A 60,000-nucleotide genomic window follows, 5' to 3' on the forward strand; every position below is an offset into this window, starting at 1 on the left:
AAAGAAAAGAAAAAAAGAAAAGAAAAGAAAAGAAAAGAAAAGAAAAGAAAAAAAGAAAAGAAAAAGAAAAGAAAAGAAAAGAAAAGAAAAGAAAAGGGAGGCAGGGCGGGAAGGGAAGGGAAGGGAAGGGAAGGGAAGGGAAGGGAAGGGAAGGGAAGGGAAGGGAAAGGAAGGGAAGGGAAGGGAAGGGAAGGAAGGGAAGGAAGGGAAGGGAAGAAGGGAAGGGAAGGGAAGGGAAGGGAAGGGAAGGGAAGGGAAGGGAAGGGAAGGGAAGGGAAGGGAAGGGAAGGGAAGGGAAGGGAAGGGAAGGGAAGGGAAGGGAAGGGAAGGGAAGGGAAGGGAAAGGAAGGGAAGGGAAGGGAAGGAAGGGAAGGGAGGGAGGAAAATACAGTTTATGGGTACCTTGAAGTTGCAAATTGTTGAGGTTCTCTCTCAGAGCTCTCCAGAGACAGTCTTCCCACTCCCCTCAGAGAAAAAAGTTGGGCTGTAAACTGGCCATTCTGATAATTTGGTGAAAATGGGCACATTCATTAAGGTTGTTTTTGGTTTTGTTTTGTTTAATTTTTTTACTTTTTTACAATTTTGTCCTCTTGGAGGAGCTAATGCAAAGCAATTTTTATTTATTTTTTATTTTTTATTTTTTTAGGCAATGGCTTTAAAATCACAATAAACTTATTTTGATTGTAAATATATTTTCAGCTATGTTTTATCAAATAATCATACCAAAAATCCGGTTTATGAAGTTATGATGATTTAAATTGTTCTTTCTCTCCCTCTCTGTCTCTCTCTCTCTTCCGTTTTTCATACATATTCTCTGGAGGATCTAAAAATAAGCCTCTAGCTATACAAGTCAGTGCTCCGGGTTTATCCCAGAGACTAAGCAGTATTTCACAAAATACCTTTATTATTTTCTGGGGTTCCTCTGCATTGTGTGAAACCTCCAAGGTTATTTGAGATCAGAAGTTTAAGGAAAATGGACACGTTTGAGGCAAGGGTTGGGAAGAGGAATTTTGCAGAGGCAGTGCTATGTAGACTATAGACTGGAGTTGTAGGAAATACTGTATCCTGTCTCTAAAGAAACACCCCAAGCCTCAACAATATTAGCTGATCCACTGTGATTCCCAGTCCACAAATTTTTGGGCTATGTATCATCCAACAAAAAGAGGGTCTTTGTTTGTTTGTTTTGGGGGGTTGTTTTTTATTTCATTATGGAAGCAAACTGCAGAAAGTTAGATACTGGAGCAGTGTTAGGCTTGTGGAAAACCCCTATGCATCCTCCATCACACTTAGTTGTTGGCTTTTGTTTTCCTTTTTTGTTGTTATTTTTGTTTTTCCTGGAAAGGTTTTTATAGTTCAGATGTCAGGGTTTGATTCTATACTGTTGAGCTTAATGAGAGGAAAACCACCAAGTTCAGCTGGAGAAGAATAAAACCATAAAGAAGACTGTTGATGTAACCAGGTTTTTATGAGATAACATAACATTGTTGTATTTTTTTTTTCCCCTGAAGAAATCTGAATATGCACTCCACAAGTAAGCATTTAGGTAACTGAATATAAATGGTTTGCAGTGGTGAGGTAGAGAAAGGAAGACTGAAGGTGGGCAGGAGTGGCTGAGAACTGCCCAAGCATCCTGGCAGAGCCTGCACCCTTACAGTGATATTTCACCACTGCCCATGGGCAGCTTTCTATGGAGGTCAGCTGCCAAAGGGTACAACAAACAAACAAACAAAATATCAGGAACAATATATTCAGTGCTGTGAAATTACTTATGGCCTTGGGCTGTTCTGGTGTCAGAAGGAGCGGTGGGGCCGAGCTGCACGTGTGCTGCCCTGCCCCACGTGGAAGCGACGCTGCCGCAGAGCCGCGTCCTTGATGAACTAACACGCTTTTATTGCAGGAAGAATAAACCAGGATTTCACAGTCACTTGTCTGTGCAGTAACCAGCTTCTCACTTCCCCCAGCACTCCCAGGGGACCAGGGCTACTTCAGGTGCTCTGATTATGGCCCTACAGCAGCATCTGTTTTCCCCAAATCCCCTAATTCTAGCTTCTGGGGCAGCTTTAAGAAGTGGATGATGAAGGAGAACGGTCCTGTGATGATGCTGATGAGCTAGTCTGTGTTTTGTCTCCTCCCCATATAGCCTGCAAGTGGGGCATGAGTCAGTGAGGGAAGCCCCAGGGACGGGTCAGATGTGTGGGTGCAGGGCTGTCCATCCCTGCTGAGAGGGGCTCATTGAACAAGTGATGAAACGGGTGAGCTTTACTGCCTTTTCCTAAAATTCTCTTCTCTGTAAAGGTATAAGGTGGAGGCATCAATACACAAAATCATTTCTCCTCTCTGTAGCACAGCAGTAAAAGAAGGTCAGAAGGTGCAACAGAGGAAACGCACCAGAACCCAAAGGGCAGGGTGATGTTTGACTCCATCTTCTACACTGTTTCAGGCAAGATCCCACTTGGATAGGAGTTGGTCATCAAAGCCAGTAAAAGCAATTCTTGTCCCTCAGATAATACGTAAAATGAAATGGGAACTAATTTAGCCTAGGCACCTCAGTCCAGGTTTGCAGCATCCTTGCACAAACGGAAATTAAAGTTTGTTATTTTATTTAGCCCAAATGCAACAAGGAGATGGCTGCTTGCACCACAGAGTTTGCAGCATTCATAGGAGTAACCATCTATAGCCTCAACATCCCCGGTGGAGGCAGGACCGTTGTTCAGGTGGGAACTGTGTGCTAGCAGGGCTCTGGCAGAGAATTCCTACGGTGGAGCCTTGCACAGGTCTGTGGCCAGCCCCGAGGCTGGGGCACTGCATGCCCCATGCCTGTCCCAGCAGTGTGAAGTACAACAGCAGAACACCAGCAAGAATTAATTTCAGAACTCCCTGTACTATGTCACTATGGAAAAACTGCCCAAACTTTGATTTTTCCTATGCTTTCCTATATTTGTGCCATTGTGAGATATTTTTATTGTCTGAAGTTGTCCAATTGCAAACAAATAACGTTAAAAATGGGGTGTTCTTAAGGTACACCCCTTAGTTGTTGCTCATACAATGGAAGGAGTCTGTGTTTTATAAATGAGCATGCATACCCTTTATGTGATTTACTATACACCTACAGTAAATTTTCTTGTGGGAGATTTTATGGTGCCTTGTTGAATAGTGAACGTTAAGTCAAACCTTCCTATAGCCGCGGAAAATAGAAGCCAGATCTGCAGAGAGAAAGCAACAAGGAGTTTTTGTTAATGTGTGTTCCTGCTCATAGTAAGAGAACAGTAATTTTACCCTAATGAAAATTAAATTTACTACCTTTTGTTTGTAGTTGTATCTTTAAAAAAACCCACACACCCCTCTTAATCACCATGAACAGCTCTCCTCGACCATCAGAATGATAAAAGTACTAAAATGCTCTGGCCAGATTCCAGGTGGAGGGCTTTTTTTTTCAAGGATTTTCTGAAGAAAATTCACTAACATGCTTTTTTCCATGTGAAGCATGTTTTTCCATGATTCATAAACCCACTTTTATCCAGTCCATGAAAGGACCTCTCTCCATTATGTAGATCAGAGCTGACACATTTATGTGCAAAATTGCTGGAGCATTTACACCACTATTCATCAAGGCAGTGTCTGTGCTCCAGGAACGTTGCAATCACCTGGCACAATCAGTTTAACACACATGCGCGCATTCTTGGAAGACTGTGTTATTATAACACATAACAAAACATAACAGCCATTGTACTACTGGGCCATGTATACAGAAAAAAGTTGCTTTCCTTTCTTAGTCATATGCCTGAATACAAAGTAACAAATGTCATTGCTTTATTGATTTAATATTGAATAATAAGAGATCTGTTTGAAACCGAGAATACCAATTGGTTCAGGAAATTGCTACTAAGGAATGCTCTTTTCCTCCCCAAAGTGACCAGCTGAAGTTCACCCTGTGCTGTGGGAGCTGGAGGTTAGGCCTGCACGGCTGCTTCTATGCAGCCTCTGCAAGACGGCTCCTCGTTTTTCTCTTTATGCCATAAAATATTTCGTCAGCAAAGCCCTCTTCTTGCCCTCCTCTGGAAAGCAAGCAATAACTGAGGTGGGGAGGAGGAACATTTTCCCTGGGCCTGCTCTCTCTTACCCAGCTCATCTCTTTCTGGGTGCGGTTGCGGGCGGGTTGGCTGCAGGGCAGAGGTGCAGGAGTGGTAAGGGGTAGGTGAGGTTACAGCAGATGCTTGGTGGTCATCTGGGCTGGACATGGGTGATGCTTTCTAGGTTTTCTGGCTGGTCCTCTCTCCTGTGCTCAGGCTCCCTGGTGCAGCGTGTCCTCTCTTGGTCCTTCACAGGTGGCTTCAAGGCATCACCCCACCTGCGCGTGGGGAAGGTGACGGCACAATCTGCAATCCTTTGCTGCTGTCACACCTTGTCATGACCTCTGAAATTTGCACATGCTGTCTTCTGCTGAGATCAGAAGGGTTATTTCCTATGCCTATTTCCTATCAGAGATGAAAGAATCTCCCATTGGGCTGCTGGTCATCTTCCTAAGCCCGAGATAACGCCTAAATGCCTAAAACTTGAGCTGTAACATGTACAGGTGCTTCGTTAGGGGACTGGGTCTTGCTGCACCTCCCACTCCCCTGCCCCCAGCTTTGTTTCAGACCCAGATAACTCCAGATGGTCACCACCTCACTGGGACGTGATGTTGTACCATGCAGAAAAAAGCTCTGCCACCCCCAGAGAGGATGGAGTTGGGTTTTGCAAACATGGGAGGAGGAGGTATAGAGGTTTTGAAATGGCTGTGGCTGTCAGGTGAGCAAAACATTTATTTTCATGAGGATTTTCACTGACTGTAGTAGTAAAAATTCTTAAAAATTGCCTAAATAAGTATTTACACGATACCGTAACCCAGAATGGTTTCAAAGGAGCCTTTATGATCTGTCAGGTCAATAATCTGCATTTTTGAAAGTCCCTGAACACATATTTGCATGATCTGTATTTCAAAAGGTCTAGTAAATATGTATTTGCACAACAGACCATAACAATCTCTTTTAAGCCATCGTGGTCTATATATAATGTTAATCCTCATATATTCCAAAGGAGTTTTATTTTCCAAAATAGCTTTTATTAATAAGATATTCAGATGCTGTGGTTCTGAGGGCAATAGAAGGATGTAATCAAAAGGGATGAGGATGGCTTTTCATGCAATTAAAAACTGATTTAAAAGTTAGACCAACAGTGTAAGCAAGCACTTATTTTCACCCCCCTTTTCAGGCCATGGAGGTTTCCCAGAAACCTCCCTCTTTGCAGATCATCCTCCACTTTCTCCCCTGTTGCTGGCAGACTGTATCCTCTGGAGAAATTCTTCCTGGCAGGCAGCTGGCAATCTTTTCAGTGAAAATATTTCTGTTGTGCTCTGGGTGGGAGAAATAGGGCAGAGTGAGAGATGTTGAATTAGGAATCTGAAAGATGTACCAGGCAATACATTTATGGACCCTTAGTGAATGCTTTTATACAAGGTCTGCTTTGACCAAGGTCGTGCTGCTCTTTCCATGCCAGCCTGAAAAGGAACACTAGGCGTACTCTTTTCCAGAGGCACATTTAGGTATGAGTCATTGAGATTTGGCATTCTGCTTTTGCTAAGAGATGTCAGCTATGAAGTGCTGGTTCTGACCCTGAATGGTGTGCTACCCATGTCCCAGGATCCAGGGTCAAATGTAACGATGAAATTCTGCATCCACTGATTCCCATGGGCAGTTTCAATCACATTTCTTCATCTCTACCATTACAGCCTTGCGAGATGCTGTATGGCACGACCTGGTGCAGGGCTCCTCCATGTCTTCTGGCTGGACATGAAGTAGTGAGTCCATGATTAACAGTCATGGCTGGAAAGAGGCATCAGAGTTTGGGATGGAACTTGGGGTTTTCTAGGAGAAAACCACATAAACTGAAGTTTGGCATTCTTCACTCCAGTTAACTTTGCTGTAGATGTGTACACGCCTCTTAAATATGGAGGCTGTTTAGTTTGGGAATGTTTTTTAAATTTGGGATGTTCCCCTGGTTGTATATACTCACACAGCAAGTTTTCTATGACTGTATCAAGGCATCAGTCTTCACATTCAAGATGCTGTACATGCTAATTTGAGTACAATTGCATCATCAGATGCAGAGCAGAGACAAATGTAGTTTTATCATTACTGAGAGTATTATTGTGAAATTATCAATATCCCAATTGTAGCAACGTATTTCTTTTAATAGCAGATCCTGAACTTACACTCTTTTGATATGATCAGAACTTGATGTTTAAAATTACAATGCGTTTGATTACTTATTTGTCTTTTCTGTGAACAGATGCTCTATTTCTCCAGCTACTTGTATAATTTGTTCAGTTTATATGTCTCACATTGCATTAACTTACCTTACTAAAATAACTTCACTCAGAGGGATCCTGTCCCATTTTTCCAACTGAGACTTTTGGTTTGGAGGGTGAAACCTGAACATCCTCACTGCCACCAGCTAGCGGTGCAGGCTCATACCACGAGCTGCCTGTGTGCCGTCCGCTCCTCCAGCTTGCTTGGGCATATGGTACAGGTAAGGAAGGAGCCTGCACATCTTGTTTCTGTTTGGGAAGGAAGCACACCCTGCACTTTCCCCGAACATAAATTCAGCCAAAGTGGTATGTCATTAATCAGGTGCAGGATCTGGAAAAATCATACAGAGACTTTGTGTCTTATATTAAAAACAGCAACTTATGGCTGGTTAGTTTGTTTATTGAAAATGTTTTATTAACACTGTACCTTGCAGAATGTGCAGAATTGGACAAAATAAGATTATTTCTTCATCCACCTGCACCTCAGTTTTTCTGCATAAACAATTTGGATCATGAACTCTAAAAATACACTTGTTGGTGCCATAGCCTACACGGCATGTAAGTCTGTCAGTTCATGGGGAATGGCAAAGCACAGTACAAGGTATTTCCAGACTTAGAAGGCTTCCCCACATGAATCTGAGTCAAAGATTAAACTCAAGCTTCATAAAGCTCACTAGCTTTTTCGACAAGGCTATGAAACAGCACCTTGGTTTCTACGTGTTTTGCTTTAGATCAGGTGCTCTTGTTGTGCATGGAGATGCAGAGGAAAGGCTCACCTGAGCTGGCATCCTCGCTGGTCCGAGTGCTTTGGAGAGGAGCCAAGGGAGCAGCCTCCAAAACACGCACACATGCAAGATCTTCCGTTTCTCATGCACTGGTAATTGCCTATTAACATAATGCAAATCAAAGCCCCTTTCGTAATGCTGGAGCCGCAGCGCACAAAGATTTTCTTGGTCCATTAAAAAGACAATTTTACTCATGCAGTAATGGAAAACATCAAACTCAAATAAGAAAGTGGGTGCCTCTAAGTATTTCATATTTTACAGGAATATGTTTTAAATGAAATACTGCTTGACAGATAAATTACATTGGCTTTACGTATGTACCCGTCTGATTTAGTGCTACCAGCAGTGCAGATGGTTGGCGACAACTTTGTAGGTGCTTAAACATCTTAGTACATGAATGCAATTTTTGCACTAATGCAAAACACTTGCGGAATGACCCCTCAGATGTAATGTTTTCCATTGAGAGAGTTGATTTGGACTTACAGAGAAAAAAGTTATATACAAATTACTTCAGGTAACCTGTAGCCTTTAAAAAGAAAAGAAATGCAATTATATCTGCTCTCTGCAGCCACAGTTTAATGAAAACTGAAGACTGAAATGGTCTTTCTAAGTTTCAGAACTTACAACAGGTCTCTGCTTATTAACGGAGCAGTTGTACCAGCAATTTGTTTTTGTAATTATGTTCTTTGTGGTCTACAGTTTTCAAATAGTGATGCAAAAAGGACAGCTGGAAATACTGCTAGTTGCTTACCTAATCCCTAGTGAGAATAAAAATAGATAACAGTAAATGAGACTGTATGTGGGAAGCTAAATTAACAGTCAAAGCTGAGATTTTTTTTAAAGATACAGTATACTTCAATGTATGCATTAAAAGATGGAGATGAAATGTATTAAATATCAGTAGGAATACTCGGCCCTTTGATTACATGAATGAGGAGCAGAGCTCGTTCCTTGGCTTAAAGCATCCCAGTCCTGTACAAAGCAAATAATGAGCTTGACCACAAAATTGCTGATATTTCCCATGCAGAATACAAACACTGAGGCAAAATCATTGCTTAGAGAGCAATGTGAGTTCTCCTTTCTAGGCTTATATTTATTCTCAAAAGCGACTACAGAGATTCATGTTTAAGCTGATTTGAATAGGCTTCAAAGACGGTCACTTTTCCAGCAGCAGCATTTTACCTGGCAGCAGGGAGCTGTGCATGCATCGCGGCGTGAGGTTGTGGGACCAAGTCTCACGGGACATATTTGGGTTTAGAAGAAAGTCAGCCAACTCTAGAAAGTCTGGAAATGTATGAATTCCAGCTCAAGGTTCATGCAACCACACAATCAGTCTTTTCTCACACATCCTTCCTTTGGTTTCCTGAGCGCCACGTTCCTCGTTTTAGTTTAATTGCTAGGAGCTGTGACGGTACTTCCTACTAGTGTCTAAGTGCCTTCAAGCTTCAGAGCTGAGGGACCATCCATAACCGCCCTGTGGATGCACCTTTCCTCCATGAGTAGAGGGACACAGAAGCTTTGAAATTTCATCTTACCAGGAGTTTTACCTGCATTTGGGTAACCAGCTGCTGAGCCAGTCTACCAGCGGGTATCAATCAGCATGTCACTAAGCCATTTTGCATTAGCTGAGGATGTAACCTGCACTATTCCCTCCTGCAAAACAACATCTCGTATCTGTCAGTGCATTGATGCCATGAAGGTAAAAGCGTGATGGGGTAGAGAGCTGATATTTGCTGTTGGGGGCGTGCAGGGGCAGTCGGGACTTCCCATAACCGTGCACAGCTGCAGCCTCACTGCTCACCGCAGCAAAACCCTCAGCGCCTGGGAACTTCATTTCCTGACCTTCACTTTCCTCTTGAATATTCCTCACAGGTCTGGGGTGAAGAGCTTGGCTAAAAAAAAAATAATAATAATAATAATAAAAAAACTTAAATATCAAAATGCACAAAACAGAGCCAACAGGAAATTCACACTTTGCAGAAAGCAAGAGCCAAGAGAAGCGCTGCGATCACCGCGCCTCCAGCTCGTGGTGCGAGGTTGCACGAGGCGAAACATGGGTCAAGCAGCAGTGAGCTCCTCGGGCCTCGTCCAGAACGGGCTGAAAGCAGAAGGGAGGCTCCCCTTCGTTTAAGAAGTAAAGCGGGAAGCAGAAATACGGCCCAAGTTCTGACACCGTGCCTTCAAGTACATTATTTTCTCAAGGTGTCCAAAAGATCGGTGAGAGCTGCTGCCTTACAGAGTGATTCTCACAATTCTCCAGTGGGCCGGGTACGTGAGGAGTGTGCACAGCGCTGACTTGTTAGCTGCAGCTTTATACCCCAGCTTTCTCTGTCTGAGTGCATCCATCCCTCTCTCTTGATAGCTAATGAACGGTCTGCTAAAATAAATAAGATCCCTCTACTTCCCTAGAGGCAGGGAGGAGAGTGCTTGCTGCTAGCCCATAAAGTTTGGCTGTGTGGGGATGGGGTCTTTTTTTGTCTTTTTGTATTTTTTTTTTCTCTTTTGCTATTGAGGGAGCCAATATGAAGCGCATTAAATTTTCCTTGAGGATTTGGTTTTGCTGTATCTGAGGCCAGGTAAGAGAAGAACAAGAGGAAAGCCACTTGATTTTGTGCCTGGAGCAAAGCTAAGCGGTTCAAGGCCAGAGTAAACACAAAGCAAATGAAAAAAAAAAAAAGAGAGAGAGAGAGAAGGGGAAGCGTGCGAGAAGAGAGGTCCTGCGATTTAGCACTGAGCAGGGCTTGGAAGAGCCAGAGGCTGGACTGCTCCCCCAGGACTGCCTCCCCTGCTGGCGTGCCCCCCTCCCGGCCGTGTCCCCAGCCCAGCTCCACGCCTCCCAGAAATGCTCCGTCCTGCACCGCATCCTTGGTGCCGTCAGTAGCTGGGTGTCTGTGAGCACCTCTGCAAACCTGGCGCCGTTCCACCGCTCGGTCGGACTCCAGATGGCAGGATGAGGTTTCCTCGGTTTGATCTGTACTACAACAGACTTTTAAACAGGGTTTTGTCGAGACCATTTCCAGCCCTGAGCTGAGCTCCTCTCCTAGGTAGATCACTGCTCAGAAACACTGAAAAAAAGCCCCCCAAACTGTCGAGAATTCAATGTAAATGGCTCAGGGGAGGCTACAAGATGTCTGCATATTTTGGAAGTATATCTGCTGCTCAGATATCTGAATTGGATATGCTGGACATACTCAAAATATTCTTTGACAAGACATTCTGATCTAGTTGGACCTGCTCAGAGAAGGAGGTAGGACCGCATGACCCCTGGACAACCCTTCCAACAAAATTAGTAAAACCTAAAAACCCATTATTGATAGTCTTAAAAACTGGCTCATGAGACGTGAACTTCAATCATACACCTACATACATACACCAGCAGGTATATTCACAGCCATAGATTATGCACAACAATATAAAATCCCCAAAAGGCAGGCTTATTCTGGATATTCGGTCCACCAAGCTGAACTATTAAGAACACTTTTGGGAAAAGAGAAAAAGTGCAAAAACTGAAATCACAATCCCATAACAGAGACGTACCTCGCGCTAAGGAGACGGGGAGATGCAGTGGCACAGTATGTCTTGCTCCAAACTGGGGGGCAGACCAAGGCTTCTCAGTCCTTTTAAGAACATTGTAGGAATAAGAGCAATGTCGCATTTGTTCTAATAGCAGGACTCTGATGTAAGGAGCTCTGTGCATATTTAATGTCATATACACTTTCAGATTATTTTGTTTAACAGATATTTACAGCCAACCCAACCTGACCTTCCTTGGTTTTGAGCAGGAGGTGGGGCTCCATTTGTCTTCCAGCCCCCAAATCCCCCCCTGGCTTGCTGTCTGCCAGCAGCATTTCATCGTTTTTTGTGGCTTTCAGCTTTTGCATGAGGTCCCCAAGGCTGCATGGCAGGAGAGACATGGGGTTGTGGTGTAGGGTCTCTGTGGACATTTCTAGAGAGTGCCCAGCTACCAGCTCCCCTGAGATCGAAGGGAACTTGTAACGGTGCTTGGGAGGTGCCTTCTCCTCCTGAGCTGTCCTGCTGATTCTCCTGTCCATCTTCTCCACCGAAGAACATAGTGTCTTAACTCTGAATGTCACCTCCTGCATGCAAGGAAAAGGCAGAAGTCAGGATGGGAAACGCCTCCCCACATAACTCATAGTCCAGGCCTGACTCTTCATAGGGAAAGTGAGACTTAAACTCACTTGTGGTCCTCACCCACACAAACAAGGTCACAGAAATTATAAAAATCTTTAAAAAGTTGAACAGTCATGGTCTGTGTGGCTAAACTGCAGAGCGAGCCCCACTGAGGGTGCTCAGCATCCTCTGCCCCTAGCTGGATCAGGCCCCAGCATGCTGTTCAGCATTTCCCACAGCAAATCCCCTGGTGTTGGTGAGTCCTGAGCCTGGTCCCAGTGGTGGGGGCTATAACTGCGCCCAAATTAAAGCAATCAGATTCACAGGGAGGAGAGAACTGAGGTGTCCCTCGAGGCAGCGCACCCGCTGCCCCCAAGGAACGGGCTTGCGGATGGGGACGGGTGCCGCAGCCGAGCAAGGCGGGGGGGTTTGCCAGCCCCAGTGGAGGTCCCCCCCTCCTTTTCCCATGCAGTAGCAGCGTGCCATCTCCCCAAAACGCTGCCTGGCTGGCGAGCGCGACGCCAACATCTGTGTGCCAGCTCTGCAGGGCCGCGCGTGCCGTGCGCGATCCATCTGCAGCAGGCTGCACGTGCCAGGGGCTGTGCTCAGGGGGGCTGGGGAAGGGGGGGGGGCTGCCACAGGAGGAATCCACTACAGAATTAAAAAAATAATAATAAAATAAAAATGTTTTTTCTTGCTACCCTGATTTTTTTCCTCTTTGGTTTAAAATTCCCTATTGACTTTAATCAAACTCAAGCGAGATTCACAAGCTTGGTCAATTTAGGGATTTGGAAAGAAAAAAAAAAAAAAGGGAGGGGATTTCAACCAAAGAGAAAAAAAAAAAAAAAAAAAGAGGTTTTGCCAAGCAGGTTTTCCCAAGTTCTCATAGCTCCGCGTTACATGGCTCGGTGTCTGGAGCAGGCTCCAAGCCCGACTTCCAAACGACCTGGAAGGGGTCCCAAAGCGGTGCACTGCGGGCACTTTGGGGCCCCTGCTCAGCAGAGAGCTGCGGGCAGGGCGCTGGAGGAGGCGGGCAGGGATCCCACATGGAGAAATCCATCTCACCTCCAAAAGGCAGAGCAACCACGGGCTCCAGCCTTGCGGTTTTAATCCTTGCGTTTAGCACTGTTGTTTTCCTGGAGATGTCTAAGTAAGGCTCACCTTAAAGCCCCTTCTGAGAAAGAAAAGCGAAGTTACTCTCTCATCTTTTTAACTCTGTGAAGTAGAGACTAATAAATATGCAAATGTGATGCCTTTTTACCTCCCCATTGATCCAAAAATTGAATCTAGCCATAGTTGTGTCCTGGACGGTGAGCACTGAGCTTCATTTTCTAACCTCTTGTGAGTCTCAGTTTAATTTACTAACAGGTTATTCTCAGGACAGATCACGCACCATGTAAGTGTAAACAGAACCAGGTATATCTGCGTGTGACTAACCGGGTGCCTTGGAAACCCCAAACCAGGGTCTGCTGATATGGTCAGAAGCCACATGTGCATGTCGGATGCCTGCAGAGGGGGCAGGGATGAGTCCAAAATCTTAAGGCTTTCCTTTCCTGCGGTGGTAGAGCTTCTTATGGCTTCTGGCTACCTCCCACCTGGGCTGTGCAAGCAGCCAGCTGGAATTTCATCTCCATTCACAGCCTTCACCTTGGTCTGGAAGTGGATTTGTTGAGTGGCCACTGTGAGAAAACCATTGGGTCCCCCGAGTCCAGAACAAGCCTTATTTCCACTTTTTTTTTCCTCCTGTTGAAAGAATTCTGCATGCCACCTGGCCTTGCTGAGCAGTGCCTGCAGCAGAACTGAAAAGCCATCCCTATTTCCCCCTCTTTTTCTGCTTCTTGAGGTGTCAGCTTCTTCCCCCTCCACACACCTCGGCGCCGGTCGGGGCCCTGTGCTGCGCCCCACGGGCTGCCCGCTGCCCGGAGACCCCTCCAACTCCTTTGTGTGCCACAGGCCCATGGGCTGCCAGGCTCCTCAGTGTCCTGGTACCTCCAGCAGCACTTGTGGTCACCCTCCTAGCTCCAAAACCCAGAAAAATTCACCACACTGGTCGGTGGGCCACCACTCAAACAGACGCCTACAAGGAGATGATGAGTAAGCTCAGGGCTGGTGTGCAGCCACCCTCTCCTTCGTCGTGCAGGGCTCATGCCTGGCAGCGCACAGAAATAAGTCACTCGGAAGGAGGCTGGGACACGCCTGGCAAAGCACAGAAATTGGAAAGGAGGCTGGGAACCTCCCGGTTGGAAGCTGGTGACCGGTGGCCCCACGGCCGGGCGGGGAGGCACGGTGCCAGGAGCACGGTGTGCACGGCAGGGCTGATCGGCCGCTGGTTCACCGCAGCTTTTGGAGCACACGGGGGTTGTGGTTATGGATTTATTCTTATGTGAATTACAGCTGTTGGTCGCGAGCTTTGCCCAAGAACAGAAACACAGCCCCTTGCTGCGTCTGGGAGGGATGGTCTCGGAGTTTAGAGCCTGTTGTGGGAGATGGTCACATCCATGCACCCGAGCTGGTGCTGGAGGCAGTGGGATGATGCCCAGGGATTTGGGAGCAGTGAGCTGCCGTTTGGCAGGGGCTGCCACAGCTGGGGGGAGCTGAAGAGCTGCTGAAAAGTCCTTTGGCTTCAATCACCACGCTTCTCTGTGGCAGGGGCAGGGGGTTGCACTGCAGAGCGGGGGGAGCAAAGGACCAGCCGCATGTTTGAGGCCAGTCGTTATAAATTACCTTTGCTTTTCCTCGGTGCAGCGTCAAAGGTGGAGCAAGCGTATTTTATTGGTAACAGAGAGAAACCCGGGCTGTCAGCTCCACGGGATGGGACTGTGGTGGCTGGTATTGAGCTCTTCCCAGCGTTTCCTACTGCTGAACCCAATCCTGCCACTCTTGGTGACGGTGAGCAGCACCTTGGTCTGTTTTGCAAGAAGGCAGACCCTGCCGCTTAGGTTTTCCCTGCCCAGCATTCATACCTGACATTTAAATCAATTACCTAGACATTTAAGTCTCTTTCACGTGCCAGCACATGGCCCTTGTAAGCCTTTAGGGTTGGGGGTGAGGAGGGGGGTGTTGGCTTTTGCGAGCAGTATGTACGCTAATTCCAACGTAAAGAGCTGCAGTAAATCACTTAATGCCTGAATCAAGTTAGTTGTTGTTGTTTTGGTGAATTGGGACCATATTCGGGACCATAATAACCTAATAATGGACAGTGCAGGCATAGACCACACTGTAATGTATATTGTAGGGGAATATGGTAATAGTCTGAAATGGCAATTCTCCTAAATAAATAGCACATCAACTTACTTAAACCTAATCATAAATGGGACAAATTGGACCCATGTGCAAACAGAAACCTGAGCAGAAGGCAGGAGTTAAAGAAGCCATTGTTTCCCAGCCTGACCCTGGGCAGAGAAAGCCTGTGTCAGGTTACATCTGTTAAAATGATTCTAATGCCAGCCCAGTATTTTAATTATAAATATATAAAACATTTAATAAGAAGACATTCTGGGCTTACTAAGCCTTTAAAAACTGGATGTGGGCGGGGTGGGTAGAATGGTATTCCATGTGCCCCAGACAGAGTGCCAGCGTATAATGATTGAATGTTTTCCTGTAATAAATTGAAAAAATCTGGTTTGTAAGAATGGATCCAAATCACTTGGCATTAGAAAGGTAATTTGTTACCTAGCTTCCTCTTGGAAACAGGCTGTGTCCAAGTTTGCTGGAACTTAGTTTCTAGGGACTGCGATGCCCAAAAAGAGAAAGAAAGAACAACCAGGATGCTGGTGGCTCTGGTGCTAAAGCGTGCATGTGCGCATACACACACACACACACACACACACACACACATTCTCTGTTATTTCTACTTCTCTTTTTTTTTTTTTTTTTTCCCTCGGAGTTTTGCAGTCCTCCCTCTCATGGCTCTGAACACAAGATTCAGCAGCCAAAAAAAGAAAAAAAAAAGAAAAAAAAAAAAAGAGGTTACTCAGGACAAAAGCCAGATCTATAGCCACCTTCTTTGTACCTTTCCAAATCTCAAGCCTGCTTAATTATGATTAATTGCCACATGGATAATCAGATACAGTTTCAAAAGGTTGGAGATGACAGTCCAAGGACACCAGGGAAGAAGGAAGGTTCGCCTTTGTTACAAGAAAAAAAATACCGGGTCCCTTCCTCAGCCCATAACCTTTTCTTATTTTAACAATTCCAAACGGAATTAATACCATCAGTATATTGTTCCCGCTCCTGGGAATTGAACTTCAACTGTACAATTTCTGCAGCTGTCAGTTTTTTCAGACCTCCTGTCAATAACGCAATGTTGGGGTGCCCTTCTTCTTGAATGAAAGCAGTTTCAAGTTTCTGCTTTATGTCTGTGCTTTCTGGGTGGTGTGACATGATGAGAAAGTATAAAAAATAATAACAGCAGTTAAAAAGCTTCCACTCTTGACTTAACTGGATCAAATGTAATAGACTACAGTCTTTTCTCTTGATTTCCTTTGCTTGTTTTAGAAAACACTGTGAAAAGTGCAGGAGATTTTGTCTTGCCAGCTCTTTCCTCCATTTAAAATCCCTTTGGCTAAGTCAAGGATCACAGTATGTCATTTCCAGCCTAACAGAAGTGCTGGGCCTTGTTCAGCTCCTATTACTAGGAGGCAAATCCCTAGGTTGCAGGCGCCAGTGTTTCTGCGTTTGGCTCCCTTCCCAGTATTGTTTCCTTCATTACATTCCAGAGTGCCTCTCAGCCAGTTAATGTTTGCACTGGGAGGTCCAAATATCCAGCAATCAGCACTGAACTTTTCTCTTTTTGTTGAGAATTGCAGGTTTCAAATGCAATCACTGGCTTTAAAGGAAAACTTACAGGTGAACACAACAGCACTAATTTCCATTTTATTCACAAACAGTTATATTTTCTGCAGTTTCTCCATGTGCACTCGTAAAACGGTTTCAGGAGATGTCTGGCTTTTTCAGGGCTTGCAGGGGCTGGAATTGTGTTACGGTTTTTGGGGGCGGATGCTGCCCTCCACCCACCTCTCCTGAGCACACAGCCCTCCGTTACCACGAGCGCTCCCACATTCAGCCGTTATCTCTTGGTGTTACTGCTGGTAATGTGCTTGTGTTCCCCTTTTTTACTGAAAATGTAGTGAGCCAAGCACGATGAAATAATTTGGATCACATGAATGGTCAAAATGTTTGCTCAGACTTAGCACCTCGCTCTGAGTGGGCACGGGGTGGGAGCCGTGGGTCCCAAATTCCTGGGGAACCCATTTCATTCATGAGGGCAAAGGCAAGTTGCAGCCTTTTGTGCTGTTTGCACCTGAGGCACTGGGAGGCGTGGAGGGGGTTCATGCCACGGGTTTTCTGAGAATATTGATTTTCCCATATGACTGGCAGGGGGTGGCTTTGGGTGGATGGGGACCCACCCTGGACATGGGGTGTCCCCCTGGGGAAGCACTCCTGTTGTCCTGCCACCAGAACCCCCTGTAAACATCAAGAAAACTCCTGTACATTGACCAAGGGTAAGGCCCTTCATTTTCAGAAGCTGATCAGGCTGAACCTCAGGCAACTTGAACTGTTTTATAGGAAGGCTTTTGATAAGACAGCCCCGTGTAATTTGCTTGCTACGGGTTTACTATTAAGTTTTGAGACCTAGCCATGGGTCATAGGCTTGATTAAGCAATTAAAAAAGTCCACGACATTTCCTTGTGGGGAAGTGGGGAAAAAAAAAAAAAAGTGCAGGTTGGGAAATCCTCAGTGTTTTCCATAAAGCCTCCAGCTATGCTTCCACGCATGATCATATGTCATATGGATGGTGTCATAGCGTCCTAAGGGTGCTAGCTCGCAGCGATGATATCGAATTCATGGAAGTGTATATGCTCAGAGAGAATACTAATGTTAACTCAGTCTAAATAACAACACTGCCAAAGGAGGAAAGCAAAAGATGAAATACAGTGGATTTCAGGAGGCAACAAGCTCTCATTTATTAAGATCAGAGGCATTTTACAGGTTACAAATCATAAAGCAGAAATAACTTCATAATATACAGGTCAGGAATGTGCCTGGGATATTGAGGAACTATTTCCTTGGCAATAATCTGCCACAGATAGTCAGAAGCGTGCATTTTCTGGCACAACAAATCATTGCTGATTAATTTTGTCTGCCTTTGTCTCAGAGAAGCAACAAGACACTTTGCCGTGTATGTTGTACTTACTCTGCTTCCACAGTATTCTTTTTCAATGCATAATTTTTTGCAAGATAGGCCAAACACAATACTCTTTGTTTTGGCTCTTTGGCATCATTTTTGCCTGAACGCAGCATGCGGTGGCTGAGTGCGCGGCTCAGGGGCTGCGGGGCGCGTGGGCTGACACCCCCCAGAGGGGCTGTCACACCCTCTCCTGTGCACCTGCCAAACCATCTATCAGGAACACACTTTGAATATTGTATTTCTTCTTGAAGAAGATGAGGCCGTAAGCTTAAAGCTAAGTTCTTGTAGTGGGTGCTGAACAGGAGCCCGAGAAAGCACAGGGCAGCAACAGCAGCAGTGACCGACTGAACTTTTCCTCTCCGCTGGCACTTAGGGACAAGCAGTCTGTGGAGATCTCTGCAAGGAGAAGAACTGGAGTTTCTCCTTTCAGGAGCAGCAAAAGCAGGGCTGGACGCAACTGCAAGGTGGAGGGAAGGACCGTATGGCAGAGCGGCATCTTCCCCCACGCTTTATTTATTGCATCCTAGAGCAAGCCCAGCTGGATGGTGATCTGCCTCCCCAACTGCTCGGAGGGCCTTCACAGCATCCCCTGAAGGACAATAGATATGATAAATGCCAAAGGCAACGTCAAAACCTATGACTTTCCTAACATTAACTTAATATTCACAGCTATTAAACATCAACAGATCAGAAATGGACTATCTCCAAAGCAGGTGTTAAACTTCTCTGGGCTCCCTGTGCCGCTGATGTGAGACAGCCAGCAGGTTATCATTTCTGAGTGCACCTTCTACTTTCTCGGAGTTTCTGCAGGTTTGAAGAGATTCCCAATTCCATCCTGGTTATACTGAATCATTCCTAAATGGGCCGTGGGGGAGACTTCTCAAGAAGTAAGCTAGGTGCAGCAAGTGAGAGGCTCAGGACAAGCAGCCAGGCAGGATTCACTGCTGTGATAGGAAAACAGAGCAGAAGCGTCCTGAGGAGGGAGATTTTGGAGATTTACTCATCAGTGAGTAAATCCTCCATAGGAGGAGGGGAGGAAGGATAGTGCCCTTACAAAATCATAATTACAGGGTAATCAAAACTTTTCGTGTAATTGTTCACAAAGAGTGCAAGTCAGATTTGGAGAGAAAGACAATTTCTGTTGCTCCCCCGTCACTGCCCCAAATTCTCTCCATGGCTCACATCCCTGTCAAAGAGTTGGATTCGGAGGGGAACAGGGTGGCAGCACCAAGCTTGCAGAATATGATCAGGTGGTGTCAACCTCCCAATGTCTGCAGAATCTGTGTGTTTAGGGCACGATGGAGCAGCCCTTGGAGCTCCCCTTGGAAAACACTTTTGCAGGGCTTATATCTGCCCGGAGAGGCTCCTGGGCTTGACCTCGCATCCTCAGCTGAAGCTGGGATGGTTTTTGCTGTTTTGGATACGGCAACATCTCCCAGAATGTCCAGGAGCTTCATAACCAGGGCTGCAAAGAACTTAGAGAGGTGGTTTCTTTCTCTCTTTACCTAATTTGTCTTCCGTGGGATTGAAGTCATCATGAAAAATAGTATTGCTGTTACGGCTTCTGCTGTCAATGCTCGCCTCCTATTTGCATTCCCCAAGCTCCCACCTTCATCCTCATCGTTTTCTCCCTTCAGAATTATAACAAACCCCAAAACAATGTGTTCATAACATTTCCTCCGATTTCAAAAAAATGAAAGAATAAAAAACAGCTAGCAGATGCTGATTTTCTCACTTAACTGCACATATTTTATAGTAATTCTCTCTGATTTTCTCCCAAGACACCCACCTGACCTTCCTTTCTCTCCAGTCTCTCCCAGCAGTGACCAAACACTGCTAATCATGTGATATTCAGCCATGGAAATAGTCTGCAACTAAGAGAAATTTACCCTCTGACCTCAACGCCTTCGCATGCACAATAGAGACCAAGACATGTCTTTGCGAAAAGGAATGCATTTTCATTGGCAAAAACTGATTTTTATACCAAACCAAATTAATACTATGAAAAGAATGTGGTTTGGTGTTTTTTGTTTGTTTCTTTTTTTCCTTTGTTTTGCTATTTCACAAAAGCAATACAAATAAAATAAAAAAAACTATTCAGTGATTTTACAATGAAGAATAACAAAATACAGTTTCCAAGAATTTTGAAGGAAGCTAAAGTGGAGCATGGTAAATACTTTTGCTTCTCTCTACAAAACTGCAAGTAGTTTACAAGTGTGAATTAATGTTGAATTACTGTGCTCTGATGAAGAGCAGGGATTATTTAGACCAGAAGTTTTCACCCTCATCCACAGATGATTTAGTTGTAAGAGCATCTCCAGCACACGTCCTTCCCCATTGCAGGTGGGAGCCTGAAGTCTCTGTGCTAACAAAACCAATAATATTCTAGGAAAAAAAAAAATTTGGGGGGAACTGTTGAAATGAATTTCAGCTGCCTTTGTTATCTGAAAATAAGGAGGAGGCTCTACACCATCTGAGCCGTCAGATTTCCATGCATCACCAAGTGCTTTACAGGGTGTCGGTCAGCCATGACAAGCTCGGGCACACTTTTAGCTGGAGGGGCTGTGATGCAGCGGCTGAAGTGAAGAGTCTTGTTCACACACCAGTTCTGTTGCAAGACCTGGGAACAGAACTTTTCTGTCTTTCCCATCCGCAAAGAGCAAAGCTGATATTTTTCAGTCTAGATTATTATTTTTTTTTCTTGGATTAAGGAAAACAAAAATGAGAAAGAAAGAAAACCAGTGACTCATTTCAGTTTCTTTGCTGAAACACAGCTGCCCTTGTCACAGGAACATGATTCTTAGAGCCTGCATCCAAAATTTATTGCAAAATAAAACTGAAACTTTTAAAAACAACCAGGCTAAATGTTGTTTCTAATTCTTTTTTAATATGTATTTGTGAGTGTATGTCCAGACTCCAGCCAGGATCAAGGGTAGAACTGGAAACTTGGGAGAAACAAAGTTCTTGTGAAATTTTCAGACAAATTTTGCAAGCCCACACAGCCTACATTGGTTGGACAAACTTCAAAATAACTATGCATTTTTCAAAGCTTTGATGCTTCTGGACCTTGTGAGATTCCTGCAGTGGCAGGTCAGTTTAACTGCGCCCACACAACAACCCAAAGGTAATATTGTATTTCTTTCTCTACTTTTTGAAAATGTACAAAAAGGCATGAGTCCAGTGTTCCTAGGACTATGTACATGCAGAAGTCTCCTCCAAACTTTCGTGGTGCAATCTTTCCATTTTAGGAAAAAACATTCTTGCTTTGCCATGATCTTTGTTCCTGAGAAATACTGAGACCATACTTCTGAACTTTGAATGACCACCTCGCTGATGTTAGTAACTTTCCCTGTTAGCACAGTGCCATGTTTCTACAAATGGTCATATACCTTGGTGATAAAACCGCCTTGTTCAGGAAACCTGTTCAGCAGTGACATTTGCTGTATGGAGCTGTGTCTTGTGAGCCTAAAATTTGAGCTGCTTCTTAACTGAGAACAACCTGGTTGGCACTGCATACTGCCCAAAGAGGAGGGAGTAAAAGGATGTGAGGGAATCAAGTGCTTCAGAAAGGACTTTTGCTCAGCTTGACTGAAATAAAACAAAAATGTTGCTGTGTGAGTAAGCCAAGTGTGATCGGTGTTTGCAGCCTCTTCTTCATTTCATGGGTAAGGCCAGAAAGAAAAATGTCCTGAAGTTGGGCAGGGAGGCAGTGCAGAGGACAGCGTGAGATGGGAGGGAAGAAAGATGACCTGGTTTTGCTTCCAAGGTAATTTTACATCACTTTAACTATATTTAGTTGTATTTATATTTAATAGGGTAGCAACTATTGGACTGAGATTTTTATTGTTTTTTTCTGAGTAATTTAAATTTCCAAGAGGTGTGGGGGTTTTTTTTGTTGTTGTTGTTTTTTTTTTTTTTTCCTAAGACTATGTGACCTTCTTTCATGAGTTTATTTTAGATCTAGTGGAATGTCCCAGAGAAAATTCCAAATGGTCCTTAATATATGAAATGTTTCCAGAAAGGAGAAATTCTCAGTGGACTATGAAACTATTTTTCAATCATGGTGTATGGCACACAAACCACAGCTGAGTTTTTTTCAGTAGGAAACTATTGCCCAGTGGGTTAAAAGAAAATAAAGGATAATGGGATTTTTCCGTAAGGCTGGAGCCGTTCACAGGGGTTTCCTCCCCACTAGATGTCACTGGAACTGTTTGAAATGTTTGGAACAAACAGCCCCAAACTGCCCAGGTTTGGAGCTTTGTTACAAATATGAGACTTGGACCAGGTTTCTTTAGAGCTTTTCTCTGCTTCATGGGCCTTTCACGGGATCCTGGACTAAGTGATGGGTAAGCATGCGTGGTTCGTGCTCTGGCACAGATCTGGGGACAGTGCAGGTGAAACTCATCAACCTTGACATTGTGCTTGGAGGATTTGGTCTTCTTTGGGCAAGCCAAATGGAATCAAAGAAAATGCCTGGGTGCCACCACCGTTTGGCTGGGGGGGTCTTTGAAGGAAGAGCAGGGTGGTGCAGAAAGCGAGTGGCTGTCTCAGCACACCTCTTCCCGTGGCTGCAGCCACCCAGTGCTGGGAGCGCTGTGTTGTGAACCACAGACAGAGCTTGGGCGCTCGTGCACTCTGCCATAAAAACAAGGGAATTCTGACAACTCGTGCCATTAAATTTTCCATGGTTCTCCTCCTCAGGAGTACCGATGTTAACCTCATGCCGCTGAGAAGAGCAGCTCCTCGTATTATTAGGGCTACTATTTAAATTCTCCCTGTAGTTCCAACTGACTACAGGAATCTTCTTCCATTCTTATTCAAAATTCAGTTTAATGTGATTATGTGGCCATGCATCAAATATGGCAGTATAATATGTCCTTTCATCTACTTGCCATAATACATCCCTTTTAGTGCCACATAAATCCCTGAAAATATTGCTGTCTTCTGCTCTTGAGATTCTTCATGTGCCTCTTTGCCTTACTGCCTTCCTCGTCTATTGTATCTCCAAGCTGAATTAATTCTTTTTCTTCCCCAACCTGGCTGCTATGCTGTAACTCCTGCTTTTGAGCAGCCACCATGAAACAGCAGCTCTTCCAGAGTAAGAGAGGAGCCAGGACGAGCCCGGTGCTGGCAGGACCCTCCCGGCCGTGCCAGCGTCCAGGCTCTGCTCCGGCTGGCGGCTGCTCGCAGCCTCCCTGGGCTGGCAGCGCCTGCTGTCAGAGCAGCTCAGCCGCAGGGGCTCTTGCAGCACCGAGGAGGTGGTAACTGAGGAATTAAGGGAGCCAACACCGGGCATCTACAGCGGCACCCCAGCAGTGACAGCGGCTGTTCTGCTCAGCCACAGAGGTCAGCAAGTGGGATGTCACTGGGAGAAACACAGGTCCATGTGGGGGCCTGGGCACTGCCCTGTGATGCTAGAGATCTGCTGCTTTTGCAGTGACAATTTAGTCCATGCACAAGCTACATTACAACACACTGTATTTATTTTACACAGGTAACTGCAGGTGGACACCAAATACCTTGAATCCCTTTCCATCCACAAAAGTGTAAGCATTGCACCACGGGCACCTGCTGGTTCTTTACTGAGACTCCTGGTTGTAACTCCTCCTCTAGGATCACCTCCATCAATCCTTTCCCCACATAGGCAATGGAGAGCACAAGCTTGCCTGTGCCCCATAGCAGCAATGGGGCTCCACAAACTTTCCTGAACCCCCCTACTTCCCTGTGCTTCACAGAGTGCATATTGGTGCATATTGCATTTTTTAATTAATTAATGACCCGCTTGCACCACTTCAGCTAAACCCACCTGTAGGCACAGTTGACTCATGAAGCATACACAAGAAACAAGGGTATATTCCCTTACACAACTTCTGTATTAAGTTGTTACATTAAGCCGGCAAACTTTCAACCTGCTCAGTACTCAATAAATTTAAGAAAATGAATTGAAGCTACTTGCCTATTTTAATATGTACTCCTGAAGACATTTTCCATTTTTTTTCATGGTTTAATTAAAGCCTCATGGCAATGGTATGCTTCTTTCTACCTACTATGCCAGTGGTTAAAAAATTACGGGACTTCAAGTACCCTGCATGTCATTAATTGCTCTGCTGAAGATAAAAGAGCAGCGATATTTTTATCACAACTGCTACAGCAGGCAAAATTAAAAGTGCCCCTTGCTCATGCCAGTGGAGCCAGCCGGGAGCAGGGCCATGGCACTCACCACCCCCATCCCTGCATCCCACCACCTGCTGATGCCCAGACCCCCATTCGTGCCCTTCCATCTCGCAGCCCATTTTGGGAACTAGTTCATTCTGCCGCAAGTCCTGACGAGCGGAGGAGCTTCCCCGCCCCACTGCTTAACATTAAAAAATAAAGTAGAGAAATCTCTAAATTAAGAAAGTCCTGGCAGAGTACATTCAGCGCAGGACAATGCAGAGGAAGGTTACAAGTATATTAGGATAAGGGCACCACAATTATATGAAGAAGTCTGGAGAGAAAAGATTACATTGTTCTGACAACAACATTTTTCAAACATTTAGACCTTTAATATCATTAATTTAAAGTACAAGATTAAATATTTTATGCAAATATTAGACAACAGCAAAGAGCTCCGCATATTAGGATTTAAAACAAATTGAAAGCATGCAAGACATATTCATTTCTTAAGCAGTTTAGTTAAAAAATCGGTATTGTCTCTATTAGGATTAACTGACAGTAACTCTTTGTGTTCAAATGGATTTAACTTCACTCTGGTTTGTTTTCCAGATATCATTGTCCTCCAATAATCATGGATAAAGGGAAACGTAAAAGGACAGATCAAGCAAAAATATATCTTCACATCATAAACACAGAATTATGTTTAAATTTCATTACTAAATGGGATTTCGGCTTCATATACCATGCCTAATCCTACAGTATAAAAGATGTATAAAACCTCTTGACAAATTCTAACAGACTTTCTGGAAGTTGCATATATTGATTAAAACATCAAGCAGTTACATACAAACCAATAATGAATTACTTCTTGTTGGAAGATAAAACTTTGTGATATTTAAAATTACAGACTTGAAAGTAAGTAAAATTACCCCTAATTATGCAGAAGGGAGCAACACCTTAGCAGTAAACAAGATAAGCACCTCAAACAGCACTAATAATTTTAATTAACATTTTCTAGTTTCCTTTCACCTCCTTTCAAGGTCATCTGCTACCTTCTCCTGGTACAACATTACAGCACAGTGTTAAAAACTTACATTCCATTACTAATCACTTTGATAAGCCAAAAAAAAAAATTACTTTCCAGTACAGATTTTTTTATTTAATCACTTAATCATGTGCAAAAACAAATATTGCACTGTGCAAAGCTGCCGGGAAGGTTTTTGCAGTGAATTGCTATCAGAAGTCAGACTCCAGCAACCAGGTTTTGGTTAGTTTTGGGGGCCTGATTCTAAACACCAAAGGCAAACTCCTTCCAGGAGCTTTGTCTATGAGCAGAAACCCACTCACATTTTAAGCATAAGTTTAAAAATTTGGACTATGTCTGAACTTGTGAGTATTCAGACAGCAATCAAAGTTCAAAAGAATAGTGAACTGTGAATACTGAAAAATGAAAATTTGGCATAACATGTTAGCCTGCACAGTATATACATTACTTTATCTTAAGCAGCAATTAGAAAATGAATGCTCAGGACATGATTTTGTTAAACTCTTTCTTTTCTTTTTGTAAAACAAAAGTTGGTAAGAAAAGGGCTTTGTTATATCAGTGGGTTTGTTCCATGCCACAAATTTAATGTACGAGGTCACTTGGAATATAATGTGTAGAGAAAGAATCTCATTAGGCTAAAAAGAATGTAAAATGTGTCAATTTGATCCAAATGAGAAGTGTAGTAAAACCATGTTTGATGTTCATGTGCAATAAATCTTTAACATTTGTCTGTAAAGTATTAGAGAACCCATAGGGAAATCTCTATTTGTGATAGCTGCACATTTTCAATGATTTTTTCCTATAATCCTTTGTTGACATTTAGCATATGGTAACAGAAAGGAAGATCCTAAAATGAGAATTATTAATTATTATTCTAACGTAAACAAGATGGACACCTTGCCTGTACCTACGAGGCTTTTGAGAAAGACAGAAATTCTGAGAACCTCCCGCCCCCCCTTCTCCCCCCCTCCCATCACTTGGGGCTGCTCAGATTTTGGTCACTTTGGGGGGAGAAAGTATGAAACCAGAGGTGCCCTTGTTGGGGAGAAAGTATGAAATCAGAGGTGCCCTACCTGGCCGCGGTCACCACAGTGTGAAAGTGTCTGATGGCCACATCCCGCCAGTTGGGTTTTATTTTGATATATTCATATTGTTAATTACCGTTGTATTTCAATTTTCTCTCTAGTATTTTTGTTCATTCATAATAGCTTTATGGTTCAGTGGACCGAAATGACTAAAATGAAAGATTTCCAAGATTTCTTCTGGGAGTAATTTACAAAAGACCACAATTTTTTAATTGTTCCTGATGTTTAGTTCTGGGTATCTGGAAGAGGAGAAATCAGCCCAACTCTTTTAGTTGCCACACCAACCGTATCGGAGACGGATTTTTGATCTCTGTCGATTGCTTCGTTTTCTGCAGCCCAACATCCATATTCTGAGAACTGGCTTATAGCAATGCTGTGGTGTTTATATTTCTGCAGCTCACACTTGCTTTCGCAAGAGAATTACGAGCTATTTACGTCCTTTGAGGAGGCTCAGGGAATAATGGGAGAAATGTCAGAAACAATTAAGAAAAATGGAGGCATTTCATTTAACCAGTAGAAGAAATACATAACTTTTGCTGAATGGCTGAACTCAAAGTGCCACAAGATTGCTACAATATGAGCTCTGGCTCCTGATTATCACGAAGCTGTATAAAAAAACAACCTTACAACACTCGCATGCCAAAGGTTGCAACACAGTCTTTGGCAGGAAACGTGAAAATGCTCCAGCATGGGAAAAGTCTTCGAGCAAACTTGCATCTGTGCTGATTTACGTTTTTACAGCCGCGCACGCTCTGCGCCAAAGCAACAGCAGCTTTCTGAAGCCAGCAAATGACTTTATGGCCGTGGTAACAGTCCTCGCCGGGAAGCGGCACAGCACCGGCACAGCCGTGCCCCGCAAACCCACATCCCCAGCCATACCATCCTCTGCTACAGCATTTGCCCATCTCGTTACAGCCGTGCAGGCCCTTTATCAATATATGTGGTGTTCTCGGCCGAGTTTTCTTTGGCTTGCAGTCTGCTTTACAAAACCGCTGCATACTTGACAGTTTGCCCTAGTTAAAAATTCTTTGGTCAGAAAAAGCCCGGAGAATGAAACAGTATCTGGTGTTGTAAAATCTTGACCAGATTCTGAAATATTGCCTAAGCCCCTGTCAACTTGAAGGTGATTTCTCCAGGTCATGGTCTGGAGGGGAATTGATGGCACAGCGTGCAGCCTGTGGCTGTTCCGCCTGCACTACATCTCCGTCGGGAGTGTGCGCACTCACCTTCAGCGATCACCACTTTCCGAGCCCCTCTGGTTTTGACAGTATAGTTGCTTTTATTCATAGATTACAGGCTAAACATAGGAAAATGAATCAAGAAAAAAAAGCTTATGTGCCTACTGCTTTTTTCATTTCTCTATTTCTATCTGAGTGGTTATCAATTACCTAATAACCCCGGGAAAAAATTCTACCTGAGGCAGAAGTAGAGATAATACCTGGTGCTTGCTTCCAACTGCTCACCTCAGCTGTCCCAGCATTTTTCTGATGGTGTGAGTCCATTTTCTAGCTTTTATGGCTGAAGAAACTGAGGCACAAGCAGATGAAATGATGCACACAAGGTCCAGCAAGCCAAAGGTAAATCTGGTTATAATGGACAAATACCAGTGTAGTGACCTTCTGGACTGTTCAGCAGTGCTAAAATTAAAGCCATCACTCATGATAGAAAGGGCCTCTTCTGGTACAGTTTCTGAATGTGTCTGTAAACTATAAGGCTGTGGATGAACATAAAATTTGAATATTCTCATTATCAGACCATAGTAATTAAAGTGCTTCTGTCAACAAGGTCTTGATGTGCTTAGTTTTAAGCATCTGCCTAAAATTATACTGAAGCAAAACACAAGCTTTGGTATTTTGCCAAATAAGGGTAAGAGCTTAGGAAGAATCAGACGAGATCACCCAGCTGTATAAATTATTAGTCATTACATTAAAATAAGTTCTATATATTTCTGGCATAAGCTCTGACTTACAGTTTTGAAGGGAATTGTCCTGAAGTTACAATAGCCCTGCCCACGCCTTCCTCCTGGGAAACCAAGCTGGCCCCAATAACCCTTTCAGATCAGTGGCAACATTTAGGGTCTTAATTAGAAGGAAAAAGACCTAGTTTTTCATTCTCTTTATTAACCCCAGGCTTTTCTGTATTGTGGTACTGTTTTTCTCTTAAAGTCTCAGAGCTTCACCCAGATTTGAGCAAGTTGGGAATGCCTGAAGGAGAAACTGTACAAAACTTTGGAGTGAGACATCACTGCAGGACTGCCTGGGGTTCAGTGCTACCCCCATCTTTGGTTTGCTTTGGTTTGCTTTGGTTTGCTTTGGCTGCTCAGGGTGGACTGAAGTATTCATAAAATGCTGTTTCTCAAACTTCTGGAATGGATACTAAGGAGATTTTTGTCTTGCTTTTGGGCAGTGACTCAGCAATGCCTCCGCACCGGTGAGGCCAGAGGAGGACACCCCCCAGTGCCATCCCCTGGGGAGGCCACCACAGGAAATCAAACCTTCACCCACTGCAGGAACTCCTCAATATTTCTGCAGCACAGTCCTGGGGGCCAAGCCATGCCTTGTTCGTCTCTCCGGGCATCGCACTGGGGATCAGGCACGTTGCTTTTAATATTCCTAATGGTTCTTTTTCCTTGGCCTAACTTTATTCCACTCGTTTTGAAACTCTTGACAGCCTTTCATCAAATGCTTCTGACAAACTCAAAGCATATCTAACATGGGCACTAATAATTTAGTACTGTAATTTTATGGGTATTTTAAAGTTCCTGAGTATTACTATTATTTTATGGAATGGTTTTTCCTCCTTTTCTTTGGTCTTTCTTCCTATATTCAGTGGAATTATAGGTGAAATGTATTTCTTGGCTGTTGTTTCATCTTTTGTTCATAGAGTTAAATATTGCACTAGTTAAAGATTGCACGAGGCCCCCACATTAAAATTTTATTGTATTTTTGTATTTATTTTTGGCCCAGATCTGGGGGCCTCTCAGGCTCAGGCCTTGTGTAATTTTATTGGTTTGTGGGTGGAGGAAAGGACAAAAATGAGGTTTGTGGCCAGAATGTTATCTTTGGCCATACACATCTATCTGAGGGCCTGATTCTCTCTGGTTCATAAGCACGTAAATCTTGAGCAGCTCCACTGGAAAAAAAAAAAAAAAAGGGGGAGGGGTTAAAATGATGTAAAATGGATGTAAATTAGATCAGAATCACCTCTGTGGTGGTTGCAATGTAAGAGTTTTGCTATTTATGATGTAGCTGGGAGCTGTTGACTAGCCTCTCTAAAGATAAGAGCCACCTATAACTCAGTGGTGGGCATCTTTTTTTTTTCATTTTGACTAATGACTGCTGGCTAAACGAAAGATAAAAAACACTTGTTTTTATGAGCTCTAGTGCCTATAAGCAACAGCAATAAGAACATAAAACTAATCACGCTGAGAATCACAGCTGAATTTTGGTGACCTTGCTGTTGAGTGAAAAGCACCTTATTCTACCCTCCTTCCACGTCCAAAAAACTATTGAATTCAAGTGCTAATACACAGAGGTTTCAGCTTTAATCAGTTTTTGGTTTTGGTTTTGTTTTATAAAAGGGGGACCAACACATCCTCTGGGGTCTGGGTCTGCATGTTCTACAGCTCACCGTGAATCGTGGCCACCGTATCCTGAGCTGCTTCCTGCCTGGTTCATTGCCATCACCACCATCATGTTCCTCCCCCAAACCTGTCTTTCTCTTGCTTCTTTGCACATATCTTCATGTCAGGTCTTTGGCTTGGAAATGACTTCTCCTGTGAGCCAAACCTTCTTATTCTACACTTTAAAATCCTTATGAAATTTGGCTTGCCTTCCAAAGCTAAGCCTCAGCTCCCTTGTTACTCTTCTAAATATAAAACATTTTTATTGCATTAAGCTATGCTGAAAAAAAAATGACAAGACAAGAAAAGAAAAAGAAAAGAAAAGAAGGAAAATCCCTACACCCAATGTGAAGCAAGTGTTCAGCATAACAGCGTATCACGTCTTTTTGTTTTGTCTTGGTATCATCTCCCTTGCACATGCTCTGGGCTAGCTATCTGTATTCCTCCTTGTGTGTCTCCAGCACTGAAAAGCTCTATAGCAGTCACAGCTAAAGAGTTGTTTCTGGTCTGAACTGGAGAGTTTTGGAAATGGGAAAAGCTGTCCCATTACTGATCACACTGCACCACTTCCTAAAGAGAAATCTGTTTTCTAGGATATTCATTTAACACCTTCCAAATACATTAAACTTCACTTTCCTATACGACTGAGGGGAGCCTTTGAAATGAGTTATTTATATTTTTATGTGTCCATTTCATTCATTATTTCAAATATAATTTTAATCATTTCAACAAAGAAGTGTCTTAATATTCCCAATAATGGCACTTGTTAGTTTAAATATTAAAATTCACATTAGGAATTCCCTTGACTGCATGTACATTATTTGCATTATAAATTGGGTGCATGTCTCAACTTATATATATATAGTTTATATGCATATACATATAAGCTTATGTACATATACGTATTTTCCAGAAAATATAGAATTTTAAATGATCTTATCTGATTTGAAAGTGCATAGCAAATGCCAAAGTGATTAGTGATAAACAAGGTCCTAACACTCCAAAATTAAAAGCTCTTAATTTTCAACTTTAAATAAATCCTCATTGTATAGCAGAAATAATTCCTCATAAAGTGTTTCCAACATTCAGAGAATGCTTTTAGGACATACAGCATTAACATAATTTTTTCGACTGGGGTTCTCACAGGACATCTGATGAAGTCTCTACCCTTAATTTTAATTGCGTAGGCTGCATTCTTAATTAAAAACTGTACAAATGGATTTTATGCCATGCCAAAAGAAATCTGAGTTCATTAGTTATAAAACCTTTTAAAAATTGATGTAAATTTGTGAATTCTTTAAAAGTTTGATCTCAGAGTTCTCATTTTATGTTGAGGAGCCTTTTATCTAGAGAATAATAAAGCCAATAGAAATTAAGATAATCTATGTTTTGTTTTTCTTTTTCTTCCTGTTTTTTTTTTTGTGTGTGAGTGTGTGTGTGGTGTATGTGTGTGCTTGCGGGTGGTGGGAGTCAGAGTGTGGGGTTATGTCTTTATGTCATTATGCTTTTCCTTGAAGAATCAAATTCATTTAAATCTAAACTGTGAAGAAAATTAGAGTGGGAAATGCACTGACCCTTTTGTACTGGGTTATATAAATATAAGTTCATATATCTTTTATTAATTCTTCATATTAAAACACAATCACATCATCTCAAGCCAATAAACTTAATGGAAATCTGTCAAACTGTAACTTTGCAGGCAAACTCTGGACATCACTTAAAGAAATATGTGCACCTTATTGATTTTTATTTTAAAGTCTGTGAGTTGTTAATTAAAATGCTTTTCCATAACTTGACAAGCCTTCAAATAATGAATGGGAAACTATGAGAGGTTTGCTTAACCTGACCAGTCGCTACCCTTCCCCTTGGCCAGCACAAATCTGGCTGCTCAGGACCGTTCTGAGTCAACAGCACCAACCTGGTACTGGTTTTGGTTACACAAAATATCACATGTGGTCTTAAAAAATACGGGAATAAACGTCCAGGACTGAAGTCAACATTTCCTGTGTTTTGAATTATTCTGCAGCGTTTCATTATTAGACCCAACCTCTATGCCCACCTTTGGGCAGATGCACCAAGATGTACCCCACCAGCAGCCTTGGCGGGGGTCTTTCATGCTCAGGTTTGTGGCAAAGAAAAAGTAGAAAAAGTGAAATTTTAACAACAGTATTTCTACTTAGTATTCAAATCCAGATTATATGCCAGTATTATAGAAAGAAAAAAAAAAAAACAGGCAAATTAAACAATGAATAAAACAACCTCTACAAGGAACCATTCTATTTCTTTCCACCCTCTTCGATGATTTGTGCTTTTGAGCATCTCTGCCACTGGATCTGGCCGAGCGTGGCAGCAGTGGTGTTGAAATACCACATGAAAAGCTGTGTAAGTGCTTGTGACATTTACAACATGAGCTGAGGCAGGAAACACCAGAAGTCTCACAGGAGATACGTTCTCATGAGTTTCCAACCCATTTTGGCAGAGTGAAGAAGTTAGACTTTGGACAAGAATCGGATTTTTTTATTTTTGATTTTTTTTATATATATTTTTTAAGGAACATACTTCAAACAACAAAGCCGCTCTAGAGAGTGAGATTGAGATTAAGATTTGCCCACTAGCACATCCTACAGATCATGAAAACAATATTCCAGTATAATAGAATATTTTGTGGTAGAAAAACACCAAATTGAAAAGAGCTTTGGTAATCCATCAGAATTAACCTCCACCTTATCCCCCAAATTCAGCTACCTAGTAATCAATTTGGTGCAGGAGTAAGCTTTAGGGAACGGTGTGATTCGTCAGCAAATTCAGGCAAACAGACTTCTCCGCATACACAAACTTCTTTTATTAGGCTGTTTTACTATTTGAAATTTCTGAACACTTTCATAAAGCTTACCATGAGAAACGAGCCAGAAGGAATCGCTGAATTTAATACTTTAAGGAAGCAGGCAATTGTAAATTTGCTTTAACAAGGTCCAACAGTGCTGCTGGTGTTGGAGTGAAATGTGGCATTAAGAACACCACTATGATCCACTTGGAAACTTCTGTTTTATTATTTTATTTTTCCTAGCAGGAAGGAGAGTCTGGGGCCAGACCAATTCAGAGACGTTGCATCAGCACGGCAGGCCAAGCAAACATTGGACCTGCAGCGAGCACTAAGCCGCATCCTTAAACACCCCCCCGTCTAGAAAATTTAGCAGGATCACTCAGAAAGTAAAGAAGAGGAGATGTAGACTGTACTCCTACACATCACAGTGATTTATATTAAAATTAATGGCACTCAGCTGCTCACCAGCTCCTTTCCCACAGCACCAGCAATGTCACACAGTGACTTGTAAGCATCTTATGATGTTCAACCTCAGCAAACACAGAAGGCGGCAAACACAAAAGATTTCCATAGCCACTTCCTTTGACTTTCATTCTATATTTGAGTGATTGTACAGAATCTAGGAAAATCATTGCAATCTTTCAATTTTCAAATTTACTTAATTTTTTGCTATGTAAACAGAGAAATATGAGACACAAAATGGTATATTTCCCTTTCAGAGTGCAAAAAGCTACTTCACCATGAGCACAGTTCAGTCTGTACTTATCTCATCTAGCTTTAAGACCTCAAACTTAAATTAAATTAAGTAGCATAAAGGCAGAAATTCTGTATGGTCCCAGAAGAAAATCCAGTTTCCAAACACTTTTACTTTCTAAGAACAGCAAAAGGTTTCATCTGCAAAATGGCAGATGGATTCATAAGCTCTTGATCCATGCACCTATATCATAGCAGCCAACCCATTTCTCCTGTGATAACTGCTCTGTGAATGAAACCACAACATGTTTGCTAAGCAAATCCTTGGCCTCTTGTTTATAGTAGCATAGCATATTTTATGCCAGCTCCATGGTCTACCCAGAAGTAAAGCAAAACATTTGTTTTGCAGAAAAATTCACAGAAATGGACACAAACAGTCCCGTATAATTGATAGTTTTATGAGATTGAACTCTGTAAATTTTTTTAATCTTATCCCTCTAGATCCAGTTTATATGCACATTTGAACAATGACTTCATATCCTTTCCAAGCAGAGATTCTGGGATTCAGTCTCGTCATTTGGCCAACACAAATCCCCAAGTGCCAAGAACTTCTAGTTTTGTTTTGCTTTATATTTGTCTTTTACTTGCTCTTTTACAGGATTCCTAGTCAAACCAGTCAGCCAATGGAACAATTCCAGTTTGCACCAGAGGAAGATGTTCAAACCCCCAAAACATTTTGAAAAAAAATGAGCATTTTTTGTTATCTCTGTCTCTCGTGGTACAGATTAAAACTGTAAATCTTAAATCTGCATCTATTTTAAAGGCATGAGTTCAACGACTTCAGCATTTACTTTGTGAGCTATCTTCACCAGCAAGCTAGGAGGACAGCTGCCTGATTTTTTAGACACCTTTCCATGTGGTAAGTTGAAATTAGTGCTCTGCTCTGCCTGAACCAGGTGCCTTCCCCACCATGCAGGCAGTACGTGATATTTGTCACACTTGCTAGCCAAACATGTTTTCATAAAACTATTCTTTCTGTTTGTAACATCAACTGTGGCCACAATAACATCTCTAGTTTTTTTTTCTGGAGGCTGTTTTTCCACCTGAACCAGATCCCTGAAGATGTGTGTTGACTCTGATTAGATTGTATTGCATTATATGATTTAGTCCACTAAAACAAAAATAATAATAATCTCCTTGTATTTAAGTTCTCTTGCTTTTTTTTTTGTTTGTTTGTTTGTTCTGTTTTTTGTTTTGTTTTCCCTTGTCCATGAGAACATATGAACATGATGCTTCATTGCTTCAGTATGAAGCTTTTGGGTGAGTTATGGGGTTTTGGCCACTAGCTGGGAAACAGATGCCCTTGCAACAGTCCTCCTTCTACCAGCACCACGTCAGGTCAGGACGCTGAATTTGAACATGCTGGCGATCTGTCCTGCTGTCTTTAACAAAGTTCAAAAGCAGCTTTTTTCCTTACCAAGATGGTTCCAGGCCCAGTAGGACCACCACAAAGCATTTCAATATGGTGCTACGCATCTTTGTTCCTCACTTAAAAATTTTCTTCCTATACATATACAGGAAAGCTAAGTTAATGAAAGAACAGTGAGATGTGTGAAAGACAGGGGAACCAAACCAGAAGCGTATGTTGATAAAGGTGGCTGAGCAGGCAGGACTGAGACTTTTGCCCAGGTCGATTCACGTTGCCTGAGCAGGGACCACAGCAAACAGAGAAGGATGTCAGGAGGGGAAAGATAAAGCCAGTGTGGTGGTCAGCAGCTGTGGGGATGCATTTCAGACACCCACCCAACCCAACATCGCTCCGCAGCCCAGCAGTTCCACGCAGACCGCTGCGGAGATGATAGGTGGTAACAGCTCCTGGTGAACATGACTAATCCCAACAGCATCTGAACCAATAACCCCGAGGTGAACAACTTCACAGCTTCTTAACATTTTCTCAGACTGCCTAGCTTGGTAGTTTAGTTCCCAGACCCCCACCCCCTCCAAGCCTATAAATAGATCTCTGTTTTTGAAAATTTGATTGTTTTGCACAAGATATCTTGTCTGGAATACAATTTATAGTTTATCACAAGGAACAACTGTCCTACTACACTGGCATGTATATTTCCTTAGGTAATTAATGCACATGCCAATTTTGATGAGAGATATGTTGTGCGGTTACAGGACATATCTTAATGTAATTAACTGTATTGGGTTCCAGAAATCATAAATATAAAATTTCAATGCTAACACATCTGTAAACTGCATAGTTTTCTAAAAAGAGCATGTTGCTTATTTTATCTTGCTATTATTTAACTAAAAATGACAATAGAAACATAAGTATTTACTAAAATAGGCTGAAATCCCACTTTCAGCCATGAGCGTTTACAAATATGAACTGACTGGTGAGGCCGTAAATTTTCTATTCTAAAAGCAACCCTGCAATTGTGCAAGAAAACCCTAATTACCGTTGGAGAGAGGAGTTATCTCAGAATAAGCAGAAGCTTTGTTTTCTTGTTTAGCATCTTTATTTCATGGTTCAAATTGGCACAAGAGCCAGGCAGCTCAAGAGAGTTAGGAGACCGTGGTCACGAGAGGGCTTTAATTTATTGATGGTTCTTGCCCTACTGTACAGTCGCTGCTGCTATTTGAGCGTAATGGATGAAACAGATGTTTGACACTGCAGCACCTCTTCATAACTTCACTCTTCAAAAACAGTTTTACAAGTGCTCACTCGCGTTGGTTCCCATTCAGCACAGGAAACTGAGGTCATGGTGAAACATGAGGCCCGGGCAGGAGCCTGAACTCATGTGCACTGCAGCTGGGCCCGCGTCTTCCGAGCACGTTAGCAATTTATGAAGCAGTCATAATTTTCAACTTACGGACAAAGAAATAAAAGTGTTGACACCCGTATTGTAACATCTGTGAAGGGAAAAATATGAGCCCACTGCTAAATGTAAGAAGGATTCAAGAATTATGGAGGGTTTCTTTTAGGGTTAATTTTATTCGCTATCAGACGTGATTATTTTTAATAGGCAAAAAAAATCAGGTTTCAGTATCAGTGCTGAAAAGTTACTTTCTGGATTATAGTTTTCTTAGTATTGCTCAGGAACAGTAATTTAAAAAAGCAAGAGACTTTTCTGATATTCTGAGCTTTTTTATTTCAAGATGATTATTTTAACATATGCTCATCTCTGAATATGTCAAAAAATCTTCCCATGCATGCAATGTAGGTAATTTTGTAACTTGTTTTAATAAAGATAACATAAGATTTGTGCAGTTGAATATCCAGGTTACCTTCTGCTGCCTTCCCTGGGAAAGCAATTAAGGCATTTTGGTACTGATATTTGGTACCCAATTTGGAAAATGATAGCAGTACACCAGCCTGAGGAAGCTGATATGTGACGGGTTCAAAACACCATATCAGGAGTTTTTCTCCCACCTTAACTCCAGCTCCTCTCCAGTGCGAGTGCCCTGACAGCCTCGGGGATTTCAGCACTTCCACAAGAACTAATACCTGCCTGCAGCAAGCCACTGCTCACCTCCCAGCACCGGCATGTGTGATGAGCTTCCTGCGCGTTGACTCTCTGTCTTGCACCGATCTTCACATATAATTGCACTTCTGACCTTGTTCTTAAGTCAGTCAGTCCTTGGATGACTTAGTGGCATGTTATGAAAGGAAATGTAATTTTATAGAGTCAGTCATTTACAAAGCACAAAATTATTGTGTAAGGTGCTAAAATGCTGTCAGCAGTACTAAGAATAAAGGTTTCTAGAGTTAGCTGATACCAGAAGCTCCAAAATGCAGTTTGGTCAGAGATGTTGTCACCAGGCAGGACACCTGGGCAGGGCAAGCACCTCACAGCCAGCCCTGAAGTCTTCCAAATACAGATTGTCCTTGTAAAATCTGTTTGTTTTTTGTTGTTGTTATACTGCTCTTCAAAAGCATCTGTAGGAAGATCCACAGAACAGGAAGCTTCATTTTCTTGTTCACAGCTGCTCACTCGTGCCATACGCAGTAAAGCCCATTAACTCCTTCAGACGGCTCTGAAAGCTGCTCTCAACTATAGCAGAAAGTGGCCCGTTGCATGGAAATTCCTTACACTCTTCCAAATGCATATTTCTGTCTTTACCTCTCTATTTTCACAGAGATAACAAGCACTACTGAAAGCAACACATTTTTCACAGTAAGATAACCTGGATATTTGCTGGGAAACCCCAGCTGACAGCCAGCTCCCCCTCCCAGTAGCACCAAAGGCTGTTTGACACGGCCACAAAGGAGGGACAGCCACCCACTGGGGCAGCAGGGTCTGACTGAAGGCTGTCCGTGTTAGTCTTTGCAAGAAACAGAGGAGAAAGCCACTGAAGGCAACCTCTGTCAGCTCCATGTGATCTATCAGTTGGCACATCATCCATCCTACAGTAGTTCTATGCAGTACCCACAACGGTCCAGCTTTGCAAGCAGCCTGCTGGTATGCAAAAGCTTTTTCTGTGCTCTTCAGCACTCATACAAGCTCTCTCCCTACCATGCTTCAAGATGTATTCCTGCAGGCAATACAGCTCCTTCCACCATAAAACTCAGCCCTGCAGCTGGAGCAACCCTGACCTCAACCAGTCTACACAAGGGGGGAAAAGTCACGCGTGTGGTTTAAGGCTTTGTTTTCTCAACCTTTAGCAGTGGTGTGGTTGTTCTGTGTTTAACCACAGCCCCCGGCTCTAAGGCAAGCTGTATGATGAAGCCTAACATGAGGATTTTTCCTCTTGGTCTCCCTCATCTTTTCAGGGTGATAAAGTGAACGCGATGTGCATCCCCTCACTGGTGTGGAGCCAACACCAAGTGAAGTGCATGGAAAGATTCCCTTCATAGCTGGAGCTCTTCTGTTAGACTCATGCTAATTTGCAGCAACAATGGCAGTTAGCTTAAATGGTTAGCTGAAAACTTATATGGAGAGCTCACACCATCCGAAGGACAAAGCCTACAAATCTTAGAATTTTACATTAGGCGACCCTACTTGTCTGGAGCTGGAAAATGCGTGATAGCAAAAAAATTCACAATTAAAGACAAGCCTGCATAGTTTGGTTTGTTGATAGTCTTGCAAAAGCAAACAAAATAACTCCTTACCAAGCTTCGCTAGAAGCCCATGTTTTTTTCCTATGGGAAAATAAGATTGTTCCATAAAGCTGTGGGGAAAAATTGAGCTGACAGCCCAAGATTAAACTCACTTTTCTAATTCTGAAATGGCGACAAGTTTAACTATTCTGGCTTGGCTCAGATGGCTTGGGTTGTGGGCTGTGTCTGCAGCAGATGTTAGTGTGCATGGTGGGACGCCTGGGCCTGGCTTGCAAGGGTGACCGCAGGGTCCTTCTTTCCCAGGCACGGGCAGGGCAAACACCACTACAAACAGCAACCACCCCAAAACAGCAGCATTTTATCATTTTTCTGGCAAAACCTTGGAGTGGCTGATAAACCCATTTGGAAATGCACTCAGCTAAACCTGTACCCAGGTAAATGACTATGGGAGGCAGATGACTTCTGTCCTCCAAGTTTTTTAAAGAACATAGAAATATGCAGTCATGGACAACACTTTTTAAAGAAAACAGCAACAACACTTTTCTGACTTGAAATTTCCTATTGGAGGAAGAAACTCCCCCTGAAAACTCTTGCTAAAGGGGCCATAAGTGCTGGAACTGGAGCCTGAGGCAGCTCCTGGAGGCTCTTGGTGAAGGCGTCCATCATCAGCAGGGTCATGGACATGGCATGGGCAGGGTGAGTCACAAGGGAAGCCCATCTCCACACAAGCCCTTGGGTTACTGCTCTGATAGTTACACCTTGCAGCCAGTGTCCTCACTCCTTCCCTCTCCACTTGCCAGCACTGGCCTGCACTCCGGGCACTTGCAAGCTGTTTAGACATTTCTGATTAGAGCCTGGAATTTCTTAGATTTAGTCATGTCCTCGGACCCTGGGCTCTCACAGCTTATGGCCACTTGTGACATTATGTCCTGGTTTCAGTCTTAGCACAGACGTGAAATAAGACTTCTGTGCTCTTTGGAAAAGTTATTAGTCTTACAATTAGTAAAGCGAACAATGTCAGGCTCTGTGTAAAAGTTACAAGTGTGAAATCAAGTCCTGCCAGTAAATTGCTACCTTTTCTTTAGCATTGCAAGCCATGCTCTCCAGTTTATTTGAACACATAAAATATGCTAAATGTTTAGCAGCACCACTGTGTAAAGAAGAGTTGGATGAAGTATATATTTTTAAATACAGCAAGTAATAAAATGTTGACTAAATTCCCAAGAATATCATTTTTGGGCAAGTACAATAGAATGCTTAATGGAATATATTCCCAGGACTGCTGTTTTTATTCCTCTTTTTCTCCCGCTTTAATCTCCTCACCCAGTCAGTGGTTGCTGTTATGGGAGCTGCGAGGAAGGACTTCATCCATAGACGCTTCCAGTACCTTAGCAACAAGAGAAGGGGAGCGAGGTTTTGCAGCCCGTGGGCACACGGGTACACCTCATCCACACCGGTGCACCGGGCAGAGCCCTGCGCCAGCCAGCCTCTGGCCACGGGAGACAGCAGACAGCCCCTGGGCAAGGAGCAGGGTGGTTGTTTGCAGCAGGGACACAGAAAGCAAGGAAAATTATAAAACAAACAGAGGGAGGAAAAAGCAAACACGCCGCCTTCACAAATTTGTTTTCTCCAAATTTATTTCCTTTTCATTTAACTTGGTTGGGAAACGTCCCTGTGGACTTCATCAGAAAATCAATCTCTCCATTTTAAGTTCTAAATGAAGTTCTAAGCAGCTAGCCCTGATATGCAAAACCATGTGAGAAACCCAAAATCTCATCGAAAGAGTCTGCATGTTGCTCAGAGCCACTGCAGGTGTAGGTGTAGGCAGCAGTGCTTCTTCCCAGAGCAGAGTTGTGGGGTTTAAGTCGGGTGACACTACCCAGATCCTACAGTTCTTTCTGCAGCTGGGCTTTTGTATACATAAAACCTCCACATTTAGGATATTGCCCTTCACAGAAGAGCTTAATATTTCAAGAAGCTTTTTTAATTGCTGGCTGCAAATCACCTTTTACCTCTTTGCCACACAGTTATGCGCCAGGTAGCACAGTGTGCTCATATACCTATTGTTTAGCGGTTTTATACTGATGGCTTCCAGATAACTGTCTGTGGTTTATTTCAACATTAAAAACTGTCTTCTATATGGTAGCTCAGAGATGATGCTCCCAAATTGCTCTCAGTTCCTGCTGCCTTTTTGGAACATCCACTCTGGAAATGAGCATCTTTATTCTACAGGCTTCAAATAGGATAAATATATATTCTCTAATTCCAGGAGACATATTCAAAAGAAAAACAAACAAACAATTATATTTTGATGTTATAGTTCTCATATTTTATTTTTCTCTGTACTTTCTAGAATATTAATTTTTAGTTCTTGTAAAGTTTTACCAATTGCAATTTAGAGAGATGTTAGCATTAGCTTTTCTTTCAAGCATCAACTAAATAACATTATAAAAATCGCTCAACTGATCCTGTTTAGTTATCTTTACTTGTGTATATTTTAAAAAACATATATTTAAAATCAGTGGAAAATATTGAGAATTATATCTTCTATATTGTATCTGAGTTATCCATTGATACACTGCAGCACTAATAGTATAATAGATGTTCAAACTGCAAATATTTGGCACCAGGCAGGAAGCCTCTGGAGTGATGAAACAACATTCAGTGCAATTTGGTGGATTGGCCCACCTTGTAGTATATTTGGGAGCTGAAATCTACCCGCATATACATGTACATCTCCCATTAATTTTCATAGGCTGGAAAACTGCCCTTCTAGAGAGAAATCTCAGTATCTCTAATGAGGGGCCAATTCCCAAGTCCCACAGCATCTCCAAATTATATTTGGCAGAGATCTGTCTTTATGGGAGTTGCATTGATGGAGTTTTCTCTCCAAGCAGAACAACACTGGCAATATGCAAGGGCTGCATTTCTCTTTTAATACATTTTCCTTTGAGGAGTGAAGACAGTTTTGGCCAACCTACCAACTACTCTGCCTGTGAGCAAAAAGTCCTGAGGTAACACTGCTTTTCTGTCTTCTGCAACCACCTTCTACATGACTGCTGATATCAGAGAAAGTCAACAATTTACCATCCAAAACAGAGAGAGAGAGAGAAAAATAAGGTGCGTTTCCTGTTCTGGCTTGGCTTGCAGATTAAAGGTAATCTGGTAATGAAGACCTAGCAGTTGGTAATGAATAACTGTATTTTTCTGTATCACATATACCTGTTTTTTAAGAAGAAATTTCTCAGGAGAAGAAGGTCAGTTCCAAATGATTTTAAGGGCTACTCTTTTGAAGAGTGATCAGTTCAACTTGATGAGACCTGAAGTCTTTTGTGTGAGCAGTGTGGATACTAAGTCCCTTCACCTCTTCATCTCCACTAGAGCTTTAAAGTTATCCTGAGAAAAATGAGCCAGAGTGTTTAACCCCCTGCTAATGTCACATCAAGGAAATCGGTGGAGTTAGACCACAAAGAACAATGAAAATCTGTTCTCTACAATTCAGTAATAAATATATTTTTAAGGAAAAAAATAAGAGGAACTCAGACCTTGAAGAAAAGACAGAGCTGTACCAAGTAGCAATGCTATGGACAGTTAATGGCAAGAATTTCAGGCAGCCCCTTGAGCAAGCAGGGAAAGCTCCAGGCTGGGTCTGCCTGGCTTGAACCCACATCCATGCCAGACAGCAGATTTCCTTGGTGAGCATTGGATCAGGTTCTTCAAGGACTTCTCCAGCCACTCTGCTGCATATGAACAATTACAGGGCAATAGCACTGCTAGAAGAACACAAGAAATGCATAAATAAATAAGAACTCAGAATATATGCAGATCTACAGGCATTACAGGGATTTACTTTGTAGATGAATAAGGCCAAAGTGCAGCTGGAAATATCAGTAAGTCATTTGTTTTTACATTCACGTTGACTTTAACTCTTAGCTTAGCTAAAGGTAATTCTTAACACCAAGAGTGAATAAAAATAAAAATCTCCCTCCCCCCCCAAAGTAAAACAACTCAGAGTAATACACTTTTCTTTAATATATATATATATTTAATCCTCTGTGTTCAGAGTCTGTGTTATTCAGTCTGCACACAGAAGTACTTATCTTTCAATATTTATTCAACAGGACACACAAAAATTGAAGATAATTTGGGAATAATCTCTTTATAGTAACTAAAAACATTGATTTTAAATTCCAAATCTTGTGAGACCATTTCTTTAGTTTCCAGTGAAAAAGCTTTCTATACATACATAGAAATAAAATCATTAAAATATTAATATAACCTATACAATCAAACAGAAGACCTCTTGGAGACTGGGTCAAACCCCAACCATATAAAAGAGCCTTTCATACAAAAAACTCCCAGAGATTCTCATAATTTTCCTTTTCAAATGTCAGTACAGTCTTTTGGTTTGTTTCAGTCAAATCTAGAGCAATTCTACATAATGAAAGGAAAGAATGAACATAAACATGCTTCAATATGACTTCAGGATTCCTGATTCCTGTTTCCTTAATAAGAATATTTTTCCTTATGGCATGGGTTTGCACTCTCAAAGACCTCGCTATGAAATAATGAGAAGCTGGGGAGAGAGCAGGGGAATAAGTGTGGTTACCCTAGAAAATTCACTTAAAGAGACACAAAAAGATGTATCCATCTACTTAATGCCACTAGCCAAATACTCGAATATCTTACCCAGCCTGGGAAAAAAAAAAAAAAGAGAGAGAACTGCCATATGTGGAGACCTGAGGGTCTCCTTTCACACCCCTGGTTATTCCTAAGCCCCAGGGCATTTCAAAAGTGCATGCTGCCTAAGGTATGGGAAGCTGTTGTGTTCATCAAACCGGGGCAGTGCTGCAGCTCTGTGTACTTTTAACACACACCCCCACAACACACAAGTTTTGTGACGATGGTGGCATCGGTGGCCACGAGGAGCTGGGCATTTGCCTTACCAGAGACTGGAAATACCCATGGCTGGACACCAGGAGCTGACGACCGGCCCCATCCTGAGCCCAGCCTCCTGCTGTGTTTCCCCTGGAGTGACAGAGCTGATGCTCAGGTGGGAGTGTTCCCGCTTACTTTTCGTGCCTCGACTCCACGGTAGGTTATGTGGCTCTGTGGCATGCTTCACGTGTAGCTGAAAAACCTCAGGGTCTCTCCTTACACAGTGTTTTGTTTGGATTTGACCCATTCTCCAGTTTTACGATAAAACGAGAACATAATTCACATATTAGCATTTCAAAACCTGTACAGCTGCAGAATGAGTAAACAGTGGAGTGAGTAATCATTAGTAATCTGCACTGGAGAAAAAGTGGAAAAAAAAGCTCATAATTTTCTGGAGTGCTAAACCAAAAAAAAAATGTTTTGCACTTCTTAAAACATCTCAAATTCTTTTTTTATCTGTGCTTTAGAGGTGACAGAGAAAAATCTATCTTTTAGCTGAACTAATCTCAAATAAATGAATATCCTTTTTCATATAAATTTGTTTGGGGAAACTTGAAACTGTAGCATAACCTATTGATTGCATTATTTGAATTAAGTTTTAGAAATCCTACAGCTGTTTGCTGTCAAAATTTAAACCTACTGTCTATTTTCAGCTGTGCACTTAATACACATTTCACCTGGTGACTCAATAACATTTTAATATAAAAGTACATGATCACGGAACATATGTTCAGTGTTCATACAAAGCTTAATAGCAACAGAAGGGGTAACAATTAACAGTTCTGTTTTTCTGGGTATACGGGGTCCAAGTTTAAAGTTTTTCCTGGGCTGCTTCCAAAAAATCTTTGTTCCTAGTTCCTTGACCTTTGAGGAGTTTGGAATCAATGAGCCACGTTGCCTTCCATAAGGGTGTCAAGTGCAGAATAAAAAACTGCGTCACATCATTTTTCACCGTGGCCAGATGAGGTCTGAGTGCAGGAACAAGGAACAGGAAAGCAAGAACATCTGAAAAATTGACTCTGCAAGCTGGAATGTGATTCTGCAATAAGGGGCAACTCTCCTTTTCTCTCTCTCTCTCTTTTTTTTTGCCAGAGTAGGCAGGTTGCAGACAGATCTGGGTCTCTGCCTCCCACCCCCAGGGCCCCCGTGTCAAGGAACGGTGATAGAGCGCCGTTCATTTATGCAACATCTGTAACACATATAGCAACGTATTAATAGCTCAATATGCCAATCTGCCACTGTGCATTTTGACCTAGCAGGGACCAGAAGCATGGAAGGTCTGTAAGGCAGATGTGGGAATGGCAGTGACGATGGAAATTAAAGGCAGACACGAAGAGTTCGTGTGCAGAGCATTGCAGAGCAGTAGTTCTTCTGGAAGAGGCTAATGCTTCCAGCTCAGTTAGGAGGTTAATAGAGCTAATCTTCTGTATCACTATTATTTATAACATGTTGTTGGACTTAATGTTTATGAAGCTCAAGCTGTATAGTGCACATCCAATTATGTTTTCTTACAGCCATGGAGGGTTTTATGAAAAAGAATATTGAGTGAATGCTTTATTGCTTAAAAATATTGTATTGGTTAGAAGGGAAGTTAATCCAATAGGAGGTAAAAACAGCAACAAAGGCTACAGCAAATACGAGATGCTTTAAATTCATTGCATGACATTCTCACCCTAATTATTAGCCCACACTGGGAATAAAAACAGCACCCTCATCTTCAAGTTATTATTTTTTTTTTCCTTTCCTCATTTTTATTGCACATTTACATAAGACTTGTATGCCTTGTACTTCTTCCAGGCTAGCAAGCTTATAAGGTTTCTATTAACCCTTTGCTTCTCTTTACACAGCGGCTCAGGATGTATAATTTGCACCACGAAAGGCAGGTGGTCATGGGACGGGCAGCTGGGGGAGGTGGCCAAACCACATAGTGGGCACAGAGGTGGCTGAGCTTGAACGGGAGCCCAGTGGTCAGACGATTATCCAGCCTCAGCCCCTGGAGTCAGCTGGGTCTGGAAAGCTGGAATGGAAAATCTTCCAGGAAAACAACTTTTTTTTTTTTTTTTTTCTCCCTTCTTCTAATTGGACCAGAAATATAATATTGCAAGAGCAAATCTTTCTCATGGTATGGAGTGCCTGCCCCACACCTGGCAACACGAATGTCCAGTGATGGTTGAGTAAGGGAAAAATTCTTTGAAAAATGCCCTGACTCTCATGAAAGCCCATTGTTTTTATAGCTAAGAAGAGGAGAAAGAATGAAGTGGGGTTCTGTGGTTTGTACTTTGTACTTAATATAAGGAGAGTTAAAGAAAGTATTACTGCAGGAAAAAGAGGGAAGGAAGGAAGATTAGTCAGTTAATAAAGGAGATTTATGTTAGTGACGGTAGGTAGGCAAATTGCACTGCTAAATGGGGTATGGACTTCTTTTATGTGGACAAAAGAATTTATCAAATTTATCTAACTGAAACTGCACCGTAATCATATCTGCAGAGCCTGGGCTGAAGAAGACACCCATGCCATGGAGAAATGGGTCTGGAAGCACCCATCCTGGCTGGAGATCCCTGGGGCAAGAGCATGGGCACGTGAGGAACAGTGCAATCTTCTGCATATGTTTTCATCCAGCATTATTGCTGTGCAAAGTGGATTAATGGACAGCATCTTACCTTGCAGCTTTGATCAAGGTTTGGAATTTTATTTTTATTTTTTAATTTGTATAATGAGTCAAAGGTGCACACAGGCTGCTGCAGCAATGAGTAGATTAGGAGGACTTCAAGGGCTGAGCAGGGCCGAGTGAAAGAACTACTCAGAAGCCTGAGGTGATCTTGGTTAACGATGAAAGTGTGAAAGTGGTCTTTGTTGTCATTGCCAGACACAGACTGGACAAAGAGATGCAGCCACATGAATCATGGATAGATAGCTGTTGTCTGACCTGTGTCCAACAGTTTTATGTTAGCATTTGTTCCCAGCGTGCTGGAAGGCATCTGTATAGCCAGTGGCTGATGAATTTCCTTGGAAACTTTCATGATTTGAGCTTGGGTTATGAATGTTCTTGGCTGTATATGGATTTATGAAAGCACATGGATTGTTCTGCAGTTCTGTATGCCATTATTAAATTCAATGTTTCCAGCAGGAATTTAGCTCCTTGTGTTACAGATGATGAGACTTGATGAACTGTTATGAATATGCTATCTGCCTGAAGTCAAGAGGGCTGCTCCAGAGTGGCATCTGCTGGGCAGAGCGTTCACAGTCTAGGACAGGACCTACGAGAGGAGCCTCTTCCTACACCAGCCACATCACTGCAGCATCATATCCCTAAGACCTAACACAGGTGTAGCTACGGGATCAGGGTTTCAAACAAGAATCAGAGTAGAACAAAATATGGTTATTCCTCTATAGACAGAAATAAATAATACTGTGTGGCTGGTATTTCATTTATCATTTACGCACTTGAACCTATACTCACCTAAATCCTATACATATGTCCTTAAATGCCTGCAGAAATCTCAGATTTCTCCTCTTCAATTACAGGTACCATACAAAGCCTGTTTTCTATTTAAAAAAAAAAAAAAAGTATTCAGAAAAATGCATTCTTTCTCAATCCCTAAGCCATTTGGCGCTTCAGAAAATCATTAGAGAAGTGTGCTTTCCAAGACAGAAATATCTCCCTTTCAAAAACCTACCCTCTTTTCCAGTGTCTTCTGAGAAAACACCACAGGTGAATACAACAGCAGGAGTGAAAAGTGGCCAAGGGGCCAGCTGAGGCTCTGCTGCCTGCAGAAAGCAAAAATGGGGCCAAAAGTACTCAGACAAGGAGTGGCAAGGATCTGGGACAGCCATAGGCTGAACACTTCATTTTCTTGTTGAATCCTGTAAACACAGAGAAATTGTCTAAGTACTGGCAGTCACAGATACGGATGTCTTTTTTTTAAATTTGAGAGAAAATTCAGTGACTAATCTTCAGTTAAGTTTGGGCACAGGGTTCAAAATGATATTTGCTGACATGGTTTGTGGTTGGAGTTAGGGACAGAGTTAGATGACCTTATTGCTAGATCTGCTTGACCCTTTTGGTTTATTGCTTGCAATAGCAAGATGCATATTTGCATTTTGTTGGTGTGAAAAGATTTGCATTTGAAACAAATATATTTGAAATGGTCAAAGCTAAGATGAAAATTACAGGTATGGAAGACCTGTAGGGTGTGAAACAAAAAGATCAATTTAAAAATTTGTCTTCATACAGCTTAAGAGCTGAAGTGGCATTAGAACCAGCTGAAATTGAATCATTATTTGTGGGAAATAAGACTTGATTTCTCTCAGAATGAGTGTAAGATTAAAGTTAATATTAAGCTTTGAAAAAAAGATAAAGCAGAGCTCACAGCATTACTGCATATTTCCAGAATAGAAAAGTCAGTTATAAACTAGCATTGGAACGAATTTGAGAAGTTTATTTATTTGGGGGTAATCATAGAGGATCTGAAGGAAAGGAATAGCAAAAAATTGGGGGGGGGGGGAATAAAAGAACTAGGATATATATTTCTATTGCTATACTTACACAGCTTGAGAAATAAAAATAAAATAAAATGCTGTTTGGATTATCAAACTCTTACTTTGGCCACTCTACCTAACCTGGTAAAGTTTGGGTCTGTTGGTAAGAACAGATTACACTTTGGAAAAAGAGCTATTAAAATCTAGTTTTATCTCTTGGTATTCTCAGGCACTGAAAGATGAAATGGATAGTCTACGGAGAAGACTGACCTAGGAAGCACTTCTTTAGTTGGAGGACAAATATGTTTGAAATTATTGATCAGGGTATTAGGGCTAGTTGGAGTTGCCCCATATTTCTCCCTATCATTTGCAGCATTCAGAAAAATGGGGCCTTATCATCATAAGAACTTAGACTTCACTGTGTTTTGAACTATATCTGCTTTGAGATATTTGGTGAAACTAACATGTCACAAGCTGTTGTACTTTAGGATTATTCAAACGCACAGTATTTAGAATAATCTATTGGGGAAAACAGTGCCCAGATTAATGGAAAAACATTTAATGGAAGAAGAAAAATATCTTTAACAGGGATTTTCTGTCATAAAATAAATAAAATAAAATAAAATAAAATAAAATAAAATAAAATAAAATAAAATAAAAAATAAAATAAAATAAGATAAAATAAAATAAAATATAACATAACATAACATAACATAACATAACATAACATAACATAACATAACATAACATAAAATAAAATAAAATAAAATAAAATAAAATAAAATAAAATAAAATAAAATAAAATAAAATAAAATAAAATAAAATAAAATAAAATAAAATGCGAGAGAAAGCCAAAACCTCAGTCTCTGCTGTTTCATAACAATATATGTGGGCAGCACACAGGAGAAAAGGCACCAGGCATTCAGGAGGTGCTGTAGGCTCCTTTCAGTCTGAAAAACTACCCACTTCTGTTTCCTGGAATATCTCCACTTGTCCACGAGCAAGTACAACATGTAGCACTTTATTTTTTCCTCTGACTCCTCCTAAATCAGATTCACTTCTATGACTTTTGGTTCTTTCACACATCCTCTGTGTGGACCCTCTTTGTAGGGCAGCAAAACAAAAGAGGATTCAGCATGTGTTTTTCTTGGTGGCTAGATCCATCCCGTCCCAGATACCTCTGCACCTCATGGTTGTGGAGAACACAATCCATTAATGATCAGTAATGCCCATTTTATTGGGTATTAAGCAATACGATCTTGTATTCAGTGTTTCTGAGTGTGGAGTAAAACATTCAAGTATTGCAGAATTAAATGATGAATCCGAACTGGTGAATGCTGAGTTTTGCTGTATAAAACCTACATGCAGTCCAGTCTGGAAAGCAAATATTTACTGGAGATGCTGTTCACGTTGTAAAGGACTTCTCTTCAAATCTGCTGTGCAATGTTAGTGAAACATAACTGTTTAGTACTAAGTAAAGGAAGCCAGTTTTTCTGATGTTTTAGCAGTCTGCCATTTATTTTACACCAAGAAAATGTGACGGAACAAGAGTACATAATGCTGGGCAACATCTGCCATCCCACTACAGATCGTTATAGCTGCCTCTGCCCCACGCCAACCTTATTACTAAGCATATGAAATCTCTAAAGAAGATTATCTTGATTTTCACTACCTCTAATAGGCATTATAAGGATATATTCGTCCTGATACAGAAAGTGAATCCATTTCCTCTGCCATGTACTGCTGTCTCGCTAGCGGCAAACGTATTGCGAAGCCGCAGCAGGTTTCTCCAGCCACCACCACCCCATCCCCGCGTACCTCTCCGCCGCACACCAGCAGGCTGTGTTTGTGCAGGCCTCCAGAGAGAAGCGCCCGCGGGGCGAGGGTCCGGCCGCCCCGGCCTCCCGCTGCATTCCTCCGCCGTACCGGAGGCGGCCAGGCAGGGGGTCTGCGCCGGGGTCATGCTGGGCCACTCTCCCCGCTGCAACCAGGAACCTCCAGCAAAGCTAAACAAATCAGGCTGCCAAGGTTTTTTTTTTTTCTTTTTTTTTTTTCCTTTTTTTTTTTTTTTGTTCCTAACTTTCCCATAAAAAGATTCAGGTAAATGTAGCATGACGAGCCAATTTAAGCCAATTTCAAAGTTATTTGAGTAATTGGTTATTAAGATAACACTCTCAAATTTCAATTCAGCAATTATCCTCTTAAAGATACAGAAAGTAAGTATAGGAGGAAAAGTGTATGCATTAAGCTACAGAAGCCCTTACCAAAAAATAAAAAAATAAAAAAGTGTAGGCATTTGAAAAAAACATGTAGCTTCTAATCTCATTGAACTGAGACTTATCTTCTAACATGTGCAACCCGTCTATGCTAAAAGAAAGTGTTTCTAAATTTTGGAAACAGAGTTGACTATTATTAGTGCTCATAAAGATTAAGAGACTAAGTGAAGACCCTCCTTTTAATATATGTAAGCTCCTTACCCATAACTTAAGAACCACAAGGGGACAGAACATTGTCTTCCCACAAGGCTGCACTACAGACTGATGCAGAGTGTGATGATGGAAATAATGGCTTTGGCAGAAGTACTTGGTTTGAAGCCAATTTCTCCATTCTAATGAATGGTGGAATTACCACGGAAAAGCTTTACAGTGAAAAAGAAAAAAAGAAAAAAAAAAAGAGAGAGAGAGGAAAAAAAAAAGAAAAAAAAAGTAGAAAAGAAAGAAAAAATATGCTGCTTTTTCCTAGTTAATCAACCCCATAGGATGGATGTCCATGACCAATTATTATTCCCAGATACTACTGGTTAATCACCAAGCACACTGTTAAAAGGACTTGTGTTAGCTACTTGGCTGCTGAAAGCAATAGTGTAGAATCTGCAAATGTTCACCAGAAGATTAAGGTTATGCAAATGCTGGAAAGTTTCCTGCACTAGGAAAGTTGCCTTTCAAGGTGAAGTGGCTCTTTTTACTCTCAGAATGGCACTCCATGGGCTTTTGGGAAATGCTATTGACAACAGGGTGCTGCACTTCTTCACGCCAACGCTGGTTCCTGTTCTCTTTATGATGTCCTCGGCTGCTGCTCAAGGCAAATATTCTCTTGGAGGCACTGTGATATCAACCGAGTACATAAACTTAGCGTATCCTTTGGCTGCAGCCAACAGCCTTTGGCTATCTCACCTTGCAGTGCGATTTTTACTGTAAACCAAAGGAAGCCATGAAGCAAAACCAGGCTCTACTGCTTTTTCTGCCTTCATGCTTGCGACATGAGGAACAGAAGTCATCAGAGAGAAAGTGAAGCTAGTGAATCCTGTCGAAGCAAGGGCTTGGGTTTTATTCAGGCTCATGCACTTGGGCATGGACCAGGAAAATGAAAAGCACCAAAGCAGAAAGTACAGGAAAGAAAATGAAGCTGGGTCAGATTTGTGCTTGATGAAAGTCAACATGCTTCCATTGGAAACAGCAGTGGAGCTCAGCCAGTTCTCTGCAGCTGAGAATCTGTCCCTTTTGTGTTCAGATCAGTTGTAGTAATTAAAGATACATTAAGGCAGCAGAGAGTGCAGTGTAATCAGGACTGGGAAAAATACTTTAGGGTTATTTTAGCTTTAGTCTCTATGTTTAATTTTTGTGACTGAGATTGTTCAAAAGATATGTCCCTATGGGATACAGTTAAAATATAGATTCTAATTTGAATATAGATAAACACTGGATTATATATCACAAAATATGCTGGTGTAGCATATGCAGTACATGCTACATGTTAACACCAAGTATTACGTAACTGCAGCATCAAGCCAACTTACTTTTATCGTGCTAATGTATTTTCTACCTCCAAACATTAATATTTTTATATCTATATATATGTACTGCTACAATGCCATATTCTCAGGTTTTACAGTTTCTCTGCATTTTTCTGGCACAGGTTACAATGGAGGAAAAATGCCAACTGGAACATGTCGAAAAACAAGATCATAAGGTTTCACTCAAGTTGCTTAAATTATTATGTAGGAGGTATATTATCGACCTTTTAATAAAAACCTTTACAGTCTCCATGGAAACATTTTTACATTGACATATAAAAACATAAATGGAAAAAAAAAATGTTGTAAAAAAATGAATCTGGTCTTCTGTCCATAAATTAGAGGCTGCCTTTACTCTGCAGTGCCTTATCTTCCCTCAGTTATGCAAATGATGCGCGATGATGATTCATTAGTTGAGCATCTTACTGTGTAACCTGTGTAGTAAGCTGAGACACTCAAGTTATTTAGTCCTAAAATAGCACCATTTCTGTAATGCAGCTTCTTACCCACTTTTAAACCCGGGCAGAGCACCAGTGCATCTGGATTGGGTTAAACACGTAATAGATTGAACAACGCTTGGAAGCACCAACTCATTAACATGGAAGCTTACAAGAAAGTACCTTCTTGGTTTTCTTTTACTTAAATAAGAGACTCTTGTCCTGACTGGACTGAGTTACCAGGAGCTTGCAGCCTTTGCAGCAGAGGAAAATCTTGCAATGGCCTCTGCCCCAGGTGCCAGAGCCTGAGCAGGTTTGGGAAGGGGCAAGGAGTCTCCCAGCACATCAGAGGAGATAGGCATCAGCCGCCCTTGATTTGAATTCCAGAGCTCTCAGCTATGCTCTGCTGACACCAGCTCAGCCTGCGTGACATTTACCAGCCATATACCGTTTATGTCACTCTCAGCTCCAGAGGCCAGATGACAAGATGCAAAGACATTAGAATTCTGATTGTAATAAAAAGAAAGAAGTTTGCAGTGTTAAAAGAGGAGCACAATAAAAAGAGCGCAGAGAGCAAGATACATCAGTACTTGCTCAGTTTAAACACAGGACTAGGTGTGCTTTTATTTACAGATAATGCTCTGGCATGTCTCTTGTACTCTAATCTCTCCGTTCCTCCTTTAATCTATGCAGAATTGTGCCAGCCATTCGCAGGAGCATTCTGTCCATGAGTACACATGGAGTAGCTTTTAGAGGAGCCTGAAGAGATAAAATTGGCAATGTTTACTAAAATAAGCAGTTCTAGAAGAAGCACGTATCACATATTAGCTAAAGATGCAGTTACCTGTCTCATATACTAAAACAAAGAGCAGTAAAATTCTAAGACTCATTTAGCTTCCCACTAATTTGCAAGTTCAAAAAAAAAGTGATATATAGATTTTTAAAAGTTACATGAAGAGTCTTCATAGACAGGTAGATGTCATTTTCTGAATGCAACAGATAACATAGGTGAATCATACAGGTTTAAGCTCCATACAAATTCCAGTGAAATTACTGAATGCCTTTGCATACTCTTCAGCAGTATCAGAGAGGGTTCAAGATGAAAAATAAATAAATAAATAAATAAATAAATAAATAAACACAAAAACACCTTTTAAGTAGAATTTAATATCAAACCAAACCAATCACCTTTCCTTTTGTAAGCAACATAAGTAGTATATATGTATTTATACATACATATAAGTAAAAAAAAAAAGAGTTTAGTTATCCCAACACATTTCTAATAGCTTGCTTTTTTTTTTTTTTTTTCCTAACTAATACTGTTGGTGTTATTATGATTTCTAGTGATCTTTGTTGCTGAATCAAACCTTAAGAGGACATCCTGTATTTCCATTCCTGGATACCTTCTGCAGTGCCTTGAGCTTTGTGTTAATAACCTCCATTGCAAAGGAAACTGATTTTTCTGAAAATGCTCAGCACCAATTCTCTAAATACCAGAATCTCCCGAAAGTATCTCAAATTCATCTTGGCCAAGCTCACAAGAGGAAATAGGTAAAGGGAGTAAGTCACGCTAAAGTGATTGTTGAAATGAATGCAGAAAAGTGTTGAAATGCGGGGAGTGTACTCTCCAGTATTACTCAGGGAAGAAAAAAAAAAAAAAAAAAAACTACTTTACTTTTCAAACCTGGAAAATCAGAGAATCATGTATGTTTATATGTATAAATATGAAGAAAAGTTTACACACACAGACATAGCAGCACAGAGCTCCTTTCCAGCGTGTCATGGGGCTAATTCAACACCTGCCTTCAGTAACCAACCTCCAGCCAACATCGCAGAGCAGTGCTTCAGAGCACAGTTAAAATCTCTCTCAGATAAAATATTGAACAATTTCTTCAATCATATTTGTTGTTATTGTTAGTTAGAAAGATGCTACTGTGTGTGTGGAAGAGGCATGGGCATAAGCTGACTCTCATGCTTAGGATGTAAATCATGAATGTCTACCATCCCCAGTCTTCAGTAAATACTCATGAAACACGTAAGGACATTTTTGCACGTGTAAGTAGAAAGCCCTTTATTCACTCACAGGACTGAACTGTCACTTAATGAGATTCCTATCTGGTAAAACACATCAAATTTTGGAAAGCATGGCTTTAAAGAAAAACACGTGTTTCCTGGCTTTTTTAATTAGATGCATTTTCAGTTGTCCTCCTAAACAAGATTTACCTTTGTGTGTGTGTGCTGTCTGGTAAAATAAATAAATAAATAAATAACACCTATAAGATGGTTGAATGTTTCACCTGGGACATGAGTAGACATCAGCCTTGCTGTTGTCTCTCAGAGGGAAAGACAGCCCCTTGTTCTTCGCAGCTTGATGTCTCTGCTGGGACCTGGTGGCCACCCAGCATGGCAGCTCCTGCCCCGCATCACGGCTATCTTATTTCTCCCAGGTGCATTTCACCTGTTCTTTTGCTCTTCTACACCTGGAAGCAAAGTGGAGGTGCAGCCATGCTGCACCCTGATGTGGGGTTAACCCAAATTACAGGGGTCAAACCGTGCTGGTGGCCCCCGTGTCACCCCTCCTAATGGTGCTCATTGAAACAGCATTGGGATCAGAAGCTCAGTGTCAGCTTGCAGCTCCCAACAGATGACCTCAAAAAAATTAAGCACCTTGCCTTTTATTTCTGCAAATTCATCCTGGTGCCCATGGGTGTCCTTGGTCAGAAACTAGCAGTGCAGGTGGCTGTGTAAGAAATGGAATAATGCAAAATGGGAGAAAGCAAACTCTCTTCCTCCTCTTATTCCTCCTGCACAACTGGACCAAAGTCAGAGCCCACAGCAGAGCTGGCACCATGCAGTTACCTATTTTGTCTGTTCGGATGGGGCAGAGCTGCAGCCTCTTGTTCATCTCCCAGGGACCCCAAAGGCTTTTTGGCCACTTGAGCCAGTGCCCCCCCAGTAGCTCCTGTGGGAATCACACCTTGTATCACTTGTTCTTCAGCCCTGGCATTCCCAGCGTGGACAGTGGCTCGTAACCACAAACTGGCCCCTAGCTACAGTCTTAATATGTGGCTGTGGGGCCAACAAAAATGTGCCAACATTTTTGGCAAATCTTCTTACACTGTTTGTGCAGATCTCTGCAGGTCATTAACCTTACATCACCGGCGATAAGAGGCTGGGCACTGCAAATGGATTTGCTCAGTCTCCAAGGCACAGCCCTTGTCAACCCAAGCATCCAGTGCCAGCGCAGCAGCAGTTAAATGAGGAAACATCTTGCCCAACCTCCTGAATGAAGCGCAAACATTGCACAGCGATTGCAACAAAGGGAAAAGAACCAATTTGGGGAAAATAAATAAATAAATAAATAAATAAATAAATAAAAGGAAATTGCCAAGGAAAACTGCTGTGAACTTCCAGCCCCTACAGTACATCAGACAAGAGTGGTCTCCAAGGTTCCAGTGCTTTCTGAGACTCCCCCATGTCTCGTACCTGCTCCTGCCATCCCAGGAGCTAATCACCTTCTCCCTGCCCAAACATGACAGTGCTGTCACTGCAAATCCACTTCCTACCTTGCCAGTCTTATCTTGAGATGCTTCTGGCACCTGGGAGGTGCACTTCAAAGCAGGCCAATTGTCTTATTTCTTCTTACAACAGCTTTCACTTTTTCCCTTCAGATTTTACCTTCAGACACAAGGGTACACCCATTAGAATATCTACACTTAAAATACCAGCTACCTATTAATCTTTCCCATAAACTCTACATCCCTCTAACAAAAGTTCATTCTTCATATGGGTATCTCTGAGAAATGTAACATGGCTTAGGAGATGAGTCCCTTGATACTTTTGTATATACATATTTTAAATAGATGGAGTAATTCTTGAATAATCATATTTAAAAGTTCATACATGCATGTGCAGCACTAGGAAAAAAAAAAATGTTCAGTTCAGTTTATGATGTGGCCACAGGGCCAATAGTTACAAGAAAATATCCACCTGGTCTGTAACCACAGCAGGATTAAAAATGCCCCAAAGAAGAGACTTCTCTGTGCATATGGAGTGCCACCATGCCAGCTGGGCACCTCTTCTTTGGCTTCCCCTACAAAACCCCAGAGGGGAAGGTGGTAGTGCAGTCGGGCTCACTGCTTGTAAACCCAGATGTTGCTGGGTGCTGTCAGGGGAAGCTGGATTTTTTGACAATTAATGTGGTTTATTTGTTATTTTGACAATTAATATGGTTTATTGTTTCCTAATTTGTGCTTTTGAGGGATATTCAGTCAGATGGCTGGGATCCATCTTCTCAGCTGACTTTCAGCTAGAGCCAAGAACTGGTTCTCAAAAGGATGTCACCTGCTGGATTTCGATCTGGCTTTCGGAGAAAGAGGGGGGAAAAAGTCTCTAGAACCTTTGAACCAGATCTTCTAACTTTTTATAATTCAGTTTTTAAAGAATCCAAGAGATTTTTGTATCCTTGTTAATAAGTCAATGTGAGCTCCTATGCATTTGGAACAGTTCATGAACAGTTATGGTTATAAAGTACTGTTTCTGTGACTGTGGGTCTGAACCAAATATGAAATGAGGTAATTCTATAGGAAAAAATATCGGCAACAGTAAAATTTCATGCTCAAGCTCAGCTGCTAATCTTGTCAGCTCTAACATCTCAGCCTTTTCTGACCATTAATGAAAGAAATTTTAATTTGTTATACTGCTGTAGGAAACTAGTAGACACATGCAAGTTTGTTAAAATGATCTCTGGGTGCAACTGTCTGTTTACCTGTCTGTTATGTATAGGTGATCTCAAACGTTACACCTTCTGACTCTGAACCTGATAGCACAACCCGTGTAGGTATTATTAAACGTACTTAAGTTAGTTCCAAAAATATCTGCAAAATGAGGTTGCACCACATCTGACTTTGCCTGTGAAGCAACACCATGTTTTTGTCCCACTCCGCCTCAGTTTGGAAGCAGTTCTTACCCTGAGCAGCAAGACCAGTGCTAAAGTCTCAGGACTGCATATTTCTCTGTGTGTGTATGTGTTTGTGTCTGCAATTTCCCAATATTCCTGGCTACTGCAGTCAGAGCCATTGAACTGCTCAGCACTGCATGTAATAAAACACTGAAGGCATCTGGGTTTTTTTGGACACATGTCTTGGCATGAAGCTGTGCTTGAAGTGTTGGATTCTCTTTGCACAGTTTGGAGACCAGCATGTTTCCAGTGGAGCTGGAAACCTGTAACCACTCATATCCTCTGCTGGGTATTTTGTTAGAGTTTAGCAGTGTTTGGGTTTGTTTTCAAGTTGAAAAAAGAAATTTAAGGGGGGAAATCTAAGAAAGAACAGATGCTAATACAGTAATATTAGAGCTAAGAGTTATTATCGCAGTTCAGGGAGCTATCTAACAGGCTTTTTTAGACAAAATCTGGCCTGAAAGTGGCATGAAAGCAAGTGTATTAAGTATTGTAAAACCAGCTTCCCCTCTCCCTACTCCCATGATTTGTGAAATTTTGTTTCTCTGATATCTCAAATGGCTCCCATCCAGGCTCCCCTACCCACTGCTCCCATACGCTGCAGTCCAGGGCTGCCCAGGCTGCCTTCAGCAGGAAAATGTTAGCACTTGGACACCCGTCCATTAAGGAGATGTTTAACATTTCAGTGTTTTGAGCATCTCCATTTATTGTGTATTTTTCATTGTTCAGGGAAGCAGGAAAATCTCAGTGATATTACTGCTGTATAAATATAAAATGTGGGTATAAATAGCCTTTACACAGCTAGTTTTATTTAGTACCCAGGCAAGAGCCTTGCACCGCTTTTGCATGACATTTTCTGGGTCTGAATTAGCCCCAGAATGGAGCAGTTTTGGGGCTATTCCCATGGTGGCGAGGTGCCCCCAAGCTCCTGGGCTGCTGAAGCTGCAGGAAGGGAATTCAGCAGGGTGGCTGAGATTTCCTCAGCACACACGGTCCCTGTTAAAACTGCTGTACAGCACTTCTGGATTTCCAGAGCTGGAGAAAGTGGCCAAGGAACAGCCCCCCAAGGGGGCCTCTGCTATATCAGCATCATATTTTGTAACATATACCACTAATGGCAATTTCTTTTTTACACAATAGCAAGTCCGTTTACCATCTAGCTGAATAACCAAAGACATGCAGATGACTAAAAGGGAAACACCAATTCTTTTTACTTTTGTTGAAATGACTTTCAGCCTTCTGCTATCATATTCTCTGTTACATTTAATTTGTTTTGGTTTAGCACATTTTAGCTGAGCAAACAATTTGTATGTTATGACTTGAGCTCATTTTAGAATTGTTAAGGATTTTTTTTTCCTTTTTCACAGTTTTTTCTAACCTGTCTACATTCAGCTCACATGCTGGGCTGTATTTAAACAGGAGATCAACTGATAATTGCAGCACCACTGCTGGCGTCGCTCTCGCAGTGAGGCTGCCAGCATTTCCAGGTTGAATTTTGGCATGCACCATTGCAGCCTGGAAGCCAATTTTATTAAAATGAGTGTGTGTGTGTGGTGGGGGGGGAAATCTGTTTGGCCTCATTTGCTTGATAAGAATGTAAAAAGACAAATTTTTAAAAGAATAAATTAATGTTGAAAACTGAGTTCCTGGCCTGCAGGTATTTTTGTGATGTTTGCCACTGAGCTGAGGTTCCTGGGCCAGTATCGGTGGCCTGGATTGCCCTCCCCTGGGGTCATGCTGTCCCAGGAGAGGTCACCGAGCATGCAATACTTAGAAGCTGGGCATCAGGAATGTACCCAACAAGTGGCATATTTGCCATTTTGTTCTGTTCAAGTTTACATGTTGGAAATATCTCTTTTATGCCACATCACAAAACGATAAGTGAATACCAAACTTGCAAATATGCTGTTTTTTTCTCTCTGTTCCCAAGCACCTCAAAGATCTGCATTTCCATGTGGTCTCACAATGAGGCCAGCACAATTAAAACTGACCCCCCCAGAAAACACATATTTATCAGCAGAAAACAGGGGTTTCCACACTTGCTGTTGTTGGAGGGCCTGTATCCTACCATCTCCTCCTGAAAATGTGAAACAGCACACCAGCAGCATACAGATGAATACATGTGCTCGTATAATATTATATTTAAGCCTATGGGATAGTGATAATTATGGCTGTAGAAAGGGATCAAAAAGCACAGATCTATTGAGACTCTTTGAAGTCAATATCTGTTTATTATAATTACACTGCATTTTCCTTCAGACCTGAAAGCAGTTCTCAGATGTTAATATATTAATATTTACAAAAGAAAGACATGCTTCTCCTGTCACTATTTATACCCATTTTATAGCTGGGAAATCTGACAAACAAAGAATTTATGTGGGTTGCCTCTTTGTCAAAGCAGCACCTGGACACAGCTGTACAGTGCATTGGTTTTCAAAAAATAATTTGGGTCATCAGAATCATCATATTCTCTTGAAGTTCCTTGTACGGTCACACCTGGGACTTTCTTGATTGGTGATGCCAAAGGTGGAACATTTGGGGATCTAATGACTCTGTTTAGTCAGTACAACTGATAGCACTTTATATTTAATATCACCTTTATCCAACAATTTTACTTATTTTATGACAAGGCCGTGAGCTGCACAGAATCTTTTATTCCACACACTTCACACACATAACACGAAGACAGGAGAAGTAAAAATGAGATGTGCACAAGGTGGCTTAGGGAGTGGAAGGTTAAGTTTGCAGAGTTGGGATCCAAAGCTCCCTTTCCCAGGCCCCTCATCTCTAGGTCCCGAGTTACTGTTTGTTCTTGATGCATGAGGAAGACATGAAGTAGCATGCAGCTGCCAAACAGACACCTGAAACCATTTGGGAAATCTTTTAGCAAAGTATGTAAGTTGGTTTAGCGGTTATTTCAAGAGCAATTTTTGTGACATTTACATGAAATGGAAATAAATATGGGCCTGAAAGGAGTGCTGTAATCAGTGTATCATTCCAAATAACTCCTCAAGCAGAACACCTCAGTCCAGTGCTTTCTAGAGAACTTCACAGTTGAACAGCAGTGCTCCACGAGGGCACGCTCACCACCACTGCACTGTACCGTGCACAAGCAGAGGACAGCAGCTCTGTGTGTAGTGCACCAAATACTGCTGGAGTAGCAGAGGAGCAATGGTTGGGGTCAGCCCTGGTGCGAAACCCACCTTGGCTCTTACAACTGGTCTTTTGTTGGTCTCACACTAGAGAAAAATCAGTAGTGTTTTCCTTGGGTGGGTAGAGGGCAATGTCTCTGCTCTCATTCTCAACAACCTCTCCTGTGGTGGAGAGGCTCCAGTGCCATCAAGTTGAGCAGACGCACCCTGCAATAGCATCCTGCTTGCCTTGGTTCAGCTCATGAACCAAAAGAGCCCATGCCCCTCTGAGACAGAGACCCTGAGGAAAGGCTACT

The 60,000-nt window shown here is 42.1% G+C and overlaps 4 long non-coding RNA genes across 4 annotated transcripts; 2 read left to right on the forward strand and 2 right to left on the reverse strand.

The window, feature by feature from the left end:
- Window positions 1-1,941: 1,941 nt before the first annotated feature.
- Window positions 1,942-4,559, reverse strand: LOC308197134. The gene is made up of 2 exons (XR_013952614.1): window positions 4,121-4,559; window positions 1,942-3,203 (listed from the first exon to the last, which is right to left on the reverse strand). It is a non-coding gene; the product is annotated as an uncharacterized lncRNA (long non-coding RNA).
- Window positions 4,560-4,599: 40 nt separating this feature from the next.
- LOC308196903 lies at window positions 4,600-9,808 on the forward strand. Its single transcript, XR_013952495.1, has 2 exons — window positions 4,600-4,788; window positions 5,768-9,808. It is a non-coding gene; the product is annotated as an uncharacterized lncRNA (long non-coding RNA).
- Window positions 5,815-25,858, reverse strand: LOC308196901. Its single transcript, XR_013952493.1, has 4 exons — window positions 25,727-25,858; window positions 12,328-12,436; window positions 10,669-11,228; window positions 5,815-9,023 (listed from the first exon to the last, which is right to left on the reverse strand). It is a non-coding gene; the product is annotated as an uncharacterized lncRNA (long non-coding RNA).
- LOC308196900 lies at window positions 20,547-31,251 on the forward strand. Its single transcript, XR_013952492.1, has 3 exons — window positions 20,547-20,576; window positions 21,099-28,330; window positions 29,319-31,251. It is a non-coding gene; the product is annotated as an uncharacterized lncRNA (long non-coding RNA).
- The last annotated feature ends 28,749 nt before the right edge of the window (window positions 31,252-60,000 follow it).

Source organism: Anser brachyrhynchus (genome assembly GCF_964034855.1).
Source record: "Anser brachyrhynchus genome assembly, chromosome: 6".
Taxonomy (NCBI): domain Eukaryota; kingdom Metazoa; phylum Chordata; class Aves; order Anseriformes; family Anatidae; genus Anser; species Anser brachyrhynchus.